The sequence below is a fragment of the Oncorhynchus masou genome, chromosome 14, assembly GCF_036934945.1.
Source record: "Oncorhynchus masou masou isolate Uvic2021 chromosome 14, UVic_Omas_1.1, whole genome shotgun sequence".
NCBI lineage: Eukaryota > Metazoa > Chordata > Actinopteri > Salmoniformes > Salmonidae > Oncorhynchus > Oncorhynchus masou.
This window is the reverse complement of record NC_088225.1, coordinates 25,164,105-25,224,637: the sequence shown is the minus strand read 5'-3', so window position 1 is coordinate 25,224,637 and position 60,533 is coordinate 25,164,105. Positions and strand designations below refer to the sequence as shown.

The following is a 60,533-nucleotide window of genomic DNA, read 5'->3' as shown; positions in this document are numbered from 1 at the left end:
GCCAATCATTGTGGTCAATTATTAACACCATATCTATGTTAATTTCATCACTCAGCACACTTCAGATAAGATGCACACTGCTCAAACGAATGATACAGTTTTCTTGTCCTATGTTATTTTACTGTAATTGCACATGATAATGGCATGCTTAGTTGCTCTCACAACAGGAGTCAACTGAATTTCACAATCCACTGCATTGTTGTCAGGATGTGCAGTAACAGCTACACTGCCCCTACTTCCCGCTATGCTGCCACTGTGTTCCTATTTGACCTTCAGCATTTCAGGGACCTTTGTTATGGAGAAAGACTTCTAACTGCTGCTTCCAACCGGTATATGATTCCACCAGAGAAAGCAAGACCTTCCTCAAAATGTGTTTTTATTATGCCACCAACTTGCTGTAATAAGGGAGGATTATGCCTATCTGTTGTGGTAGGGTATAATTACACACCCAACATATTTATGTTCAGAATATAAACTAGTTACATAGATGATTAATGTGTGCACTGTCCTATCATGGATTCCACCTGCTGAGTTTGACTTTACAGAATGCTCAGATGGAAATACTGGATAGAAATACTGTATATTATGTGCAGAACAGACATGGTTCTCTGTCATGTAAAATGGGGAATGATGCCAGTTCTATACAAGACATGTCTACCATGTTCAGATGAGCGTGGCCCAGTTTATCATGAACCAGAAAAAAAGGAGACAGTGAGATGTCACCTTAAGGCCATGACAGCAAAGCAAGACTTGTCTCTTGGCAGTACAGTATCATCCTCCTAAGGCCAGCAGATGTCGATTCAGGACAGGCAGTGATCCATGGCAGCACTGGAGTGAGTACTCTAATACTATCTGAACCGGTAGTTATCCTTTCATGAAGGGGTTGCTGCAATGAGTATTCATCAGCAGAATAGTGGACTAGAGACAGTTGGCCTCTTCATGAAACCCAGATATCGGTTTTGTGTCAAAATCATCATCAATCTTCCAGTCCTGCAGGAATACAGGTTTGGATTCATGTTATTCACGCAACAATACAAACATCAGGCCTATTGAGTGAAATAAAGAAACTAAATTGTATAATCATTTCAAACATGCTTTTCTCAATGTCTATGGAAACTTTTGACTTATTCTGGGTTATCGATTTTCATTGAATATGGCCTTATGGTCTGCTGTTTTATGTACAGTAGTTACTATACAGCACACTACATCTGTAGTGTACATCTGTTTTCTCTCTCATACTGTTTCTACCTTTCTTATCTACATTCTACATTCCCGTCAACAGTAAATCACACCCTGCGTTGTTAGTGGTACTGGTAGACCTGAACTTCTCAGCCACACCTCTAACCCATCCCACTTTGAGAGGAAGTATATCCTCATTCGGTGTACGTCTCACAAGCTATCAACATCAGCAGGAGCAGAATAAGTTATCTGGTACCGTAAGTAGTATCCCATTATTCTATTAATACTGTATACATTGTGATTTTGACAAGGTTTATCAGACTTTTAGAAGGGTCAAGGATATGGTTATGTGTGAAATGGGATAGAATACCACTCTTATAGGACAGGATTAAACTGGATGTTTCATGGGTGTAGTTAGGAAGTTAGTTGCTTCAAGTAGGAGACCCTCATGAGGCCGTAAAACATGACTCAAACAGAAATCTAGAGACAAAAAGTAAACATTGTCGTGAGAAGATTAGTGAGAGGAAAGAGGAAGTGTAGAAAAATAATGACAGAAAGTTGCATATATACAGAGTGTGTGACTTTCTGAATATTTATACAGTTTTCATCTCCGTTATTCAGCACCGATACATAAATTGGGTGTGCGTCAGCTCATGCTTTTTACAGTTAACAGAAAGTAAACATAAAGGACAGACAGTATATCGCTTCTGTGTGATAAATAAAAATCATCAATCTTCTGGTCCTGCAGGAATGCAGGTTTGGACTCATGTTATTCACTCAACAAAACAGTGTAGGTCTACTGACTGAAATAAAGGAACTCAACTGTATAATAAATGTCCTATTTTTTACATTGTCCATTTAAACTTTTGTTGTTGAATTATTCTGGTTACTTTTCTTCATTGAATAGGGGCCTTTATTTAACCCGGTAGGCAAGTTGAGACAAGATCACATTTACAACTGCGACCTGGCCAAGATAAAGCAAAGCAGTTCGACACATATAACAACACAGAGTCACACATGGAGTAAAACAAACATACAGTCAATAATACAGTAGAAAAATAAGTCTATATACAATGTGAGCAAATGAGGTGAGATAAGGGAGGTAAAGGCAATAAATAGGCCATGGTGGAGAAGTAAATACAATATACAGTGCCTTGCGAAAGTATTCGACCCCTTGAACTTTGCGACCTTTTGCCACATTTCAGGCTTCAAACATAAAGATATAAAACTGTATTTTTTGTGAAGAATCAACAACAAGTGGGACACAATCATGAAGTGGAACGACATTTATTGGATATTTCAAACTTTTTTAACAAATCAAAAACTGAAAAATTGGGCGTGCAAAATTATTCAGCCCCTTTACTTTCAGTGCAGCAAACTCTCTCCAGACGTTCAGTGAGGATCTCTGAATGATCCAATGTTGACCTAAATGACTAATGATGATAAATACAATCCACCTGTGTGTAATCAAGTCTCCGTACAAATGCACCTCCACTGTGATAGTCTCAGAGGTCCGTTAAAAGCGCAGAGAGCATCATGAAGAACAAGGAACACACCAGGCAGGTCCGAGATACGGTTGTGAAGAAGTTTAAAGCCGGATTTGGATACAAAAAGTTTTCCCAAGCTTTAAACATCCCAAGGAGCACTGTGCAAGCGATAATATTGAAATGGAAGGAGTATCAGACCACTGCAAATCTACCAAGACCTGGCCGTCCCTCTAAACTTTCAGCTCATACAAGGAGAAGACTGATCAGAGATGCAGCCAAGAGGCCCATGATCACTCTGGATGAACTGCAGAGATCTACAGCTGAGGTGGGAGACTCTGTCCATAGGACAACACTCAGTCGTATATTGCACAAATCTGGCCTTTATGGAAGATGATCCAATGATCCAAAACATAAAGCAAAATCTACAATGGAATGGTTCAAAAATAAACATATCCAGGTGTTAGAATGGCCAAGTCAAAGTCCAGACCTGAATCCAATCGAGAATCTGGAAAGAACTGAAAACTGCTGTTCACAAATGCTCTCCATCCAACCTCACTGAGCTCGAGCTGTTTTGCAAGGAGGAATGGGAAAAAATTTCAGTCTCTCGATGTGCAAAACTGATAGAGACATACCCCAAGTGACTTACAGCTGTAATCGCAGCAAAAGATGGCGCTACAAAGTATTAACTGAATGGGGGCTGAATAATTTTGCACGCCCAATTTTTCAGTTTTTGATTTGGTAAAAAGTATGTAAAATCCAATAAATGTCGTTCCACTTCATGATTGTGTCCCACTTGTTGTTGATTCTTCACAAAAAATACAGTTTTATATCTTTATGTTTGAAGCCTGAAATGTGGCAAAAGGTCGCAAAGTTCAAGGGGGCCGAATACTTTCGCAAGGCACTGTATAGTGGATTTATCGGTGGTGACAGAGTTTCCTATCCTCAGTGCAGTGGGCAGCTGGGAGGAGGTGCTCTTATTCTCCATGGACTTTACAATGTCCCACAACTTTTTTTAGTTTATGTTGCAGAAAGCAAATTTCTGCTTGAAAAAGATAGCCTTGGCTTTTCTAACTGCCTGTGTATATTGGTTTCTAACTTCCCTAAAAGTTGCATTTTACAGGGGCTGTTCGATGCTATTGCAGAACACCACAGGATGTTTTTGTGTTGGTTAGGGGCAGTCAGGTCTGGAGAGAACCAAGGGCTATATGTTTTCCTGGTTCTAAATTTCTGTGTTCACAGTGCATGGAGCCCAGAGTGGCAGTTAGCCTAGTGGTTAGAGTGTTGAATAAGTTAACCCACTGTTCCTAGGCAGCCATTGAAAATAAGAATTTGTTCTTAACTGACTTGCCTCGTGAACTAAAGGTAAAAAGACCCACAATGGCAGTTGTTCCTGAGCTGCTGCTGGCCACTCTGAATGATTTGGGTAAAGCAGTGCAGAATACATTTATGTGAAGGCGTAGAAGGTTTCCCTCAATGCATCCCAGTGAGCCGGCTGGAGTACCCTGGCAGAAAGGACACTTCAATAAGATGGTGGGGACCTACCAACCTGAGGAAGCTGTGAAGATTACACTGGAGATCCTGATGAAGGTGAACCAGAACCAACTAGCTGAAATGTTAAAAAATATATTTAAGGGTGATGAGAAATACGGTCTTTGCTTAATTACTGGCCTAACACTCTTAACCACCTCTTTTTAGGGAATTTATGAAATATCATTATTTATCCTGTAGAATTAGAAAGATTATCTCAAAGTAAACTTTTCGAGAGTTGTATTACAGTAACTTGCTTTGAATTAACTTAATCTACCATATTTTCTACTATAATGTTTTTATCTACCATCTCTCTGTCTCTGTGTCTCTCTTGCTCTCTCTCCCCCTAGATGGCCCTATTGGAGCTCTAGGAGATGGTTTTAACATGGAAGCATCTTCTTCAGGGAGATCTACAGGACGTTTTCAGCCAGGTGTTTTATTTTATCATTTCTCGCTCAGGTCCTCTTTAGGCTTCTTATCTTTATTGACAATAATAAAATGTATGGTTTATATCCACCATTGTGGATATGGTAGTTCTCAATGACATGATTTTGTGCGTTATATGCAGTCAAGTTGATCATTATTAGCAATCTTGATAAAGATTAGCAAAAAATACTACAATACTATAATATATAAATATGTAATATAAAATAAACCATACAAATGTTGAGCTATATGGTAAGTAAAAAATTAGGAAATTTTATACTAATACAATTGTTTAGAGAAATATATATTTGTAACAAGTCATACAAAAACAATCTAAAAAGATAGGGGTCAAAATGATTGGCACCCCTGTTTTCAATACTCCAGCACCCTCTCTTTGAGAGGATAATTACACTGTTACACTGAGCCTTAATCTAAAATGTTTTACGAGATTGGAGAACACTTTGGGAGAGATCTTAGACCATTCCTCCATTCAGAATCTTTCCAGATCCTTGATATCATTTGCCTGCTCTTATGGACTACCCTCTTCAATTCCAACCACAGGATACTGATATGGCCATTGCACAATGTTGATTTTGTGATTATATTGATTGGTGCTTGGGGTTATTGTCTTTTGGAAGTGTAAGCCTCCTGGCAGAGACAACCAGGTTTTTGGCTAAAATGTCCTGGTACTTGGTAAAGTTCATGATGCCGTTGACCTTACGGGCCCCAGGACCAGTGGAAGCAAATCATCTTACTGGGATGAGTAAGCAGTTAGCGGACAGCAGACAAAGCTACAGTATGAGGTCGGGAGCCCTTGGCACCATGGGCTGGAATGCCCCAGAGGTCCTGGATGACAGCAGGAAAGTAAACCCTGTGAGTGGCTCCTGATCTTTACACTGGACCAGAGAACTGTTCAAGTCATTACAGATTCAGAGATAATCCAGAAAGAAATGTGATGAAATAGGCTAATTGGCATTTCCTTACAGGAGTTAAACAGGAATGGCCCATTGCTTGAAGGAACAGTTCACCCTAAAATCAAAGTTGATCTTCTGTTGTGGAGATCAAGCTCCAGTATATTACACATACGTACATAAGAAAGATAGGCACCATCTACACAACCATGGTGTGGGATGTGGACTATGCTCGACATTAGACCACTTTTGGGGATAAAAGATGAACCACTTTCCATCCTTAAGTTTATGCCAGTAAAGTCATATTATATATATATTTTTTTTTTAAATGTGATGGAACCAGGAAGTTTAGGTACAATTTTATGATTGCCAATAGATAATTTGTTCGTTCGACATGGTGGGATCTTTTGTGCCTGTAAAATGAATTATGTGAGAAATGGCAGTGGAAACGGCTTTATGCGCAAATATTGATATAATAACCACCATACTGAAGTAAACTTGGAGTCACACGATGATATTTTGTGTGGTCCTCCCACTACGAATTTGTTGGCTAGAGAGCACATGCCAAGACCAGAGTAGGCACATTTCTATTTAATGCAACAGCTTTTGTGACAAAACTATTGGTAGAATTGAAAATACAATGGAAACACATTCAACTTCTGAGTTTTATTCGGTACATGAAAACTTAAGTGAAAAAGTACATTTTGTGTACACTATGTCATCACACTGATTTTTATCCACAGATTTATATCCTTAACTAGTTTTATCCTCAACATATTTGCTTACTAAATATGCTACCTGTATATGAAATAAATGTTGAGACAGATTAAGTTCACTGTGACTGTTGCATTCATGAGTTTTTAACTTGCACTATATAGTAATTTTCCTATTTAGCTCGTTGGTATGTTTTAGTTTTCATGCCTTGTGGAGAACTAGTCGGCTGAAGATTTCCTGACAGGTAGACTATATTTATAGGATATCTAACTTTAAACCAGGACATTGTGAGGTATTTCAATCTTGCTGCATTATGAGACTTGACGAGGGATTGGTGTGTTTTACAGGTTTTAGAATAAATTATTAGAATGTACTCTATGGAATACTCATTGCATGTATTTTCTCTTGCCAGATCTATGTAAATTCTGGTTGTATAAAGGAGGGTCTGTCAGAGATCTTCTCTGTGCCATAAGAAACAAGGTATGGGTGTCTTTCCAGCTAAATGGAACAACAATACTTTTATGATGTACTATTTATGGCTGGAGGGAAGGAGTGACAGAATTATAATTTGATGTAACCGTGTATGTATAACCTTCTCTGTGCAACAGCCTCGTATGTGTGTTTACCTGATTAAAGATGGATGTTTACATGAATCGCTTTTTCTTTGTCCCCTCCTATAGAAGCACTCTGATTAAATGTTCTCTTACCTCCTCCCTAAGGCATAACTGTCGTTTTCTACCAAACACAGGTTACAGTGCTCAGACAAGGGAAGGGCAACTTCTTTGACAGCTCTGTGATTTGGGCAGGACTGAAATGATGCCCTAACTTTATTCCACAGCTCTCACTCTTCACTATACAGAGAGGACAGAACCCCCAGGTGCTGCTTTGTTCTTCGCCTACAATGCATTTAAACACAGTGATAATGTTGCTTATTTTTTTGAGGTGAGTTGAAAACATGATTTGCTTATGTATTTAGACAGTAGCAGCTCTTTGGCATTAAGCAATTACACACACACACCCCGTGCCCAAGGCCACAGAGCCACTGCAGACACTGTGGCTCTGTCCTGTACTGGTGAGGACCAGGCCTGCATTGCCCGGGAGCCGCCGACAGGGGGAGCAGCAAAACAAACCAGGCTCAGAATGTATCCGTCCTCAAGGTCCCCCGAAGCATCAAGAAGCCAGGGTGGAAATGAACTAGTTTAGGCCATACTGTGTAGTATAGAGATAATATTTTATTTTCACTAGAATCTCTCCTAATGTCAAGTATTCTGAGGTATTTAAGTATTGTACATATTATCTTGAATAACCGGTTTACATATTACATTGACTCTGTACTGGTACACCCTGTATATAGCCTCACTATTGTTATTTTACTGCTGCTCTTTAATTATTTGTTACTTTTATTTTTTATTTATCTATTTTTTACTTAACACTTATTTTTCTTAAACCCTCATTGTTTTAAGGGCTTGTATAAGTAAGCATTTCACTGTAAGGTGAAATGTTGTATTTGGTGCATGTGACAAATAAAATTGGATTTGATGTGTTGGGCACAAAATACTTGGCAAAGCAAGGGAGGAATTATTGTGTTGATGTTTTTGGAAGACTTAAGTTGACAATTTTCACGTCTGCTGCCTCTCCGGCCTCGAGGCCACCAGACTGCTCGTTATGGCACACATCTGTCACCATCATTACAGCATCAGCGCATTATGACACTCACCTGGACTCCATCACCTCCTTTGATTACCTGCCCTATATATGTCATTCCCTTTGGTTCCTTCCCCAGGCGTCATTGTTTCAGTTTCATGTCTGTGAGGTGTTCAATGTTCTTATTATGTTTCATTTATTGATTAAATCACTCACTCCTGAACTTGCTTCCTGACTCTCAGTGCACATTGTTACACAATGGTAGTTTTATTGTGCAATGTTCCCTCAGTGAGCCTATTTGCTGTAAAGAGGTGTATATTTGTGTATAGGTGATGACTTGATCATTGATAAATCATGGGATGGGGACATTGTGCCTTTTAAAATAAAACAGTGTTATATATGTGAGCTCTGTGAGTGTAGATTTCTCTGAAATTGTTTTGCTTACTGCAGTGCAGATGCTGTTGGTGACAGCTTTTCTCTCTGAATCAATACTATTTGAGTGCCTGTCTTCCTGTGCAGGCTAGGACAGATATGCCAAAGGGTGTTTGAAATATTGGGTTCTGTTTTTAATGAAAGTGCATAACTCTTGTTTTCTACCAAGCGAAACTTAACAGTGTTCAAGACAAGGGAAGGGCAACTTATTTGACAGCTATGTGATTTGGGTGGGACTGAAAAAATGCAATTATTTCACAGCTCTTATTCCAAGCTCTCACTCTTCATTTAAACACAGTGTGTTGCTTATTTGTTTAGGTGAGTTAACATTAATTTATCATGGGATATTCCAAATGGTGTTTGAACAACACTTATTTGTGTTTATCTTTTCAGCTATCTTGTCTCTGTTGGGTTGTGCTGTACATCAGACACAAAAATGCCATCTGATTGTGTTTTTATTGCAGGGCATCACCCAAAGTCTTTTTTGCTTGATTCCACAGCTGTGTTGAATACTCTAACCGTACTATGTGTGACGTGAATTTAAACATTGGTCATTGTACGTGATAAAAGTTCAGTGCCGTTCTAAATTCGCTTATTTGTGTTCTATCAGTGCTGAGTTTTAACCACATTAATTTCTTCATGTATTTAGGCGACAGATATTCCAAATGGTGTTTGAAATAAAAAATAGTTACTTTGTGACGAACACTGGTAAAATCATAAATCAAATGTTTATCTTTTCTACTTTTATCTTGTAACTCTGTTAATGTTGTGTAATCAGTAAAGAAATGTGATCTGATACTGTGTTTTTATTGCAGGGTCATCACCCAAAGTTTTTTTTATTTTTTATTTGCTTGATCGCTGGACACACCAGAGCCACATGTTGAATACTCTAACCGTACTATGTGTGACGTGAATTGTAGTAGATAAAGTATGCTTATTGGTCATTGCACAAACTTGCCAGTATATAATTAGTATGCCAAAAGTTCCCGGATGCCGGTATAGTCTAACGTTCTCATTCGAACAAAATATGATTGTAATATACACGCTAGGGCGCTCAACACCAGCTGAATATGGCTATTTCAGCTGTTATCAAAGATGTTCTAGCACAGTTAGTCACTAACGCTCTGGATAACATGTGCTATTTCTGTACTTTAGGGCCACAATGCAATTCTTCAGGAAATGTAAAAATGCCCAGGCCCCTGGCTTCACATCGTTTTCAAATTTGAAGAAAATGGCGAAAAAAAGCTCAAATCAATGCAGGCGAAGTACGATTACATTTAAGGCAGATTCAAATGCATTGCTTTAACTAATTATGAGAAATGTAAAGAAAATGTTGAGAAATGTAATTGTAGAAAGGCATGTTATTCTCTCTCTTAGTAATGTAAAAAACCCAGTTACCCTTTACACGTTATGTTGGCTGACAATTTGTTCCTTTAGCTATGCTGTCCTCACGAACCACATAACATTAAATCAGTATGGACGTTACCGGTATGTTAGCTGGTGGGGGACCGAAGTGGCGCTACCTAACGTTAGTTTGGCTACTTATACATCAAACTTGCCAGTATATTAGCTATAGGCTAACTAACTACTCTACCACAGAACTGAGTAATAGGGAAACGTTTATTGACTTGATTATTCTTCCACGGAGGGACTGGCAGTCCGTCATTCTTAGTTTAGCTAAAAATGGTATAGTCGTGCGTTCTCAATGAACATTCGCTCTGGCTGTCTACTCCGATTCCAGAGCATCCGAGCGCAGAATAATGACTAGGGAGGAGCCCACCTGCAGCGCTCAACACCAGCTGAATATGGCCGGTGTCAGTAAATGTCGGCAAAAAAGGCGTAATTAAATTGTTGCCAGACAGCACAGTTAGTCACTAACGCTCTGGATAACATGACACCTGCCTAACCAGCTCTGTTAGGGCGAGTAGTTGTTACTTTTATTTTTTATTTGTAGCCAAACTAGGTTACCTGGAGTGGCAGGTAGCCCAGTGATTAGAGCGTTGGACTAGTAACCGAAAGGTTGCAAGATCGAATCTCTTGGTTGAAAAGGTAAAAATGTCGTTCTGCCCCTGAACAAGGCAGTTAACCCACTGTTCATTGAAAATAAGAATTTGTTCTTAACTAACTTGCCTAGTTAAACACTCTCATTTGTGACTCGAAGTAGCTGGCCAATGTTAGCTTGGGTGCTTGACTGCCCTTGTAAGGTCAGAAAGCTCAAATCAACCCTTCTCCTCGCCTGAGCATCCAGTGTTTGCTCCGAGAGCGAAACGCTATGAATTTACGAGCGTACTCCAGATTACATTTAAGAACACACACGAAGTTGTAAAATGTCTAACTTGTAATTTGTTATGCTAACTAGCTAGCAAGAGGTATCATAGCAACAGCATCAACTTCTGGTAGACTGGCGAAGAGCTGGTACACTCAACTGGATACTGTTCGTTTACAGTATACTAAAATGAACTAATGGTATGTTAAGTTTGTAGTATACAGTATGTTAGTATGGTTATTCGAACACATGGTTTGGCTACAAGTCATGATAGGATGATTACAATGTATTCCCTTTACATTCCGGGTTATGGGCTTTAGTTTTTTCGTCCATTCTTTGATGAAGGAATTATATTTATTTTCTCTCAACTTATATTCCTTAATGATGATCCAGTGAAACATGTTTTATTCAATCATATCCATTGTCAGTGAATGACAGATGAATAGGTATTTAATATATTACAATTATTAGCTGTAATAGTTTGTGGTAATATTTGATTTATTTTCTAAGTGGAATTAATTTACTTCAGGTGGGTATTTTGTAATATTCATACTACACCGATCAAAAATATAAACGCAACATGTAAAGTGTTGGTCCCATGTTTAATGAGCTGAAATAAAAAAGTCAGAGGGATTTCCCACATGCACAAAAAGCTGTTGCAATTGCGATTTGACTTGCGATTTAGAGCAAAACACTTTGGTGAACTGTTGGAATTATGGAAATAGTATGATTATTCTAATTCTATAGTTAGAATATAGTAGTGGGCACTTTGAATACAGATAGTATTTGACATGACAACGAATGAAAATGCCAAGGAGGTGTTATTGTGACAGGGTAGGAAACAAATAGTTTGTGTTTCCTAGGGGACCCTATAATCTTTGGCTACATTGAATGTTTTCTCTTAGTTACTTCATGTAGGTAACATATTATTGCTTTGCGCATTCCTCTTTGATTTAGAAGATATCGTTACACAAAAAAAATGCAGATAGTGATACATTTATTACATCCAATTTTTAATTATTAAAGTGGCTAGAGATTTGAGTCAGTATGTTGGTAGCAGCCACTGAATGTTAGTGATGGCTGTTTAACAGTCTGATGGCCTTGAGATAGAAGCTGTTTTTCAGTTTCTCGGTCCCAGCTTTGATGCACCTGTACTGACCATGCCTTTTGGATGATAGCGGGGTGATCAGGTAGTGGCTCGAGTGGTTGTTGTCCTTGATGATCTTTTTATCCTTCCTGTAACATCGGGTGGTATAGGTGTCCTGGAGGGCAGGTAGTTTTCCCCCGGTGATGCGTTGTGCAGAGCTCACTACCCTCTGGAGAGCCTTACGGTTGTGTGCGGGGCAGTTGCCGTAACAGGCGGTGATACAGCCCAACAGGATGCTCTCGATTGTGCATCTGTAAAAGTTTTGAGTGTTTTTGGTGACAAGCCAAATTTCTTCAGACTCCTGAGGTTGAAGAGGTGCTGTTGTGCCTTCTTCACCACGCTGTCTGTGTGGGTGGACCATTTCAGTTTGTCAGTGATGTGTACGCTGAGGAACTTAAAGCTTTCCACCTTCTCCACTACTGTCCGGTTAATGTAGATAGGGGGGTGCTCCCTCTGCAGTTTCCTGAAGTCCACGATCATCTCCTTTGTTTTGTTGACGTTGAGTGTGAGGTTATTTTCCTGACACGACAGTCAAGACCCAGGGTCTCGAGCTTAATGACGAGTTTGGAAGGTACTATGGTGTTAAATGCTGAGCTGTAATCGATGAACATCATTCTTACTTACAGTTGAAGTCAGAAGTTTACATACACCTTAGCCAAATACATTTAAACTCAGTTTTTCACAATTCCTGACATTTAATCCGAGTTGAAATTCCCTGTTTTAGGTCAGTTAGGATCACCACTTTATTTGAAGAATGTGAAATGTCAGAATAATATTTGAGAATGATTTATTTCAGCTTGTATTTCTTTCATCACATTCCAGTGGGTCAGATGTTTACATAACCTCAATTAGTATTGGGTAGCATTGCTTTTAAATTGTTTAACTTGGGTCAAACGTTTCAGGTAGCCTTTCACAAGCTTCCCACAATAAGTTGGGTGAATTTTGGCCCATTCCTCCTGACAGAGCTGGTGTAACTGAGTTAGGTTTGTAGGCCTCCTTGCTCGCACATGCTTTTTTCAGTTCTGCACACACATTTTCTATATTATTGAGGTCAGGGCTTTGCGATGGCCACTCTAAAACCTTGACTTTGTTGTCCTTAAGCCATTTTGCCACAACTTTGGAAGTATGCTTGGGGTCATTGTCCACTTGGAAGACCCATTTGCGACCAAGCTTTAACTTCCTGACTGATGTCTTGAGATGTTGTTTCAATATATCCACATAATTTCCCGCTCCATGATGCCATCTATTTTGTGAAGAGCACCAGTCCCTCTTGCAGCAAAGCACCCCTACAACATGATGCTGCCATCCCGTGCTTCACGGTTGGGATGGTGTTCTTCGGCTTGCAAGCCTCCCCCTTTTTCAGCAGTTGTGGCTGCTTTGTGTGATGTATTGTTGTCTCTAGCTTCTTGCCTCTTGTGCTGTTGTCTGTGCTCAATAATGTTTGTACCATGTTTTGTGCTGCTACCATGTTGTGTTGCTACCATGCTGTGTTGTCATGTGTTACTGCCCTGCTATGTTGTCTTAGGTCTCTCTTTATGTAGTATTGTGTTGTCTCTCTTGTTGTGATGTGTGTTTTGTCCTATATTTATATTGTATTTATTTTTTATTTTTAATCCCAGGCCCCCGTCCCCGCAGGAGACCATTTGCCATTTAGTAGGCCGTCATTGTAAATAAGAATTTGTTCTTAACTGACTTGTCTACTGTAGTTAAATAAAGGTAAAATTTAAAAAAAATATGTTAAAAAAATCCACAGATGACACAATCTCTTTTGCACACTACCCTCTTCCACCTGGACAAAAGGAACACCTATGTGAGAATACTATTCATTGACTACAGCTCAGCGTTCAACACCATTGTGCCCTCAAAGCTCATCAATAAGCTAAGGACCCTGGGACTAAACGCCTCCCTTTGCAACTGGATCTTAGACTTCCTGACGGGCCGGCCCTAGGTGGTAAGGGTAGGTAACAACACATCTGCCACACTGATTCTCAACACGGGCCCCTCAGGGGTGCATGCTCAGTCCCCTTCTGTACTCTCGGTTCACCCATAACTGCATGGCCTAGCACTCCAACACCATCATTAAGTTTGCCGACGACACTACGATGGTAGGCCCAATCACCACCAATGATGAGACAGCCTATAGGGAGGAGGTCAGAGACCTGGCAGTGTGGTGCCAGGATAGCAAACTCTCAACATGATCAAGACAAAGGAGTTGGTCGTGGGCGACAGGAAAAGGAGGGCCGAGCACTCCTCCATTCTCATCGACAGGAGCAGGTTGAGAGCTTTAAGTTCCTTGGTGTCCACATTACCAACAAACTATCATGGTCCAAACACACCAAGACAGTCGTGAAGAGGTCACGACAAAACCTATTCCCCCTCAGGAGACTGAAAATATTTGGCATGGGTCCTTAGATTCTCAAAAAGTTCTACAGCTGCGTCATCGAGAGCATCCTGAATGGTTTCATCACCGCGTGGTATGGCAACTGCTCCGCCTCCGACCACAAGGCACTACAGAAGATAGTGCGTACGGCCCAGTACATCACTAGGGCCAAGCTTTTTGACATTCAGGACCTCTATACCAGGCGGTGTCAGAGGAAGGCCCTAAAAATTGCCAAGGACTCCAGCCACCCTAGTCACAGACTGTTCTCTCTGCTATCGCATGGCAAGAGAGACTGGAGCGCCAAGTCTAGGTCCAAGAGGCTTCTTAACAGCTTCTACCCCCAAGCCATAAGACTCCTGAATAGCTAATCAAATGGTTACCCTACTGTAACTATTTGCATTGATCCTTCCCCCTCACTCCCATTTTTACGCTGCTGCAACTCTCTGTTTATTGTCTATGCATAGTCACTTTACCTACATGTACATATTACCTCAATTACCTCGACTAACCTGTGCCGGCGTATGTGACATTCGGCGCATGTGACAAATAAAATTAGAAATTTGATTTATCTGGTACCATAACTACCATCCCTTTATTCAATTCATGCTGTATACATTGTGTATTTTGCCCTTGCAAAATAGTCCCCTTCTTAAGCTTAGCAGATAGATGAACTCTTTCCAGAAACTGTAGTATTAAATAATGCTTTATTACCACCAGTTCGCAGGTACAGCATTAGAAACAGAGTAAAACTTAAATAATAGAAAGAAAACAACCATATAGAGGTTCATATATTTTGTGAAATAGCACAGTTACAAATAGATATCAAACTGGATGGACATCAGAAATAGAGGAAGGACTAAAAACAAAGAAAAATATAACTATTGTAAAATAGATTGTGTCTGTAAAATGTGTATAATATGTATAAACTGTAGGTTGAAGTCGGAAGTTTACATACACTTAGGTTGGAGCGTAGCCTAGTGGTTAGAGCGTTGGACTAGTAACTGAAGGGTTGGAAGATCAACTCCTTGAGCTGACAAGGTACAAATCTGTCGTTCTGCCCCTGAACAAGGCAGTTAGCCCACTTTTTCTAGGCCGTCGTTGAAAATAAGAATTTGTTCTTAACTGACTTGCCTAGTAAAATAAAAATTAAACTCATTTTTCAACCACTCCACAAATTTATTTTCCCAAACATGGCAAGATCAATTACCAACCATGCAGCTATTACAATTTTACGTAAATCCTCTACTTAAACGATCATCCATACAAAATATCATCATGAATTGTAACGCTGACAAGGATTCTTGTTGAGGCAGCAGGTAGCCCAGTGGTTAGAGTGTTAGACTAGAAACTGAAAGTTTGGAAGATTGTATCCCCAAACTGACAAGGTAAAAATCTGTCGTTCAGCGGCAGAACAAGGCAGTTAACCCACTGTTTCTAGGCCGTCATTGAAAATAAGAATTTGTTCTTAACTGACTTGCCTAGTTAAATAAAGGTCAAATAAAAAAAAATATTTTACAGGATATAGAAATGTAAGCAAAGAACTTACCAGTGAGCAATTGACCTTAAAATGATCTCAAACCAACTACAGGAGCCAGAACATTGTGATTTTGGCAATGTTTATTAAACTTTTAGAAGGGTCAAGGATATGGTTATATGTGAAATGGGATAGAATACCACTCTTATAGGACAGGATTGAACTGAATGTTTCATGGGTGTAGTTTAAGAAGTTAGTTGCTTCAAGTAGGAGACCCTCATGAGGCTGTAAAACATGACTCAAACAGAAATCTGGAGACAAAAAGTAAACATTGTCGAGAGAAGATTAGTGAGAGGAAAGAGGAAGTGTAGAAAAATAATGACAGAAAGTTTCACACTTTAAATATGCTCCCAGCAATTAAATGGGTAAACCCTTAGGTTCACTCATTAACTTGTTGGAAGAATATAGAATGTGCAACTTTCTTTCTGTATTTTTATTCAGCTTACTTTCTTTAATCAGGACCTCTTTAAAGATTGGGTATGGTCAGCTCATGTTTGTAATAGGAAAGGGGAAGTGGACATAATGTGTGTAAAGTTTGGTTATCAGTTGTAGGGGATAGCCTATACCCTTTTTCTGTCCTGGTGAAATGTTTAATGCATTGTTACTCACTCACACATTCTGTCTTTCTCTCTCCCTCTCCAGAACAAACTACTTCTCACCATTCTTAGTTTGCTGCCATGACATCAAAAGAGGATGGTAAATGTGACATATTTGCTTTGGGATCAACTCAAAAATAATACTATTGATTTGTGCAAGTTGCAGACAACTGCTGAAGTTAACTTGCTGTATTTGTATATAATTTGTCTACCATGTTTTGTAGTTATAAAATAAAAAGGCATCCTAAAAGATGCACATTGTGAGGAATGATAACAAATGGCATTAAGGTAGCAAGAATCATACTGCTAGAGAGCATTAATACTACACCATTGATATTACATGAACAAATACTACAGTATGATGACAATTTGATGTTGTGTGTGTCGAACCTGAGTGCAGCCAATACTTCCCAGCTTCCTACATGTTTAGTCTTGTCCATTTAGGGCACATACACCAAGTGTGATTGTCTAATATTGTCTTGATAACTTTAACTCTTTCTTTTCTAACCTGACTACCAGCTGCTGAGTTTGTGGATAGACACAGGGCTGAGCTCATCCAGAGGGTTCGCAAGGTGATGCCCATAGCAGATGATCTGCTCAGAAGGGGCATGATCCAATATGAAATGTTTGCTAATATTTCAACTTCCAAGACCAACCCAGGCAAGATGACAGAGGTGTACAAAGCATTGCAGTCAGGAGGGACACCACTTAAAGCAGCCTTCTATAGGATTCTGCTGAAAAATGAACGTCTTCTGGTCATCAATCTGGGTAAAGTCATCTCTCTTCCTCTTTGTGGTGCAGTTTGTGTGACTATTGTAGAATGTGCCATTTTTACACATTTACCATTTGTCACACTCTTCCCCATTCTGTGGGCAAGAACATAGGCTACACTCTGATGTTTGTTTAAATTAGGTCAAGTAGAAATGTAACCCAGTCACACCTCAAAAGTTAAATATGTAAGTCTCTGTAAGTGGATATTATATTAACAGACAAAAGAGGCCGACCATAACTGACCATTATACTCGCAATGTTAATGTCATTAGGCAGCAGAATTTCATTACCACCCAATTTTACCAGAGTACAGCATTCTCAGCAAGGGAGTGATACGCAGTTGGAGATCAGGGTTAGGGTTAACCCTACCCTCACCATAACCCTACCTTAATTGAGCCAGCAAACTCAGTCATTTCTTTCTCCCTCTTACTAGGACAACATAGTAACAGACAAGGCTTACTGGCCTATGACTAGAATTTCACATTTGTCCTGTCCTGAATGTAAACAAAACCTCCCAGCTTCCTACATGTTTAGTCTTGTCCATTTAGGGCCAGATACACCAAGTGGGATTGTCTAATATTGTCTTGATAACTTGAACTCTTTCTTTTCTAACCTGACTACCAGCTGCTGAGTTTGTGGATAGACACAGGGCTGAGCTCATCCAGAGGGTTCGCAAGGTGATGCCCATAGCAGATGATCTGCTCAGAAGGGGCATGATCAATCCTGAGGTGTACTCTAATATTCAAACTGCCAATACCAGCCAGGACCAGATGAGAGAGTTGTACAAAGCCGTACAGTCAGGAGGGCCAGAAGTTCAATCAGCCTTCTACAGGATTCTGCTGAAACAGGAACCTCATCTGGTCATCGTTCTGGGTACAGTCCTCTCTCTTCCTCTTCTTGGTGCAGTTTGTAGGACTACTGTAGAATATGGCATTTTACACATTGTCACACTCTTCCCCATTCTGTGGTTAAGAACATAGGTGACACTCTGATGTTTGTTTAATTAAGGTCAAGTACAAATGTAACCCAGTCACAACTCAAAGCTAAATATCTAAGAATCTGTAAGTGGTTATCTTAACAGACAAGAAGCAGACCATAACTGACCATTATACTCTCAATATTAACATCATTAAGCAGCAGAATTTCATTACCACCCAATTTTACCAGAGTACAGCATCCTCAGCAAGGTAGAGACAAGCGGTTGGAGATCAGGGTTAGGGTTAACCCTACCCTCACCCTAACTTCATCATGCCAGAAAACTTACTAGGACAACATAGTAACAGACCAGGCTTACTGGCCTATGAATAGAATTCCACATGTTCCTGTCCTCCGGGGAAGGCAATCAATGTATTGAAAGGTAATGAAAGTGATTTGAAAGTGTCTGTTTTGTCAAACAAAAGAAGCTGTCTGACCATAACTGATCCTTCAATTCTGAATGCATGCATTGTTCTCCATTTTACCCCATCAAAAGCAGATGCATTTCCTTACCTGCCAAGTTCCCTCTAGGTAATTAATAATTAGAATACTCAGTAAGACAAATGTTCTTGTGTAATATTCTGTAATACAGGGGTCTTCAAATTTTTCTTGCCCAGGGACCCACACCCAGGCAAATCGGCGACCCAGGGACCCCCTTTAAGTTTACAATTTTAATTTTGAAAATGAAGACAATGGCATGGACAAAATTATTAACAGCCAACAAAAGCTTCATGTAGCCATCAATAAGCTTGCTGCTCATTTCTACTGCAATTTGGCCCACTCTTCAGAAGCAAACTGCTCTAATTCTTCAATGTTGGAGTGGTGGCCTCCACCAACTGCTGTTGTTCGATCTTGCCGTGTGGATGCGGTTCAGATCTGGACTCTTCACTGGCCACTCCAGAACAGTTCAGTGTTTCTTTTGGAACCATTCCAGGGTGGTTTTTGTGTGTTTCGGGTTGTTGTCCTGCTGGAAGACCCACAACATTCAACAGAGACACAGTGTTTAGACACTGGGTTGAACATTGCAAAACAGCTTGATAATCTGCTGATTTTATGATTTCTTGCACATGTTCAAGGCCCCGAGTACCAGAAGCAGCAAAGCAACCATACAGCATTACTGAACCTCCCCCATACATAATTCATTGTAGGGAAAGTGGTATTTTCTTTGAATGCTTCATTTGGTTGTTGGTAACCAGAGGAAGACCCCACTGCTGAAGAAGAAAACAACACCATCCCCACTATCAAAGATGGCGGAGGTTTGATAATGCTGTGGAGTTGCTTTTCTGCCTCCGGTGCTGGGGGCCTTGAACGTGTGCAATGCATCATGAAATCAGCAGATTATCACGTGTTTTGGAGTCCGATGTTCAACCCAGTGTCCAAAAACGCCTCTAAAACATACACCAGGAATGGTTAGGAAGAGATGCTGGACTGTTCTGAAGTAGCCAACGAAGAGTCCAGATCTGTAAACTCATGGCAAAATCTGAAAATAGCAGTTGGTGGAGGGCAAGCACCCCTCAAACATTGAAGAATTAGAGCAGTTTGCTGCTGACAAGTTGCCCAAATTGTCAGTAGAAAGGTGCAGAAAGCTCATTGATGGCTGCAAGAAGCGTTTGTCTGTAGTTATATGGGTCAAGCTCCAGGATTTAGTTTTATATTATTTGAACATCCCCACATTATAATTGGAAGAGGAAGTGTAAACTCTAACATGGCCTATTAGATAGAAAGGTGACTCCAAACACATTTTCTCAAGTAGCAACTGTTTAGCTGGTTGAACAAAGGTTAGCCATGTGTTGGCAATAATGTCCAAGTCAAAAAAAATACTTGTGGGTGCTTTATCAAAGCCTATGTCAGATGCTTTGTTGAATATTAATAAGAGTTGAGAAATAAAGTTGACATGATAACAAATAACATATTTACCTCTTTTATATTGTAGTCATGCAATGTACGTTTAGTTTATTATGTTATTACTAGCAATATTAATTTGAAAAAATCCACTTGATTTATAAATATATTCGTGAACCACCTGCAGTACATGCGTGGACACCTAGGGGGGTGCAGTACATGCGTGGACACCTAGGGGGGTGCAGTACATGCGTGGACACCAAGGGGCGTGCAGTACATGTGTGGACATCTAGGGGGGTGCAGTACATGCGTGGACACCTAGGGGGGTGCAGTACATGCGTGGACACCTAGGGGGGTGCAGTACATGCGTGGACACCTAGGGGGGTGCAGTACATGCGTGGACACCTAGGGGGGTGCAGTACATGCGTGGACACCTAGGGGGGTGCAGTACATGCGTGGACACCAAGGGGGTGCAGTACATGCGTGGACACCTAGGGGGGTGCAGTACATGCGTGGACACCTAGGGGGGTGCAGTACATGCGTGGACACCTAGGGGGTGCAGTACATGCGTGGACACCAAGGGGGGTGCAGTACATGCGTGGACACCTAGGGGGGTGCAGTACATGCGTGGACACCTAGGGGGGTGCAGTACATGCGTGGACACCTAGGGGGTGCAGTACATGCGTGGACACCTAGGGGGGTGCAGTACATGCGTGGACACCAAGGGGGGTGCAGTACATCCGTGGACACCTAGGGGGGTGCAGTACATGCGTGGACACCTAGGGGGTGCAATACATGCGTGGACACCTAGGGGGGTGCAGTACATGCGTGGACACCTAGGGGGGGTGCAGACCCCAGTTTGAAGACCCCATGTAATATATAGACATGCCCTTTATAATGTAATAATTCAATGGGACATATCAGATTATCCATTCGTTGTGACTCTCTCCTCTCTATCTCTCCTCTCTCTCCTCTCTCTCTGTCTCTCTCTCTACTCTCCTCTCTCTCTCTAGAGGACGCTGTTGGAGATCTAGAAGATGGTTTGAACATTGGAGAATCTTCTTCAGGGAGCATTGCATTGGAAGGTAATGACATCTTCAGCCAGGTCTTGTATTGTATAAACACACACAGCCTGCTTGTGTTTTATATCTATAAAATATATTTTATACGGTATATCTACCATTGTGTTGGTATGATAGTTCTCAATGACATGATGTTGTGCATTATATACAGTCAGGTCCATAATTATTATCACCCTTGATATGTATGATATCCTATTTTAGGTCCTGCATTACCTCTTGCTTCCAATATATTTCCTGGGACTGGAGGAAAATCTGCTGCACTTGGTGAGCTATCAACCATTTTGACATGTTTGTTAAAACCTAAAGTTCCAATTTGGTTCCCAATTTACATGAACATGTATGCAACATGAATCAAATCATTTCAATACTCCTTACAGATTATGTTAAAGGCAAGACAGCAATAGCTGCAATGCTCCCAATTATGCTAATACAATGTGTCATTTTAGCTAGAGAACTTTCTGGAATGTGGGAAATGTAAAACTTGTAGTGTATTTGAGTTTTAAAAAGGCTTCTGAAGTTTGTAAATCCACTAAGAAATTTCAGTCTTGATTGTCCCGAAAAATCTATCAACCCCTACACAAATGATTGTCAACCCCTACACAAATGTCCACAAATGAATTATAATCCACATAATCATTTACATTTCCTGTTGCTGCATGATTATTTTCCTGCTGTAGCAAACTGGCTCAAATGTAAATCCTACATATGTATAATTCTCATAAGCCTTTGATTTAACAGATAAGGTTCTGTGTCTTGACAATAAAGGTACAGTAGGGTGGTATTTTCTGTCTGAACACAGCGTTTTCATTTCAATACAGCATCAGATGAGGAATCGGTTGGAAAGATCACATACCACACCAATAACCATCTTGGAACAGGTGCCGATGGAATTGTGTTCAGGTAAACCAGCTTAAACGTTATTGTGGAAATGTGTTTGTAACCCAAATCCCCTCTTTGCAGCAAAAATGTCTTTGCGATCGGTTCATTGACTAAATGTTTATCTTTCTCTCCCTCTATCCTCCAGGGGTTACTTCCATTGTGATGATGCCAACAAGCGTCCTGCGGCAGTGAAGAGAATTGAACTAGCAAAACAAAGCAATGCTGATCGAGAGGTCGCTTTGCTTCTTCAATTGGACGACAATCCCCATGTCGTCCGCTACTTCTGCACTGAGAAGGACGGGCAATTCCTATACATTGCCATCGAGCTGTGTGCCGTCTCTTTAGATAAGGTCTAAGTCAATGACTCACTATTTTATTCTCTGACTTATCCAAGGGGATAAAACTTGATTATTATAACAGTCTCACATCATGATCATCTGTGTTAGAATATATACTGAACAAAAATATAAATGCAACATACAACAATTTCAAAGATTTTACTGAGTTACAGTTGATATAAGAAAATCAGTTAATTGACATGAATTCATTAGACTAATCTATGGATTTTACGACTGGGAATACAGATATGCATCTGTTAGTCAAAGATACCTTAAAAAGGGTAGGAGCGTGGATCAGAAAACCAGTCAGTATCTGGTGTGACCACCATTTGCCTCATGCACTGCAACACAGGCTGTGGATTGTGGGCCGTGGAATGTTATACCACTCCTCTTCAATGGCTGTGTGAAATTGCTGGTGTTTGTGTAAGACAACTACACATTTTAGAGTGGTCGTTTATTGTCCCAGCACAACGTGCACCTGTGTAATGATCATGCTGTTTAATCAGCTTATTGATATGCCACACCTGTCAGTTGGATGGATTATCTTGGCAAAGGAGAAATTATCACTAATGGATGTATACAAATTTGTGTTTCTGAGAGAAACACAACTTTTGTGAGTATGGAAAATCTCTGTGATTTTTTATTTCAGCTCATGGAACATAGGCCCAACACTTTACATGTTGCGTTTATATTTTTGTTCAGTGTACATTCCAAGGTTAGAATGCTTGGGGTTCATCAGCGCACTAATACTTGGGTGTCTCTTCCAGTGTTTTACTAAAGAAAATCCTTTTGACCTTCGCGGACTGAACCCAGTGATGCTGCTGCAGCAGACCATGATAGGACTGGAACACCTGCACTCTCACAACATAGGTTCTAATTACATTTTAAAAACGTTTAATTGAACCTTTTATTTAACTAGGCAAGCCAGTTAAGAAACCACTTGGCCAAACCCTAACCCGGATGACGCTGGGCCAAGTGAGCGCCGCCCCATGGGTCTCCCAATCCCGGCCGGTTGTGATACAGCCTGGAATCTAACCAGGGACTGTAGTGACACCCATAGCACTGAGATGCAGTGCCTTAGACCACTGCACGCCTCAGGAGCCCAGTATATACTGTAGACTGTAGATAATCCTAATGAAGTTACAGTATTAATGACCTTTCTTTATATTATCATTGATCAGATCTATGATCTTCCCACAACTCAGTAGACTGATTCATCCTGATCTTTTCTCCCCAGTCCACCGTGATGTGAAGCCCCACAACATCCTGTTGAAAGACCACTCTGACTCAGTCACGGTCAAGATCTCAGACTTTGGGATGAGTAAGCAGTTAGCGGACAGCAGACAAAGCTACAGTATGAGGTCGGGAGCCCTTGGCACCATGGGCTGGAATGCCCCAGAGGTCCTGGATGACAGCAGGAAAGTAAACCCTGTGAGTGGCTCATGATCTTTACACTGGACCAGAGAACTGTTCAAGTCATTACAGATTCAGAGATAATCCAGAAAGAAATGTGATGAAATAGGCTAATTGGCATTTCCTTACAGGAGTTAAACAGGAATGGCCCATTGCTCAAAGGAACAGTTCACCCTAAAATCAAAGTTCATCTGTTGTGGAGATCAAGCTCCAGTATATTACACATACGTACATAAGAAAGATAGGCACCATCTACACAACCATGGTGTGGGATGTGGACTATGCTCGACATTAGACAATAACCTCTTTAATCCAAAATGTTTATGCCAGTAAAGTATACCATTAAAAATGATGGAACCAGGAAGTTTCTGTATAATTTTATGATTGCCAATAGATAATTTGTTCGTTCGACATGGTGGGATCTTTTTGTGCCTGTAAAATTATTTATGCGGGAAATGGCAGTGGAAACGGCTTCATGCTCAAATATTGATATAATAACCATCATACTGAAGTAAACTTGGAGTCACGTCATATGTTGTGTGGTCCTCCCACTACGACTTTGGAAACCAAGCCGTTTATTAAGCTACACATGAAATAAATTCTGAACTTGACAGTAGTGTGATTTGTAAAATATTTTGTACCTTTATTTAACGAGGCAAGTCAGTAAAGACACATTGTTATTTACGATGCCGGCCTCGGAACAGGATGACGGCCGAGGAACAGTGGTTAACTGCCGACCCATGTTCACCTTGTCAGCTCGGGAATTCAATCTCGCAACCTTTCGGTTACTTGCCCAACGCTCTAACCACTGCTGCCCCCAAAAAGTGAAAGGTGATGAGCTTGATGCTCCTTTCCAATAAATATTGAGGGTCTTATTCTGGTGACATGATGATCGATGTTTGACTTCCATTTGACAAAAAATATTCTCGCTCTTATCCATCATAATCTCATGTCGACTAGCCTACTACTACTACTACTGTATCTGCTAGCTAGAGAGCAGATATAGAGTAGGCACATTTCTATTGAATTCAACCGTTTTTGTGACAAAACTATGAGTAGAATTGAAAATGCAATGGAAACATTTTTGAGTTTGATTCCGTACATGATAAAAAAGGAAAGGTGAGAACTAAGTCATGACGCACTGATCGTTATCCTTAACAAGTCCGGTTGGTGGGAACACACTACAGGCAGGAAAATGCAAATGTTTCTTTATGTAGATTTTAGAATATTTGCATGAAACTCTGTCACCAATTGGATGGAAACCTAACTATAGTCTGACAAATGTGAACTATTCTTTAAGGTTGCCTGAAGATTAGAACGGGTAATGATTGTGGTACTGTTCTGAAACAACTATTATTAAAGACACTCCTCTCCCTCTACAGACCAGTGCTGTGGACATCTTCTCTGCCGGCTGTGTGTTTTACTATGTGTTGACAGGAGGAGAACATCCATTTGGAGAACCCTATCGGCAGACTGCTAATATCATGGATGGCAAATACAACCTTAACGGATTACAGAAAGACAAACATGGTAAGGTTAGTGTACAACTGAAAGGTTGTGTTAGCACAGGGGAACCCAAGAGCAGACTCAGACCAGGAAACAGGGATGAATGAACCAAGTTATTTATTGTAACACAGGGAGAGATGAAGTTCAGATCCAGGGAAGCTCAGAGGAGTTGTGGGAAACCAGATGTAGAGGCTGAGGTTGGAGTGAGCTGGGTTGGGACAGGGTAAACAGGTCCGGAGGGGAATCCAAGGGAGTGATGGTGAGTTGTGGGAAACCAGATATAGAGGCTGAGGTTGGAGTGAGCTGGGTTGGGACAGGGTAAACAGGTCCGGATGGTGAGTTGTGGAAACCAGATGTAGAGGCTGAGGTTTGAGTGAGCTGGGTTGGGACAGGGTAAACAGGTCCGGAGGGGAATCCAAGGGAGTGATGGTGAGTTGTGGGAAACCAGATGTAGAGGCTGAGGTTTGAGTGAGCTGGGTTGTGACAGGGTAAACAGGTCCGGAGGGGAATCCAAGGGAGTGATGAGGAGTTGTAGGAAACCAGATGTAGAGGCTGAGGTTGGAGTGAGCTGGGTTGGGACAGGGTAAACAGGTCCGGAGGGGAATCCAAGGGTGTGATGGTGAGTTGAATGCAGACAGAGTAGCACGGTGGTGAGATGTGCAACAAGAGACAGGAACCAGAGTCAGAGCAGCAAAACTGCAGTGAGAGGAGAAACAGCGTCAGGCAAGGAAACAGGCACAACAGGATCTTAAATAATAACAAATAGCTAGAAGCATGACTGACTGAACAGAGATTACAATCTGACAGAGTGGAAGTGGCAGGACTGAGTATTTGTAGAGTTCTTGATTATGGAACGGGTTGCAGCTGGTAAGGAGCAGCTCTAGCTCCAGCACACGTGTCTCCAACCACATAATCACACACAAACAGAGAGGGAGGGGAGAGAGAGTGTACTGGAGCAGTGGCTGCAGGTCAAGGAGACACCGGATGTCCACTAGGGGGTGTGGCAGGAGCAGATGTGACAGGTTGTTTCTGAAATGATCATCGGAGTACTAATTAATTTAAAGTAAAGGAAAATAGTAATTTCTTTGCAGTGGCATCATGTAGCCTAACTTTGAAAATGAACTATAAAGAAAATGTAGGCTATTTGCTAATGGTGGTTGTGGGTTTTTAAATGGCATATTGTTGATAAATATATGACCTGAAACATTGTGCCTTCTCACTTATGATTAACCAAAACTAGTATTGTTCTCATTCCTGTAAATGGCCCATGTAAATGTGGGATCATAATTTGAGCTAGTTTGCTACAGCAGGAAAACAATCTTGCAGCAACAGGAAATATGAATTATTATTTAGTTTAAACTTAATTAACATTTTTGTAGGGATTAATACATTTTTTTTTGTTAGGGCAAATCAATTCAGAAATTTCAAAGCGGAATTTACACAATTTAGAAGACTTTTTAACCACAAATACACTACAAGTTTGCATTTCCTGTCAAGCAGGAAAATTCTCAACAACAAAAGAGTATTAAAATTAAGATCCTACATCTATAGACACTAAGCCAGAATTTGACCCTATGGAATAGTGATCTCAAATGTTGTCTTTGAGAGAGGCCTGATAAAATGTTATAATAAGCACTGCCATTGATTGCTTTTGTCATCATCTTTGTCTCAACTAAAAGTCTGTGTCTTTCTTCATTATAATCATCACATTGGTTCAGATGAAATACCCACTGGGCACAAACTGGTTAAATCAACGTTGTTTGAATGTAATTTGCCAACGTATTGGGATGTAGAATCTATGTGTAAAATACATTGAATTTGCAAAAAGTCAAAAGCGTAAACTGTTGTTTTGAGGGTGAAATTTCAACCACAGGATTATGTCATTGTGGTAACCAATGTTCAACATAGACAAACCTTATATAAAATATGTTGAATTTGTTCAATTGAAACAATGTTAGATCCAGGGATGCAAAGGGAGGGTATATTACTGGAAACTTTGAAAGTTTACTAGTAAACTACCAGAATCTACCAGAATATTTAATTTATCTTTATATATTTTTTACACACTTGTTTATTTTGCTACAGTATGTGAATATGTAATTATTGTCAGTGTTTTGGAATCAAACTGGTGGCAGTTGAGAAAATAATTAATAGTTGGATGAGTTTCAGAGGTAATTGAAAATAATGCCATTGTTGATAAGATCATTTTTCATTCATTTGGCTATTTTCTCTTGAAAAATAATGGTCTATCTACTAGAAACTCAATGACAGTATGGACAAAGAAATATAAAATGAATACTATATATTTATATATTTTTCAAAAAAGTAGTTGACATAGATTTTTTTGTTAATTACCAAAAGTACTGAAAATTCCAGTAACTTTGGTAAAGGACTGATAGCTTTGCAACCCTAGTCAGATCTTCAACATTATATACACTATCAGTAAATCACATTAGGCTGGGCAGCACCTCCTACTGGGGAATAGATCTATCTACAGCTATCCCTTTGATCTCCCATCCAGGGTTTTGACAAACTGGAATTAAAGCCAGTCTAAGCCAGACTAAGTCAGTGGCACAGATGGAACTATCTAAACAGAAGATAATCTCCTTCAAATGAAGAGCTTATTTCCAAAACGCTACAACTACCAATTTTTCACATTTGTGTTTTTTTCTTCACAAATTATTGCTTATGGGTAACTTCATGTGTGTGTAAAATGTTACTGTTTTTATTCATAGATTTGTATGATGTGTATGAAAATGTTGTTCTTTTGCTAAACTATATATGTCCATTATTTAGTTGAAATGGATATTTGACTGTGATTTGTGGTTGTTTCACCTAGTTATTTTAAGATGAATGCACTAAGTAGGTCATTCTGGATAAGAGCATCTGCTAAATGACTAAAATGTTCATTTAAATGGTTGATATACAGATATTACTGTATTGAATAATACACAAAACGTTTTAATATTGATGTCACAAATGTATAATTTGTACATTTCTTTAGTAAACAATTAGTAATTTGTTACATTTGCATGTGTAAAACTAGCAGTACAAATTATTTATCTTTTGAGTGAGACAGATATATAGCATTTAGCAAAACAACTCAAATGAAACCATCAAGTGATAGATTTTAAACAAACACTTCTGACATTGAACAACCCCATGCCATGATTAGATTGTAAAAAAAAACACACCAATCTCTTTCATAATTTCTTTAAACAATTTACCAAACTTTCTGAAAATGGATAAATCGTGTTTTAGAATGAAACTCTTCAAATGTTGATATTTGGTTGCGTTGACAACCAAACACAAATTCATGATAACTTTCGCGATACAGTAAATAGCCTATTAACTCGTCGACCAGTTAATAAATGATATGTTGGATTCACGTCTCTAACTCCACCAAAAATAAAAGGATTAAGGTTTAAGCCAGTGGCTCAGATGGAACTATCCAAACAGTTGATACAGTATCTCATTTACATGTTGATATTTGTTTGCGTTGTCAACCAAACACAATTCAAAATTACTTATGTAATATAGCCTTAGCCTAAAGTTATCTTACAAACTATTGTAACAGTATTTATTCAACCTTAAAATGAGTAACACATCCATGGCCACATGTTGATGTAACTGTAATAAATATCTTCCTATGTAATCTGCACAGAATTTCAAAATGGCATTAATCACTTGCACCATTTACTTTTAATGTAATCAACTGAATCCAGTTCATTTGATTGTGCTATTAGATGAAGCACAGTAATAACACATTAAGTAGTTGTATAAATAAACACAATATCTGACATTCCCATTTTAACTTTGTTTTAAATGTTTGAAAGTGCAGTGATAACACATTTAGGTAACAACAAACCAGAAATGGACAATATTGTTCCATTGTAATTTGGTTGTGCTTTTACAGTAGATGGTCTAAAGCATAGTGATAACAACACACTTTCAACAACTGTTGGCTGTCTTTTTAGTGGGTAAATATACTGTAGGTTATATTCTCATTGATTAAAATCTTCACCAAATATTACCCAGTTGTCCACTTTCATATGACGTGGTGTGTCCAGTTGTCCACTTTCATATGACGTGGTGTGTCCAGTGTGATGGTGTGTCCAGTGTGGGTACTTTCATATGATGTGGTGTGTCCAGTGTAGGTACTTTCATATGATGTGGTGTGTCCAGTGTGGGTACTTTCATATGATGTGGTGTGTCCAGTGTGGGTACTTTCATATGATGTGGTGTGTCCAGTGTGGGTACTTTCATATGATGTGGTGTGTACTTTCATATGATGTGGTGTGTCCAGTGTGGGTACTTTCATATGATGTGGTGTGTCCAGTGTGGGTACTTTCATATGATGTGGTGTGTCCAGTGTGGGTACTTTCATATGATGTGTTGTGACCAGTGTGGGTACTTTCATATGATGTGGTGTGTCCAGTGTGGTACTTTCATATGATGTGGTGTGTCCAGTGTGGGTACTTTCATATGATGTGGTGTGTCCAGTGTGGGTACTTTCATATGATGTGGTGTGTCCAGTGTGGGTACTTTCATATGATGTGGTGTGTCCAGTGTGGGTACTTTCATATGATGTGGTGGTGTGTCCAGTGTGGGTACTTTCATATGATGTGGTGTGTCCAGTGTGGGTACTTTCATATGACCAGTGTGTGTGCCCAGTGTGGGTACTTTCATATGATGTGGTGTGTCCAGTGTGGGTACTTTCATATGATGTGGTGTGTCCAGTGTGGGTACTTTCATATGACGTGGTGTGTCCAGTGTGGGTACTTTCATATGATGTGGTGTGTCCAGTGTGGGTACTTTCATATGATGTGGTGTGTCCAGTGTGGGTACTTTCATATGATGTGGTGTGTCCAGTGTGGGTACTTTCATATGATGTGGTGTGTCCAGTGTGGGTACTTTCATATGATGTGTGTCCAGTGTCCAGTGTGGGTACTTTCATATGATGTGGTGTGTCCAGTGTGGGTACTTTCATATGATGTGGTGTGTCCAGTGTGGGTACTTTCATATGATGTGTTGTGCCCAGTGTGGGTACTTTCATATGATGTGATGTGTGTCCAGTGTGGGTACTTTCATATGATATGGTGTGTCCAGTGTGGGTACTTTCATATGATGTGGTGTGTCCAGTGTGGGTACTTTCATATGATGTGGTGTGTCCAGTGTGGGTACTTTCATATGATGTGGTGTGTCCAGTGTGGGTACTTTCATATGATGTGGTGTGTCCAGTGTGGGTACTTTCATATGATGTGGTGTGTCCAGTGTGGGTACTTTCATATGATGTGGTGTGTCCAGTGTGGGTACTTTCATATGACGTGTGTGTCCAGTGTGGGTACTTTCATATGATGTGGTGTGTCCAGTGTGGGTACTTTCATATGATGTGGTGTGTCCAGTGTGGGTACTTTCATATGACGTGGTGTGTCCAGTGTGGGTACTTTCATATGATGTGGTGTGTCCAGTGTGGGTACTTTCATATGATGTGGTGTGTCCAGTGTGGGTACTTTCATATGATGTGGTGTGGGTACTTTCCAGTGTGTCCAGTGTACTTTCATATGATGGTGTGTCCAGTGTGGGTACTTTCATATGATGTGTGTCCAGTGTGGGTACCAGTGTGGGTACTTTCATATGATGTGTGTCCAGTGTGGGTACTTTCATATGACCAGTGTGGGTACTTTCATATGATGTGGTGTGTCCAGTGTGGGTACTTTCATATGATGGTGTGTCCAGTGTGGGTACTTTCATATGATGTGGTGTGTCCAGTGTGGGTACTTTCATATGACGTGGTGTCCCAGTGTGGGTACTTTCATATGACCAGTGTGGGTACTTTCATATGACGTGGTGTGTCCAGTGTGGGTACTTTCATATGATGTGGTGTGTCCAGTGTGGGTACTTTCATATGACGTGGTGTGTCCAGTGTGGGTACTTTCATATGACGTGGTGTGTCCAGTGTGGGTACTTTCATATGATGTGGTGTGTCCAGTGTGGGTACTTTCATATGATGTGGTGTGTCCAGTGTGGGTACTTTCATATGATGTGGTGTGTCCAGTGTGTGGTACTTTCATATGACGTGGTGTGTCCAGTGTGGGTACTTTCATATGATGTGGTGTGTCCAGTGTGGGTACTTTCATATGATGTTGTGTCCAGTGTGGGTACTTTCCAGTGTGGGTACTTTCATGATGTGGTGTGTGTGGGTACTTTCATATGATGTGGTGTGGGTGCCAGTACTTTCATATGATGTGGTGTGTCCAGTGTGGGTACTTTCATATGACGTGGTGTGTCCAGTGTGGGTACTTTCATATGATGTGGTGTGTCCAGTTGTACTTTCATATGACGTGGTGTGTCCAGTGTGGGTACTTTCATATGATGTGATGTGGGTACTTTCATATGATGTGGTGTGTGGGTACTTTCATATGTGTGATGTGGTGTGTCCAGTGTGGGTACTGTGGTGTCCAGTACTTTCATATGTGTGGTGTGTCCAGTGTGGGTACTTTCATATGACGTGGTGTGTCCAGTGTGGGTACTTTCATATGATGTGGTGTGTCCAGTGTGTGTCCAGTACTTTCATATGATGGTGTGTCCAGTGTGGTATGATGTGGTGTGTCCAGTGTGGGTACTTTCATATGATGTGGTGTGCCCAGTGTGGGTACTTTCATATGATGTGGTGTGTCCAGTTGTGTGTCCACTTTCATATGATGTGAGTGTGGGTACTTTCATATGATGTGTGTCCAGTGTGGGTACTTTCATATGATGTGGTGTGCCCAGTGTGGGTACTTTCATATGACGTGGTGTGCCCAGTGTGGGTACTTTCATATGATGTGGTGTGTCCAGTGTGAGTACTTTCATATGATGTGGTGTGTCCAGTGTGGGTACTTTCATATGAAGTGGTGTGTCCAGTGTGGGTACTTTCATATGAAGTGCTGTGTCCAGTGTGTGTACTTTCATATGACGTGGTGTGTCCAGTGTGGGTACTTTCATATGATGTGCTGTGCCCAGTGTGGGTACTTTCATATGACATGGTGTGCCCAGTGTGGGTACTTTCATATGACGTGGTGTGCCCAGTGTGGGTACTTTCATATGATGTGGTGTGTCCAGTTGTCCACTTTGATATGATGTGGTGTGTCCAGTGTGGGTACTTTCATATGAAGTGGTGTGCCCAGTGTGGGTACTTTCATATGACGTGGTGTGTCCCAGTGTGGGTACTTTCATATGACGTGGTGTGTCCAGTGTGTGGTCCACTTTCATATGATGTGGTGTGTCCAGTGTGGGTACTTTCATATGACGTGGTGTGTCCAGTGTGGGTACTTTCATATGGTACTTTCATTTCATGACGTGGTGTGTCCCAGTGTGGGTACTTTCATATGACTTTCATATGATGTGTGTGTCCAGTGTGGGTACTTTCATATGATGTGGTGTGTCCAGTGTGGGTACTTTCATATGACGTGGTGTGTCCCAGTGTGTGGTACTTTCATATGACGTGGTGTGCCCAGTGTGGGTGCTTTCATATGATGTGGTGTGTCCATGACGTGGTGTGTCCAGTGTGGGTACTTTCCTATGACGTGGTGTGTCCAGTTGTCCACTTTCATATGATGTGGTGTGTCCAGTGTGGGTACTTTCATATGACGTGGTGTGCCCAGTGTTGTTACTTTCATATGACGTGGTGTGCCCAGTGTGGGTGCTTTCATATGACGGGGTTGTGTCCAGTGTGGGTACTTTCCTATGACGTGGTGTGTCCAGTGTGGGTACTTTCATATGATGTGGTGTGTCCAGTGTGGGTACTTTCATATGAAGTGGTGTGTCCAGTGTGGGTACTTTCATATGAAGTGCTGTGTCCAGTGTGTGTACTTTCATATGACGTGGTGTGTCCAGTGTGGGTACTTTCATATGATGTGGTGTGTCCAGTGTGGGTACTTTCATATGATGTGGTGTGTCCAGTGTGGGTACTTTCATATGACGTGGTGTGTCCAGTTGTCCACTTTCATATGACGTGGGGTGTGTCCAGTGTGGGTACTTTCATATGACGTGGTGTGTCCAGTGTGGGTACTTTCATATGCCCAGTGTTGTTACTTTCATATGATGTGGTGTGCCCAGTGTAGGTGCTTTCATATGACGGGTGTGTCCAGTGTGGGTACTTTCATATGACGTGGTGTGTCCAGTGTGGGTACTTTCATATGACGTGGTGTGTCCAGTGTGTCCAGTTGTCCACTTTCATATGACGTGGTGGTGTGTCCAGTGTGTGTCCACTTTCATATGATGTGGTGTGTACTTTCATATGTGTGTGCCCAGTGTGGGTACTTTCATATGACGTGGTGTGTCCAGTGTGGTACTTTCATATGACATGGTGTGTCCAGTGTGGGTACTTTCATATGATGTGGTGTGTGTCCCAGTGTGGGTACTTTCATATGATGTGGTGTGTCCAGTGTGGGTACTTTCATATGACGTGGTGTGTCCAGTGTGGGTACTTTCATATGACGTGGTGTGTCCAGTGTGGGTACTTTCATATGACATGGTGTGTCCAGTGTGGTACTTTCATATGATGTGGTGTGTCCAGTGTGGGTACTTTCATATGATGTGGTGTGTCTAGTGTGGGTACTTTCATATGAAGTGGTGTGCCCAGTGTGGGTACTTTCATATGATGTGGTGTGTCCAGTGTGGGTACTTTCATATGATGTGGTGTGTCCAGTGTGGGTACTTTCATATGATGTGGTGTGTCCAGTGTGGGTACTTTCATATGACGTGGTGTGTCCAGTGTGGGTACTTTCATATGAAGTGGTGTGTCCAGTGTGGGTACTTTCATATGACATGGTGTGTCCAGTGTGGGTACTTTCATATGACATGGTGTGTCCAGTGTGGGTACTTTCATATGACGTGGTGTGTCCAGTGTGGGTACTTTCATATGATGTGTGTCCACTTTCATATGATGTGGTGTGTCCAGTGTGGGTACTTTCATATGATGTGGTGTGTTTCATATGAGTTGTGATGTGTGTCCAGTGTGGGTACTTTCATATGATGAGTGTGGGTACGATGGTGTGTCCAGTTGTCCACTTTCATATGATGTGGTGTGTCCAGTGTTGGTACTTTCATATGATATGTGGGTACGTGGTGTGTGTGGGTACCATTGTGGGTACTTTCATATGACGTGGTGTGTCCAGTGTGGGTACTTTCATATGACGTGGTGTGTCCAGTTGTGTGTCCACTTTCATATGACGTGGTGTGTCCAGTGTGGGTACTTTCATATGATGTGGTGTGCCCAGTGTTGTTACTTTCATATGACGTGGTGTGCCCAGTGTGGGTGCTTTCATATGACGTGGGTTGTGTCCAGTGTGGGTACTTTCCTATGACGTGGTGTGTCCAGTGTGGGTATATGACTGGTGTGTCCAGTGTGGGTACTTTCATATGACGTGGTGTGTCCAGTGTGGGTACTTTCATATGATGTGGTGTGTCCAGTGTGGGTACTTTCATATGATGTGGTGTGCCCAGTGTGGGTACTTTCATATGGTGTGGTGTGTCCAGTGTGGGTACTTTCATGATGTGGTGTGTCCAGTGTGTCCAGTGTGGGTACTTTCATATGATGTGGTGTGTCCAGTGTGGGTACTTTCATATGATGTGGTGTGTCCAGTGTGGGTACTTTCATTTCATGATGTGGTGTGTCCAGTGTGGGTACTTTCATGATGTGATGTGTCCAGTGTGTCCATATGATGTGGTGTGTCCAGTGTGGGTACTTTCATATGATGTGGTGTGTCCAGTGTGGGTACTTTCATATGATGTGGTGTGTCCAGTGTGGGTACTTTCATATGATGTGGTGTGTCCAGTGTGGGTACTTTCATATGACGTGGTGTGTCCAGTGTGGGTACTTTCATATGATGTGGTGTGTCCAGTGTGGTGTACTTTCATATGATGTGGTGTGTCCAGTGTGGGTACTTTCATATGATGTGGTGTGTCCAGTGTGGGTACTTTCATATGATGTGGTGTGTCCAGTGTGGGTACTTTCATATGACGTGGTACTTTCATATGATGTGGTGTGTCCAGTGTGGGTACTTTCATATGATGTGTGTGTGTGGGTACCATGTGTGGGTACTTTCATATGATGTGGTGTGTCCAGTGTGGGTACTTTCATATGATGTGGTGTGCCCAGTGTGGGTACTTTCATATGACGTGGTGTGTCCAGTGTACTTTCATATGATGTGGTGTGTCCAGTGTGGGTACTTTCATATGACGTGGTGTGTCCAGTGTGGGTACTTTCATATGACGTGGTGTGTCCAGTGTGGATGTACTTTCATTCATGACGTGGTGTGTCCAGTGTGGGTACTTTCATATGACGTGGTCCAGTGTCCAGTGATGTGGTGTCCACTTTCATATGACGTGGTGTCCAGTGTGTCTTTCATATGACGTGGTGTGTCCAGTGTGGGTACTTTCATATGAAGTGGTGTGTCCAGTGGGGGTACTTTCATATGACGTGGTGTGTCCAGTTGTCCACTTTCATATGGTGTGGTGTGTCCAGTGTGGGTACTTTCATATGACGTGGGTTGTCCAGTGTGGGTACTTTCATATGAAGTGGTGTGTCCAGTGTGGGTACTTTCATATGACGTGGTGTGTCCAGTGTGGGTACTTTCATATGACGTGGTGTGTCCAGTGTGGGTACTTTCATATGACGTGGTGTGTCCAGTGGGGGTACTTTCATATGACGTGGTGTGTCCAGTGTGGGTACTTTCATCACCATGTTTTTGAATGAACAAAGTGCCTTGGCCTTGAACCTGCCCATGGTTACTGTGTCTGTGTGTGTGTTTGGTCTTATCTTTCCCAGAGGACATTGTGGCCACAGACCTGATAGAACAGATGCTGAACATGGAGCCCCAGAGGAGGCCTTCTGCTGAGAGTGTGCTCAAACACCCCTTCTTCTGGATCCTGGAGAAACAACTGATGTTCTTCCAGGTCACAATAAAGTATAATCAATGCATAGCTAATATCAGTTAGCTAGATTACAATATTATTTAATTCTACTAGGGAAAAATGTAACTGCAACAGCAGAAACAATGGGTATTCTATCAATAGAATATATAGCAATAGTGGAGTCCATTGAGCATACAGCACGAGGGTGGTAAACGAGATGTTGGATTAATTAAAGTACTGTCTTCCCCTGTAGGACGTGAGTGACAGAATTGTAAATGAGACATCGGATGGTTCAATCATACAGCAGCTAGAGTCAGGGAGACAGGAAGTGGTGAGGAATAACTGGATGGAACACATCACAGCAGTTCTGCGGAAAGGTTAGTGACTGCTCTGAGATCAGCGTTTGAACAGCAACACTTTGCAGCCTGTAAAGCCATTTTCTATTACAGTATATTTCTAGTAACATTAACATCCAGATCAGAGGTGTCATGAATGACATGACTACATTTTCAAGATGAGTTTATTGCTGGACCAGACAACAGCAACATCTCTGTTTTGTTGTTGTATTATATTACACTAATGACAAACTTTCTTGATATCATAATTCTGTATCTTAATAGAATTGTTGTTGTTTGTTTACTGGCTATGTTTCCTCCTTCTGCAGATCTAGAATTACGTAAAATAACATATGAAGGGGGCTCTGTTAAAAGTCTTCTACGTGCCATAAGAAACAAGGTGTGTTCTGTCCAAATACAATTGCCATACTATATTAAAATACACAAATGAAGCAGAATAAAACATGTTGGTATATTTGCAAAACATTATTTAATTAGTCCAAAACATGAGAGGATGCAGGCATCCTCTATGCCACCTACTAACCCCATAAACCTGTTAAATGTAGTATTTATGTAAATCTGACACAAGAAACTAAATGTGTGTAAATTACATTTTATAAGCAACATGTTGTTTCTCATAGAAACACCATTACCACGATTCTCCTAAGGAGGTCCAGGAGACTCTGGGCTCCATCCCTGATGACTTTGTCTCCTACTTCACCTCCCGCTTCCCCCACCTGCTGCTGCACACCTACCTCACCGTGCGTTCCTTTGCTGAGGAGCTGACTTTACAACACTACTACCTCAAGTCCAACAAGAAACTTAGACAGCAGAAGAGAACACACCCAGAGCCTGAGGTGACGACAACCAAGCCAACAACTAAAAAAATGTGACCATAGTGTGATGTCAGGCGCTCCGCTGAGAAGTACTCCATCCCACACCAGCAAACCTCCAATCTACGTCAGTACACTGGATTGTCACGCTTCTTTTTACATGAACAATATTGGTTTGTCTGAAGAAGAAGCAATCACTTTCACTTGTATGCAGATGACACTGTTGTGTCTCCTATTTCACCGATGGCTGACCAGGTTCTGTCAGAGCTTTAATCTGCCTTTATTGTCTTGCCGAAAGCCTTTATTAACTGAAATTGGTACTTTATGCAGGTAAAACCAAGTACAGTGCCTTGCGAAAGTATTCGGCCCCCTTGAACTTTGCGACCTTTTGCCACATTTCAGGCTTCAAACATAAAGATATGAAACTGTATTTTTTTGTGAAGAATCAACAACAAGTGGGACACAATCATGAAGTGGAACGACATTTATTGGATATTTCAAACTATTTTAACAAATCAAAAACTGAAAAATTGGGCGTGCAAAATTATTCAGCCCCTTTACTTTCAGTGCAGCAAACTCTCTCCAGAAGTTCAGTGAGGATCTCTGAATGATCCAATGTTGACCTAAATGACTAATGATGATAAATACAATCCACCTGTGTGTAATCAAGTCTCCGTATAAATGCACCTGCACTGTGATAGTCTCAGAGGTCCGTTAAAAGCGCAGAGATCATCATGAAGAACAAGGAACACACCAGGCAGGTCCGAGATACTGTTGTGAAGAAGTTTAAAGCCGGATTTGGATACAAAAAGATTTCCCAAGCTTTAAACATCCCAAGGAGCACTGTGCAAGCGATAATATTGAAATGGAAGGAGTATCAGACCACTGCAAATCTACCAAGACTTGGCCGTCCCTCTAAACTTTCAGCTCATACAAGGAGAAGTCTGATCAGAGATGCAGCCAAGAGGCCCATGATCACTCTGGATGAACTGCAGAGATCTACAGCTGAGGTGGGAGACTATGTCCATAGGACAACAATCAGTCGTATATTGCACAAATCTGGCCTTTATGTAAGAGTGGCAAGAAGAAAGTCATTTCTTAAAGATATCCATAGAAAGTGTCGTTTAAAGTTTGCCACAAGCCACCTGGGAGACACACCAAACATGTGGAAGAAGGTGCTCTGGTCAGATGAAACCAAAATTGAACTTTTTGGCAACAATGCAAAACGTTATGTTTGGCGTGAAAGCAACACAGCTCATCACCATGAACACACCATCCCCACTGTCAAACATGGTGGTAGCAGCATCATGGTTTGGGCCTGCTTTTCTTCAGCAGGGACAGGGAAGATGGTTAAAATTGATGGGAAGATGGATGGAGCCAAATACAGGACCATTCTGGAAGAAAACCTGATGGAGTCTGCAAAAGACCTGAGACTGGGACGGAGATTTGTCTTCCAACAAGACAATGATCCAAAACATAAAGCAAAATCTACAATGGAATGGTTCAAAAATAAACATATCCAGTGTTAGAATGGCCAAGTCAAAGTCCAGACCTGAATCCAATCGAGAATCTGTGGAAAGAACTGAAAACTGCTGTTCACAAATGCTCTCCATCCAACCTCACTGAGCTCGAGCTGTTTTGCAAGGAGGAATGGGGAAAAATTTCAGTCTCTCGATGTGCAAAACTGATAGAGACATACTCCAAGCGACTTACAGCTGTAATCGCAGCAAAAGGTGGCGCCTCAAAGTATTAACTTAAGGGGGCTGAATAATTTTGCACGCCCAATTTTTCAGTTTTTGATTTGTTAAAAAAGTTTGAAATATCCAATAAATGTCGTTACACTTCATGATTGTGTCCCACTTGTTGTTGATTCTTCACAAAAAAATACAGTTTTATATCTTTATGTTTGAAGCCTGAAATGTGGCAAAATGTCGCAAAGTTCAAGGGAGCCGAATACTTTCGCAAGGCACTGTATATATTATATTCCAAATCACATAAAAAATGTATCTGATGATTTATGCATACGTACATTGGATGGTGCCCTCACTGATTATGTCCCCAACTAATAAATATCTAGGCATCTGGATTGATGATAGTCTGTCCTTCAAAAAGAATGTTGATAGGTTCGTTAAAGGTGCAATATGCAGAAATCACTCTGCCATTCCTGGTTTCTTAAATTGCAATAGTTTGCCTAATTTCAGTTTGTGACAAAACAAGTAATATAGTGTAGAGAATCATTGCACCATCTAAACTGTGGTGAAATATCTCTTCAATAGTAAGAATATTGTATTTCCAGGTGTTTGAAGCTGGTGTACAAAACTGAAAGTAAAAGGAGTGAAAATGAAACTAAAGAACGGGAAGCATGTAAATAGTGCATATAGAACATCTACAGCTTGTTAGACTTGCTTTCAATGGGAATGACAGATCGATAACTCACATTTCTATGTGAATTTGGTCAGGTCGCCCAAAAAGTGACATATTGCAGCTTTAAAATGTGAAGGTAGTCCGAAATGAGTATGATTATCTTGTATTCTTTGTTTATTGAAGAGGGTTCTGTTCATTTCCTGGTCTGAGAATTGATGGGCAAGCAGTGGTTCGACTGCATAGTTATTGAATGGGACAGATAATGTGGTAGTAGCCTATCCCGGGGGATGTACATGTTTATATCCCAGGTTGTATTCATGCTTAAAGCAGGGGAAGCCCCTTTATTGATATGTGTGCATGTATACTGTATGTTCAAGTATGTTTATGATCTGTATTGTATGTATTTTGAATGTTGATTGATCAGTGTGTGAAATGCCTTGCTTTTATTGGTTAAATGCATTATGGGTAGGGGTATAAGAAGCCTGTATTCTCATGGTTTTAGAGACAGACAGGGTAAGGTCTATTTATTTGATTGTGTAAATAATTGTACTGTTTGCCGGCTCTTTATCCTCACTTTGCAAATAAAAGCCTCACTCTGGGCAGGAAAAATCAGTTCTGTATTGTTGTTGCCTCATTGTTAAAATCCTACCACAGGGTGTTTCTCACACTATCCCAGAGAACTTGGCCAAACACCTGATAGAATAGATGCTGATTATAGAGCCCAGTGGAGGCCTTCTACTGAGAGCGTGCTCAAACACCCCTTCTGGAGCCTGGAGAAACAACTGATGTTCTTCCAGGTCACGATCAAGTATAATTGGTCACCTTCAGTTATAATAGAAAATCAAGTCATTTTATTCCCTGAATAAATCTTACCAACAATAACTACAATGGGGATACAGTAAATAGAACTACAAGAGGCAATACTGTAGCCCTCATTCTCGATGACTGGAATCTCTTTCTGGAGTCTGTTTGGCCTTGAGTCATTAATTAGAGCATTATGCATACCATGTTTGCCAAATATTTTATTTAGTTATTTTATGGCCATCTGAAATTGTGGACTCCCTTAGCTATATACAGCAATAAGGCAATAAAGGAGATCTTTGAGGAATTAAGCCATGTTTTCCACTGTAGGATGTGAGTGACTGGATTGATGCATAGTCAAAGCTGAAGGAGTTGTATGATGCAATCATCAATCAGCTGGAGTCAGAGGCAGAAAAAGTGGTCAAGAGGAACTGGATGGAACACATCACTGAGGATCTTCCTGAAAGGTGGTGTCTGAGGACCAGTATTTGAACATCAACAGACTGTAAGTCCTTAATATAATTGAAGCACTGTATATCACAGCCACTTTAGCCTGGTCCAACTCAAGAGCACCATGACTGGCATGACAATGATTGTCAGAGGTGTTGGCTAAAACAGATCTGGACCAGGCTACAGCAACATCTCCTTTCTTGGTGGAATCACAAAATGATTGCCTCTCGTGACGACATAATTCTGGATCAATTCTTGCTATACTGTAGATGTAGTTATCATTGTTTGCTTACTGGCTGTCGCTCCTCCCTCTGCAGATCTTGAAAAATGCAAAGGAGCATATAAAGAGGACTCTGTTGTAAGTTTTCTACGGGCCATAAGAAACAAGGTAAGTGTGTTCTGTCTCTTGGCAATGAATTACATCATATCTATTAATTGGTATTGTATTATTCTAGTAGTTGTATATTATCAAAATCAAATCAAATGTCACTGGTCTCGTACACATTTTGCAGATGTTATTGCAGGTGCAGTGAAATGCTTAGGGGAAGATCCACATTTACATAATGGTTACCTGGAGGAAACTGGAGGAGGGTCATGCTTTTTCAATTTCAAACCCTCGGGGGAGGGTTTAGTATTTTTAACTCTAGTCCAGTGGAGAGTCTTGTCATTTGTAATTGATGAAATGTCAATATTTCTCAGTGTTTTAGAATTAGTTGTTTATGAGGCGATATATCGCTGTGTGCCTGATGCCGCCCCTCATCTCTGATTCTCCACTGGGTGTGCAATATCAAGTGTGCCTATAGGCTATTTAGTGTGGTCTCAATCAAATGATCCACAGCCTATATGCTATTTAGTGTGGTCTCAATCAAATGATCCACAGCCTATAGGCTACAAAGTGCATGCTTGGAGAAGCACAGAGCAAAGCTATATTCTTATGATAGCTGCTGGGATGGTGTAAATGAAACTTGGCTGCATTACACACTGCAATGGATATTCCAACCCTGAGCACGGGTTGGCTCTGCTCTTCCTGATCAAACACTTGTTGTGTGCTGCCTAACCAATCACACTGCTGTGTAGGCCTACAGTGGCAGTTCAGCGGGAGTCAAAAGCTTCTTCAGAATTTGTTTTTGTTGATTAGACCTAGTCCAAAACAAATTGTGTATGTGGACTAGCCTACAGCCTATGTTCTGTTCAGTTTGAGAAGGAGAGAGCGAATATGAGAAGGAGGACCAGAGGTCAACTTTGATAGCTTGTTAATACTATAATAGATTTTTATTCAAAACAATATGTTTCTTGCCCATGATGTAGGCCAATTTATCAGACTCATTGACGTCACAATAAGACAGATTCCAGTAACTTACATTGTGGTGCTGAAGCTTGAAGCAGCGGCACAATCAATCAGAAATGGACAGCTCATGGTGCTGAAAATAGGCAAATTCGAGTAGGCGTTCATTTAAACTGTCTTCATTTTAATAAGACTTTGCTAACAACAAGAGAGCTTTATGTTGAAGCCTATTTGTCTTCCTATTTAAGAAATAAGAAGTAGGCCTACCTGTTTGACAGACAAAATTAAGCTATAGGCTGCCATATCCATAGATTTGTCAGTCAATTCCTCCACCCACCATGCACTCTTTAAATAGCGTATTTCTGTGTCAGTGAAGAGCTGTGAGGTTAAACCAAGACTGGAATAAAGGGAGTTTGAGAGGGTATGCCCTAGGCCTACTTTTCATCAAAGAAAACGTCAATAAGCACAGGCTTACCTCTTGTTAGCTTAAGATTTTGGAGACAATACAAAGCATCTGATTTAATAAAGTGATCTATAACACACTTAGGTCCATGATTTTTTTATGCTAGAAACAAGCTCTAAAATACCAGAGAAAGATGTGACTGGGGATATCATTGTTTTGTTTCTTTGACATTGAGGCAGAGCTTACAACCTTCTATAGCCGAGGAGAGAAAAAATGTACTTTGCTTGGGAAGTAATCTAATTCTGTCACTATCAATTGATTAACCTGTTCAGATTGAATTATTTACACACTGGAACAGTTTCATTGCAAACTAGACACAATAATAGGAAGTTAGGTGCTCTTAATGTTTTGTGCACTGTGTATATAATGGTGTGTATAGACAGTATGGACAGTATTTGAATAGAAAATGTGTGTACATCAGGATGAGCCTTGACTAGAATACAGTATATACATATGAAGTTTTCTCCCCTTACCCATCTGTCTATCGCCTCCTTTGAATTCCATGCTGTCACAGTTACCAGCCCTTTCAAGCTTAACATCCTTATCATTTATCGCCCTCCAGGTTCCCTCGGAGAGTTCATCAATGAGCTTGATGCCTTGATAAGCTCCTTTCCTGAGGACGGCTCACCTCTCACAGTCCTGGGCGACTTTAACCTCCCCACGTCTACCTTTGACTCATTCCTCTCTGCCTCCTTCTTTCCACTCCTCTCCTCTTTTGACCTCACCCTCTCACCTTCCCCCCCTACTCACAAGGCAGGCAATACGCTCGACCTCATCTTTACTAGATGCTGTTCTTCCACTAACCTCATTGCAACTCCCCTCCAAGTCTCCGACCACTACCTTGTATCCTTTTCCCTCTCGCTCTCATCCAACACTTCCCACACTGCCCCTACTCGGATGGTATCGCGCCGTCCCAACCTTCGCTCTCTCTCCCCCGCTACTCTCTCCTCTTCCATCCTATCATCTCTTCCCTCTGCTCATACCTTCTCCAACCTATCTCCTGATTCTGCCTCCTCAACCCTCCTCTCTTCCCTTTCTGCATCCTTTGACTCTCTATGTCCCCTATCCTCCAGGCCGGCTCGGTCCTCCCTCCCGCTCCGTGGCTCGACGACTCATTGCGAGCTCACAGAACAGAGCTCCGGGCAGCCGAGCGGAAATGGAGGAAAACTCGCCTCCCTGCGGACCTGGCATCCTTTCACTCCCTCCTCTCTACATTTTCCTCCTCTGTCTCTGCTGCTAAAGCCACTTTCTACCACTCTAAATTCCAAGCATCTGCCTCTAACCCTAGGAAGCTCTTTGCCACCTTCTCCTCCCTCCTGAATCCTCCTCCCCCCCCCCTCCTCCCTCTCTGCAGATGACTTCGTCAACCATTTTGAAAAGAAGGTCGACGACATCCGATCCTCGTTTGCTAAGTCAAACGACACCGCTGGTTCTGCTCACACTGCCCTACCCTGTGCTCTGACCTCTTTCTCCCCTCTCTCTCCAGATGAAATCTCGCTTCTTGTGACGGCCGGCCGCCCAACAACCTGCCCGCTTGACCCTATCCCCTCCTCTCTTCTCCAGACCATTTCCGGAGACCTTCTCCCTTACCCCACCTCGCTCATCAACTCATCCCTGACCGCTGGCTACGTCCCTTCCGTCTTCAAGAGAGCGAGAGTTGCACCCCTTCTGAAAAAACCTACACTCGATCCCTCCGATGTCAACAACTACAGACCAGTATCCCTTCTTTCTTTTCTCTCCAAAACTCTTGAACGTGCCGTCCTTGGCCAGCTCTCCCGCTATCTCTCTCAGAATGACCTTCTTGATCCAAATCAGTCAGGTTTCAAGACTAGTCATTCAACTGAGACTGCTCTTCTCTGTATCACGGAGGCGCTCCGCACTGCTAAAGCTAACTCTCTCTCCTCTGCTCTCATCCTTCTAGACCTATCGGCTGCCTTCGATACTGTGAACCATCAGATCCTCCTCTCCACCCTCTCCGAGTTGGGCATCTCCGGCGCGGCCCACGCTTGGATTGCGTCCTACCTGACAGGTCGCTCCTACCAGGTGGCGTGGCGAGAATCTGTCTCCTCCCCACGCGCTCTCACCACTGGTGTCCCCCAGGGCTCTGTTCTAGGCCCTCTCCTATTCTCGCTATACACCAAGTCACTTGGCTCTGTCATAACCTCACATGGTCTCTCCTATCATTGCTATGCAGACGACACACAATTAATCTTCTCCTTTCCCCCTTCAGATGACCAGGTGGCGAATCGCATCTCTGCATGTCTGGCAGACATATCAGTGTGGATGACGGATCACCACCTCAAGCTGAACCTCGGCAAGACGGAGCTGCTCTTCCTCCCGGGGAAGGACTGCCCGTTCCATGATCTCGCCATCACGGTTGACAACTCCATTGTGTCCTCCTCCCAGAGTGCTAAGAACCTTGGCGTGATCCTGGACAACACCCTGTCCTTCTCAACCAACATCATGGCGGTGGCCCGTTCCTGTAGGTTCATGCTCTACAACATCCGCAGAGTACGACCCTGCCTCACACAGGAAGCGGCGCAGGTCCTAATCCAGGCACTTGTCAAGTTCTCTCACGTCACCCCGCTCCTCCGCTCTCTCCACTGGCTTCCAGTTGGAGCTCGCATCCGCTACAAGACCATGGTGCTTGCCTACGGAGCTGTGAAACGGCACCGCAGTACCTCCAGGCTCTGATCAGGCCCTACACCCAAACAAGGGCACTGCGTTCATCCACCTCTGGCCTGCTTCCCTACCACTGAGGAAGTACAGTTCCCGCTCAGCCCAGTCAAAACTGTTCGCTGCTCTGGCCCCCAATGGTGGAACAAACTCCCTCACGACGCCAGGACAGCGGAGTCAATCACCACCTTCCGGAGACACCTGAAACCCCACCTCTTCAAGGAATACCTAGGATAGGATAAGTAATCCTTCTCACCCCCCCTTAAATGATTTAGATGCACTATTGTAAAGTGGCTGTTCCACTGGATGTCAGAAGGTGAATTCACCAATTTGTAAGTCGCTCTGGATAAGAGCGTCTGCTAAATGACTTAAATGTAAATGTAAATGTAAGTTGGTAAAACACTATGTAAACATTAAAGTGACCAGTGTTCATTGACTATGTACAGTTGAAGTCGTATATTATCTATCCTGTTACCTAGTCACTTTATCCCTACCTACAGTGCCTTGCGAAAGTATTCGGCCCCCTTGAACTTTGCGACCTTTTGCCACATTTCAGGCTTCAAACATAAAGATATAAAACTGTATTTTTTTGTGAAGAATCAACAACAAGTGGGACACAATCATGAAGTGGAACGACATTTATTGGATATTTCAAACTTTTTTAACAAATCAAAAACTGAAAAATTGGGCGTGCAAAATTATTCAGCCCCTTTACTTTCAGTGCAGCAAACTCTCTCCAGAAGTTCAGTGAGGATCTCTGAATGATCCAATGTTGACCTAAATGACTAATGATGATAAATACAATCCACCTGTGTGTAATCAAGTCTCCGTATAAATGCACCTGCACTGTGATAGTCTCAGAGGTCCGTTAAAAGCGCAGAGAGCATCATGAAGAACAAGGAACACACCAGGTAGGTCCGAGATACTGTTGTGAAGAAGTTTAAAGCCGGATTTGGATACAAAAAGATTTCCCAAGCTTTAAACATCCCAAGGAGCACTGTGCAAGCGATAATATTGAAATGGAAGGAGTATCAGACCACTGCAAATCTACCAAGACCTGGCCGTCCCTCTAAACTTTCAGCTCATACAAGGAGAAGGCTGATCAGAGATGCAGCCAAGAGGCCCATGATCACTCTGGATGAACTGCAGAGATCTACAGCTGAGGTGGGAGACTCTGTCCATAGGACAACAATCAGTCGTATATTGCACAAATCTGGCCTTTATGTAAGAGTGGCAAGAAGAAAGCCATTTCTTAATGATATCCATAAAAAGTGTTGTTTAAAGTTTGCCACAAGCCACCTGGGAGACACACCAAACATGTGGAAGAAGGTGCTCTGGTCAGATGAAACCAAAATTGAACATTTTGGCAACAATGCAAAACGTTATGTTTGGCGTAAAAGCAACACAGCTCATCACCCTGAACACATCATACCCACTGTCAAACATGGTGGTGGCAGCATCATGGTTTGGGCCTGCTTTTCTTCAGCAGGGACAGGGAAGATGGTTAAAATTGATGGGAAGATGGATGGAGCCAAATACAGGACCATTCTGGAAGAAAACCTGATGCAGTCTGCAAAAGACCTGATACTGGGACGGAGATTTGTCTTCCAACAAGACAATGATCCAAAACATAAAGCAAAATCTACAATGGAATGGTTCAAAGATAAACATATCCAGGTGTTAGAATGGCCAAGTCAAAGTCCAGACCTGAATCCAATCGAGAATCTGTGGAAAGAACTGAAAACTGCTGTTCACAAATGCTCTCCATCCAACCTCACTGAGCTCGAGCTGTTTTGCAAGGAGGAATGGGAAAAAATTTCAGTCTCTCGATGTGCAAACTGATAGAGACATACCCCAAGCGACTTACAGCTGTAATCGCAGCAAAAGGTGGCGCTACAAAGTATTAACTTAAGGGGGCTGAATAATTTTGCACGCCCAATTTTTCAGTTGTTGATTTGTTAAAAAAGTTTGAAATATCCAATAAATGTCGTTACACTTCATGATTGTGTCCCACTTGTTGTTGATTCTTCACAAGAATGTTGATTCTTCACAAGAATGTTTGAAGCCTGAAATGTGGCAAAAGGTCGCAAAGTTCAAGGGGGCCGAATACTTTCGCAAGGCACTGTATATACACCTTAGCCAAGCTCATTTAAACTCAGATTTTCAGAATTCCTGACATTTAATCCTAGTAAATTGTCCCTATCTTAGGTCAGTTAGGATCACCAGTTTATTTTAAGAATGTGAAATGTCAGAATAATAGTAGAGAGAATGATTTATTTCAGGATTAATTTCTTTCATCACATTCCCAGTGGGTCAGAAGTGTACATACACTCAATTAGTATTTGGTAGCATTGCCTTTAAATTGTTTAACTTGGGTCAAACATTTCGGGTAGACTTCCACAAGCTTCCCACAATAAGTTGGGTGAATTGTGGCCCATTCCTCATGACAGAGCTGGTGTAACTGAGTCAGGTTTGTAGGCCTCCTTGCTCGCACACACTTTTTCAGTTCTGCCCATACATTTTCTATAGGATTGAGGTCAGGGCTTTGTGATGGTCACTCCATACCTTGACTTTGTTGTCCGTAAGCCATTTTGCCACAACTTTGGAAGTGTGCTTGGGGTCATTATCCATTTGGAAGACCCATTTGCTACCAAACTTTAACTTCCTGACTGATGTCTTGAGATGTTGCTTCAATATATCCACATAACATTCATGATGCCATCTATTTTGTGAAGTGCACCAGTCCCTCCTGCAGCAAAGCACCCCCACAACATGATCCTGCCACCCAGTGCTTCATGGTCGGGATGGTGTTCTTCGGCTTGCAAGCCTCCCCCTTTTTCCTCCAAACATAATGATGGTCATAATGGTCAAACAGTTATATTTTTGTTTCATCAGACCAGAGGACATTTCACCAAAAAGTACGATCTTTGTCCCCATGTGCAGTTGCAAACCGTAGCCTGGCTTTTTTATGGCGGTTTTGGAGCAGTGGCTTCTTCCTTGCTAAGCGGCCTTTCAGGTTATGTCGATATAGGACTCATTTTACTGTGGACAGGGATACTTTTGTACTGGGATTGATTTGCACTTTTCGCACCAAAGTACGTTAATCTCTAGGAGACAGAAAACGCGTCTCCTTCCTGAGCGGTATGACGGCTGCGTGGTCCCATGGTGTTTATACTTGCGTACTATTGTTTGCACAGATGAACACAGTGGTACCTTCAGGCATTTGGAAATTGCTCCCAAGGATGAACCAGACTTGTGGAGGTCTACAATTTATTTTCTGAGGTCTTGGCTGATTTCTTTTGATTCAGAGGCACTGAGTTTGAAGGTAGGCTTTGAAATACATCCACAGGTGCACATCCAATTGACTCAAATTATGTCAATTAACCTATCAGAAGCTTCTAAAGCTGTCCAAGCTGTTTAAAGGCACAGTCAATTTAGTGTATGTAAACTTCTGACCCACCGGAATAAGTTAAATAATCTGTCTGTAAAAAAATGTTGGAAAAATTACTTGTGTCATGCACAAAGTAGATGTCCTAACCGACTTGCCAAAACTGTAGTTTGTTAACAAGAAATTTGTGGAATGGTTGAAAAACAAGTTTGAATGACTCCAAAGTGTGTGTAGCTTCCGACTTCAACTGTATATAGGTCAGCGGTCTCTCAGGTGCTGCTACTCGAAAGAACACTATATTGGTATTAGTAGTTCATTGTGTAGCATTAATAATTATTTAATTATTGAAAAGAATGAAGATTGTTATCAGAATTGATCATGTACATAAGTTAATAGACATATTTATTTGTGTGACTACAACCTCCATTAATATAATGAACAAAAACATAAACACAACATGCAAAAATGTCAATAATTTTACTGAGTTACAGTTCATAGAAGCAAATCAGTCAATTGAAATAAATGAATTTGGCCCTAGTCTGTGGATTTCACATGACTGGGCAGGGGCACAGCCTCGGGTGGGCCTGGGAGGTCAAAGGCCCACCCACTTGGGAGCCAGGCACAGCCAATCAGAATTCGTTTTTCCCCACAAGAGGACTTTATTACAAACAGAAATACTCCTTGGTTTCATTAGCTGTCCGGGTTGCTGGTCTCAGACAACCCCACAGGTGAGGTCCTGGGCTGGCGAGGTTACACATGGTCTGCGGTTGTGAGGCCGGTGGGACATACTGCCAAATTCTCTAAAATGACGTTGGAGACCGTTTTTGGTCGAAAAATTAACATTACATTATCTGGCAACAGCTCTGGTGGACATTCCTGCAGTAAACATGTCCATACCACGCTCTCTCAAAACTTGAGACATCTCTTGCATTGTGTTGTGTGACAAAACTGCACATTTTAGTGTGGCCTTTTATTGTCCCCAGCACAAGGTGAACCTGTGTAATGATCATGCTGTTTAATCAGCTTCTTGATATTACTCACCTGTCAGGTGGATGGATTATCTTGGCAAGGAGAAATGTTCACTAACAGGTATGTAAACATAGTTCTCCACGAGATTTGAGAGAAATAAGCTTTTTGTGTGTATGGAACATTTCTGGGGTCTTTTTATTTCAGCTCATGAAACATGGGACCAACATTTTACATTTTACAACATTTTTTGCTTTTGTATTTTTGTTCAGTATTGTTAGCCTCACTAAATGTGTGCAAGTGACATCCTATAAACTGTATGCTGTTTCCCATAGAGTAAACATTACGATGAAATTCCCGATCTCCATCAGACGTTCCCAAAGGGCTTTATGTCCTACTTCACATTCTGCTTCCCCCACCTGCTGCTGAACACATACCTGGCCATGCGCACCTGTGCTGAGGAGCTGACTTTCCAGAAATACTACTCCAAGTTGAGAGAGGTGTGGATGGTCTATGACACACCCACAGCCTAAGACCAAAAAGTACTTTACACCAACCTTTGAAGTGATGACAACCAAGCCACCAGCCTGATCATTCAGAGTATCTCTACTGCTCCTGCTGTCTCTAGAGAGATGAAAACAGCAAGTCTGGGACAGGTAGCACATCTGTTGAACAGGTCAGGGTTCCATAGCTGCAGGCAGAACAGTTGAAACTGGAGCAGCAGCACGACCAGGTGGACTGGGGACAGCAAGTAGTCATCACGCCAGATAGTCCTGAGGGATGGTCCTAGGGCTCAGGTCCTCAGAGAGAAAGAAAGAAAGAAAGAAAGAAAAGAAAGAAATAAAGAGTGAGAGAATTAGAGAGAGCATACTTAAATTCACAGAGGAAATACTCCTGATATAACAGACTGATTCTAGCCCCCGACACATAAACTACTGCAGCATAAATACTGGATGCTGGAGATGAACGGAGCAAAGAATACAGAGATCCTTGATGAAAACCTGCTCCAGAACGCTCAGGACCTCAGACTGGGGCAACGGTTCACCTTCCAACAGGACAACAACCCTGAGCACACAGCCAAGACAATGCAGGAATGGCTTCAGGACAAGTCTCTGAATGTCCTTGAGTGGCCGGGCCAGAACCCGGACTTTAACCCAATCGAACATCTCTGGAGAGACCTGAAAATAGCTGTGTAGCGACGCTCCCCATCCAACCTGACAGAGCTTTAGAGGATCTGCAGAGAATGGGAGAAACTCCCCAAATACCGGTGTGCCAAGCTTGCAGCGTCATACCCAAGAAGACTTGAGGCTGTAATCGCTGCCAAAGGGGCTTCAAACAAAGTACTGAGTAAAGGGTCTGAATACTTATGTAAATGTGATATTTAGTTTTTATTTGTAAAAATTTGGCTAAAAAAAACAAACCTGTTTTTGCTTTGTCACTAAGGGGAATTATGTGTATAATGATGAGGTGGAAAAAACGATTTAATCAACTTTAGAATAAGGCTGTAACATAACAAAATGTGGAAAAGTCAAGGGGTCTGGATACTTTCCGAATGTGATAACATGATGTCTGTACTGTAGCTACTAATTCATTATGAATTGCTAATATGCGAGCCTGCTTCACGAAATCTAATCACTCAAAACTAGTGGTTCACATGGTGCCTCAATATCCTAAATATTCTCTAAGTCCCAGTAATTGGAAACGGGTTCACTTCACATTTATTACAATTAACACAGGAGCATAATGGTTAATGTTTGTATTGGTAGTTATACAACACAAGACGTTTTTCATTAAATAATCGAAGTATAGGTTACTTCCACTATGTGGTAGCCCAATAGGCAGCGCCCAGTTTGTCCCTAGCGGCATGCCGTCGAAATTGCTCAGTGCAGTTCAACAACAACTTTCCATGTGCGAGGACAAGCGACATTCAATGCATTTTGTGTGGCCTGCCCAAGAGTAAGTCTTGGGGAAAATGCATACTTTTCATCTCCTAATTTTCACCCGCTTTCTAATATCCCTTGCTAACATTTAGCTATGTATGCACTAGGCATACAATTCTAGCTACAGTTTGTTCTAGCTAGCTTGCACACTTCCTTGTTAATGTGTGTAGACTGTGTAACGTTACGTTTGTCAGCTGACAAATAACATCTATAGTAAGTGGTAGGTCCACGATTTGTTGTAGTACGTCCATAGTTGCCAATTATCCTAGGGGACCGTTTCATATCATTTTCATTTTTCAGACTTCTACACTGACATACGGGCTCGTCAGCATTTGGAGACAGTTTTTCCCCAACACCTCCCAGATGTCCCAATTCGACACAGGACATGGGTTTGTCTAGTTGTCTGTCTGCCCTGTCTCTCTCAGCCCTGCTCACCCTGGCCTTTATAACTTGTTTACACCTTAGCTACCTGTCTGACCAAAAGTTGTCACTGATAAAGTTAACTAGCAAACAACAACCAGATGAGACACCAATACACCTATCAGTAAGACCTGGTTTAGAGGAAGATCCAGCAACAAAACAGGCCGGTGAGAGGGAGACAGTGAACCTCCAGAGGGGTACCTCCCATCCAGCCCCCAGCCACAGATTGCTGTGGGAATTCCCCCATCCAGCCATCTCCAGTGGTCCCAGAGAGGCAGAGTGTAGTAGGGTGGCCCTGGAGAGCCGCTTTGACTGCGCCCGGGACCGAGTTCTGAGCCAGACAGAGTGTCAGGGGAGAGGGTGCTGCTATGCCCCCCTACCTCAAGGCCTCTCTGGAGGACCCCCCTGGTGCTTCTACCCCCCGTCATACAGCGGCTACAGGATGGGGCCCCTCACCCCCACTTCCAGGGGCCAGGCTGCCACCCTTACGAGGCCCACTCCCTCCTACCTGCCCCGGGATATCTCTACGCTCCGGTTGGAGATCCTGGATGAGACAGAAGGCCGACTGCACCTCACGGTGAGTCTCTGTGGCTGAAAACCACTCGTATATTTACTGCAGAGATACAGGGTTTGGTTGCCATTGTCTTTCTCTATAACATTGCTTTTAAAAGTGTTGCCTCTGAAAAGGGCATACAGTATTTGCTAAATGTTTTCTCTTTACTTTTTCATGACTTTTATTATAACCAATCGCTCATCACCGAGAATCATTCTCCTCAGACCACATTATTGTGTAAGAGTCATAACACGTTTCTTCTCCTGACAGTTGAAGGATCCGTTGTCCCGGCGATATGAAGTTCCTTTATCCACTGCCCAGTCCAGGGGTAACACTGACACCCAGGACCACCAATATGTCACTGAGTTTCTACCCGACCCTTTTGGGTTCATAGTGCGCCGAAAATCCAACGGCCGTGTCCTGTGAGTATTCATTGTCAGTTGTTCTTTATGTCTAATATGTCTGGCACTGGTTCATTGATCAGATCTTATAAACCTGACATAAAACTGTTGTAACCATGTCATAGGACTAACACATAAGATCAGTTAGGATTTATAGATCCCAAAGGGTAAATAGGCTTGCAGATACTACTGCACTGTTGGAGCTAGAAAAACAAGCATTTTGCTACACCTGCAATAACTCCTGCTAAATATGTGTATGTGACCAATACAATTTCATTTGATTTATATCAATGTGTTTCTACTTGTAGCAGTCATAAGCATGACATAAGGTGCCCCTGTCCCTACTTATAGTTGCCATAAGCATGACTTAAGATGCTCTCTGTCCTGACTTACAACGGTCATAATCATGACACCTCTGTCTTCTGTCTGTCAGTGTGAACACCACAGTGGCCCCACTGCTGTATGCTGACCAGTACCTGCAGCTGTCCACCTCCCTGGCCTCCTCACTGGTGTCTGGGCTGGGGGAACACTACACCCCCCTCAGCCTGGACCTCAATTGGACCTCCCTTACCCTTTGGAACAGGGACATGGCGCCCCACGTGAGTCTGACGTCATTATCATTATCGTCATCATTATCATTAATTAGTTTCCTTTTTAAATCATGGTCAGGAGTGGTAAGTAAGTCAGATGTGTCTTCTTTGTCCACCATGCAGGGTGATGCCAACCTTTATGGCTCCCATCCGTTCTACATGGTGCAGGAGGGGGATGGACAGGCTCACGGGGTCTTCCTGCTCAACAGTAATGCCATGGGTAAGAAAGCATGTTGCTCCTTGTACCATATCCTTAAGCAGAAATGTTTTGTTCTAATAGGATAGCTTTGGTTTGAGCTAGTAGAGTTTGTAATGTATCATGCTACTTAGCAGCTCTGGACAGAATTTTGTTGTGTTCACATGGCACAGTACTTCAACTGTATCAAGATACAGATTTACATGATGGAGCTGAGTTTGACCTCCTTCTCTCTGTAGAGGTGGTGCTGCAGCCTAGCCCTGCTCTGACCTGGGTGGCTGTGGGAGGAATCCTGGACCTGTACATCTTCCTGGGCCCTGACCCTCAGAGTGTTGTCAGACAGTACCTACAGGTTATAGGTATGGCTATATATGACCTTTAGCTGTAACTTCCTGTTACTGAATATCCTTTTCTTGTCTCATATCCCAATGTTTCTATGGTGGGTCACACCTAATTCCTTTTGGGTAATAGTTAGGGAAAAGATAGTGGCTGTCTGTGTCCCAATGTCCTAGTAGTCTGAACTTTTTTTTTTTTTTTTTTTACCTTTATTTAACCAGGCAAGTCAGTTAAGAACACATTCTTATTTTCAATGACGGCCTGGGAACAGTGGGTTAACTGCCTGTTCAGGGGCAGAACGACAGATTTGTACCTTGTCAGCTCGGGGGTTTGAACTCGCAACCTTCCGGTTACTAGTCCAACGCTCTAACCACTAGGCTACCCTGCCGCCCCAACTTGCTGCCTCATCTCCTTTCCTTCATCTCCTTTCACTTATGTGTATCCTTTCACTTATGTGAAAGAACTAGACTGGTGAAAGCAAATACATTTTCCACCATTAGGCACCATCCTCCATATAGGTATTATCCACCATATAGGCACCATCCACCATATAGGTATTATCCACCATATAGGTATTATCCACCATATAGGCACCATCCACCATATAGGTATTAATCACCATATAGGCACCATCCACCATATAGGCACCATCCACCATATAGGTATTATCCACCATATAGGCACCATCCACCATATAGGTATTATCCACCATATAGGTATTATCCACCATATAGGCACCACCCACCATATAGGCACCATCCATCATATAGGCACCATCCACCATATAGGCACCATCCACCATATAGGCACCATCCACCATATAGGTATTATCCACCATATAGGTACCATCCACCATATAGGTATTATCCACCATATAGGTATTATCCACCATATAGGCACCATCCACCATATAGGTATTATCCACCATTAGGCACCATCCACCATATAGGTATTATCCACCATATAGGCACCATCCACCATATAGGTATTATCCACCATGTAGGCACCATCCACCATATAGGTATTATCCACCATTAGGCACCATCCACCATATAGGTATTATCCACCATTAGGTACCATCCACCATATAGGTATTATCCACCATTAGGTACCATCCACCATATAGGTATTATCCACCATATAGGTACCATCCACCATATAGGTATTATCCACCATTAGGCACCATCCACCATATAGGTATTATCCACCATATAGGCACCATCCACCATATAGGTATTATCCACCATTAGGCACCATCCACCATATAGGTATTATCCACCATTAGGTACCATCCACCATATAGGTATTATCCACCATATAGGCACCATCCACCATATAGGTATTATCCACCATTAGGCACCATCCACCATATAGGTATTATCCACCATATAGGCCCATCCATCCATATAGGTATTATCCACCATTAGGCACCATCCACCATATAGGTATTATCCACCATTAGGTACCATCCACCATATAGGTATTATCCACCATTAGGTACCATCCACCATATAGGTATTATCCACCATATAGGCACCATCCACCATATAGGTATTATCCACCATATAGGCACCATCCACCATATAGGTATTATCCACCATATAGGCACCATCCACCATATAGGTATTATCCACCATTAGGCACCATCCACCATATAGGTATTATCCACCATTAGGCACCATCCACCATATAGGTATTATCCACCATTAGGTACCATCCACCATATAGGTATTATCCACCATTAGGTACCATCCACCATATATGTCTTATCCACCATAGTATGGTGTGGCTTGTTTGGTGTCTGCTGTGAAGTAATACCACAACAAGTCAACTACTTGATTGAAAGCATGTCATCCAGCAAAGGCAGCAGCGCGGTCATCAACTACATGCACCATTTCTTCAACTACATGCACCATTTCTTCACCAACTACGGAGTGTGGACCTGAATTGTGAAAACTGCAGTGGCCGAAACAAGAACAAGTTTGTGTTCTGGTAGTGTGCCTGGTGGACCATACACAAGCTCCACCACAGTCTGGACCTTCACTTCCTGATCACAGGCCACACCAAGTTTGCCCACGACTGGTGCTTCAGCCTCATCCAGCAGCGCTTCAGAAAGACCAGAGTCTGAGATTGCTGGTGTTGTGAAGGACAGCACTGTGACAGGAGTCAACATCCCACAGCTGGTTGGACAGGAGGATGGTACGGTGCTGGTGGAAAGCTATGGCTGGTAACAACACCTGACTCCGTACTTCAGGTCGCTGCCACAGTTCAAGCGGTACCAGCACTTCAGGTGAATATCATTTTCATTGCATTGTATGAGGTTATTCTTCTTATCTAAACTTGGGAGGTGAATTGATGTCTTCTATATTTTTTGGGTTATTTCCTGTTTTACAGCTTCAATGCTCTGGAGTCTGGTGTTGTTGTCGCCAAGGAGCATTCAGATTCTGCTGCTGCGCATTGCTGACATCCTTCCTCCCATGGATGGTCTGCCTGTACAAGCACCACCTGGACACAGATAGACAAACATATGTTTTTGAGAAGATCAGGGATTTTTGCTGACGAAGAGGCTATGGACATCACATGCCCTGCACCAAAGTCAAGGGCAGGACAGAAACAGGCTCTCCAAATAAATATAGATTCCCTTGTTCATGTGTGGTTCTGACAGACCATCAGCACTATCAGTGCCTCTATTCAAATGACTCTCTCCTGCTACTATTATAATTGATTTATCCTGCTGCTCAGCCACTTTACCCCTGATTGTATGTGTATAACTTCCTCATCTATCACTGATATTGTTATTGATATTGTTCTTGTACATACTGTGTATTATATTTATTTTGACACTTTCTGATATTGCTACTATGCAGGTAACCGTTTGGCTGTGCCGTTTACACCTTCTATAGAGACCCATCCACTTGGCAAGATGTGGCTAGGGTTATAGCATTTCTTTCACATGACCCATCAATATTTTAAAATATTTTTTTCTGGACACTTTCTGTTTACCTGGAACTTTTCATTATTGTAGACTACTACTTTTACCACTTTAAATCTGAATCTTTCCTTAAAGAGATGGGTGGGGCTAAGGCTTAAGGGGGTGTGAACAATGCTGAATGGGTGTAAACAAAGAGCTCTCCAGTAGGTACCAAATCATAGGTATCATAGCTCCAGTAGGTACCAAATCATCGGTATCATAGCTCCAGTAGGTACCAAATCATAGGTATCATAGCTCCAGTAGGAACCAAATCATATGTATCATAGCTCCAGTAGGTACCAAATCATAGGTATCATAGCTCCAGTAGGTACCAAATCATAGGTATCATAGCTCCAGTAGGTACCAAATCATAGGTATCATTGGTATACCAAATCATAGCTCCAGTAGGTACCAAATCATAGGTATCATAGCTCCAGTAGGTACCAAATCATAGGTATCAAAGCTCCAGTAGGTACCAAATCATAGGTATCATAGCTCCAGTAGGTACCAAATCATAGGTATCATAGCTCCAGTAGGTACCAAATCATATGTATCATAGCTCCAGTAGGTACTAAATCATAGGTATCATAGCTCCAGTAGGTACCAAATCATAGGTATCATAGCTCCAGTAGGTACCAAAATATTCAAAGGCCATTTTCTCAAAAGTGAGTTCACAAGTTTATGAACTTTCAAAGCAGAATTTCTTTCCCATTGTTCCTCAAACATGCAGTGTATGATATACCATAGCTGTGAGTCTCTACTTTTATCCAATGTAAAAATACATTTAAAAAATTCAAATTTTGCTACGTAAGTCCAATTTGAGCAGGCTGGTTTGCTCTCACCTTTTGTGAATCTTCCGTCATAGCTAATGTTTACCCTGTCTGCCTCCCCCAGGGTACCCTATGATGCCTCCTTATTGGTCACTGGGGTTCCACCTGTGTCGCTGGGGTTACCGGTCCACTAACGCAACCCGAGAGGTGGTGCGACGCATGCACAACGCCAACTTCCCCCTGGTAAAGATGCTGGAGAAAACACTTATATTGTACTACATTATCACTTGGGTTGACAACTATTGGGTAATGCTAACATTGAATGAGCATCAACATTGGATTAGCAGATTAGCATGGAGAAAACTCATTATAGTATTATCATGCTACAATGGGTTTTCTCCATGCTAATGCTAATTGGATGTTTGCGTTCTCAAGTACAGTATTATCATGCCACTGAGGGTTCACAACTCATGGAAAACACTCACTGCATTCTTTAGTTCAACTGCTTTTGTTTTTGGTCAGGACGTGCAGTGGAATGACCTGGATTACGCAGACAAGCGTCGGGTGTTCACCTTTGACCCCCAGCGCTTTGTGGACCTGCCAGACATGGTGAAGGAGTTCCATCAGAAGGGCATGAAGTACATTCTCATCCTGGTAAGAGAGAGGCCTCAACCCTCACAACATGTGGGACACATAGGTACACTAATAGCTCATATTAGCTTGAAATAGTGGTTCAATGTAATTATTGATTCTAAATTACAGTCTGCGTTGTGATTAAATTGTTAAAAGTGCAGTATTGGAAGGTACAAGTCAAGGAAACTTTCCTTCTCAATCCACAAGATGGCAGCAAAAGCATTACTGTCATTTATTTTAGAGGCATCTTTCCTGTTTGTTCTCTTTCCCAGGACCCTGGGATCAGCAGCACCAGCCCCCCTGGTACTTACCCACCCTTTGATGAGGGTCAGCGGAGAGGGGTCTTCATCAGGAACTCTACAGGACAGACACTCATAGGGAAGGTCAGACCTAAAACTCTCACTTCTCTATCTGGAGACCCACTGTAAACTGGGCTACATATACTGTGAATAGTTTGGAAAGAACATATTTTTTATCTGATTGATAACATTGTGTAAGTCCATTGTGTATTCAAGTAATGTGTCCTCTGAAAAGCAAGGTTACACTAAACAAAACCCCCTCTTGAAGCTGTGTGTGTGTGTGCGTGTGTGTGTGCGTGCAGGTGTGTGTGTTGTGTGGAAAGGTATGCTTGTTCGGTTCCTCACTCGTCTTCCTCTGTGTCCAGGTGTGGCCTGGTCCGACAGCGTTCCCTGACTTCACCAACCCAGAGACACAGAGCTGGTGGGAGGACTGCATTCGGGAGTTCCACTCCAGAGTCCCGCTAGATGGCCTGTGGATTGTGAGTGTGTCTCAGATAGAATGTCTTGTAGAGGGCTGAAATCATCCCCTATTCTATTGTATTGTATTGTATATTTGCACTAACAAGCTTGCATCATCCAGGCTGTGTCAATGCTACTCAGCATCCAGCATACTCTTTTCTTGTCCCTCTGTTCTCAGGATATGAATGAACCAGCCAGTTTTGTGCAGGGCTCTGTGGAGGGGTGTCCTGACAGTGATTTGGATAGCCCCCCCTATGTGCCACGTGAGTGTGTTGCAGCTGAGTAGTTTCCTGTCTATTTAAAATCAATAGAGGAATTTAGTGAATTCATTCATTCATTTCCATTCTGTCTCCATACGCTCATACAGCGGTCATTGGAGGACAGCTGAACACTGGTACACTCTGCATGTCAGCTCAGCAGAACCTGTCCACTCACTACAACCTGCATAACCTCTATGGGCTGACGGAGGCTAGCGCCACCCACAGGTCAGACACAGCACCACAGGGATCAGTGCGTACTTATCCTGAGACTGTTGGCACTTTTACTTCTGCTTGTTTGACTGAAGCTGATTTTATTTATCTTGTCTACATTACATATTTGTAACTGTAGTTGGAAGATCAGTTATAGCCTTTGACCCTCTCAGTGCCCTGGTGAAGGTTCGGGGGTTGCGACCCTTCGTGCTGTCCCGCTCCTCCTTCCCTGGCATTGGCCGTTTCTCCGGAGTCTGGACGGGAGACGTGAGGAGCGACTGGGAGCAGCTCAGATACTCCATCCCTGGTGAGGGGGAAGACATCCCCAACATTCCCATCTCCGTTCCAAGCCATTCCTGTTCTCAACAAGATTCCCAAAGCCATTCACAAGCCCTGTGTGTTTTAGCCATCAGAGTACTAATGGTACCGATGCACCATCCAGACAGTACATGTTGCAGTGTGCTCTTACTCAGCAGTTTGTCCCTATTGTCTTTAGTTGAAAGAGTGCCTAGACAGAGTTGGAGCCTTTTCAGTGGTAGTTATCTATGGATTTGAATGAGGGGTTTGAATAGAAAAATGCCCAGACTTGTAATGAAACCACCTACTATTTATTTGATACTATGTAGCTAGCAAGTACAGAGAGATGCCTCTGACTGCCTGACATCAAAGTTAAATAATGAATACAGTAATAATGAATAAAGGGAATTAATATGTTCAATATCCATCTGTCCCTCCACCCCCCCAGCGGTGCTGCTGTTTGGCCTGTTCGGGGTGCCCCTGGTGGGGGCGGATGTGTGTGGGTTCGGGGGGGACACCACAGAGGAGCTGTGTGTACGCTGGACCCAGCTTGGAGCCTTCTACCCCTTCATGAGGAACCACAACGACAAGCCCAACGCTGTGTGTGTGTGTGTGTGGTGTGGGTGTGGGTGGGTGGTTTTATGGTCTTTACAGTTAACTCAGTTGGATAGGAATTTACCACAATCTTT

The 60,533-nt window shown here is 42.1% G+C and overlaps 2 protein-coding genes and 1 long non-coding RNA gene across 6 annotated transcripts in view; all 3 read left to right on the top strand.

Annotated features, from left to right (window-relative positions):
* Positions 1–1,350: 1,350 nt before the first annotated feature.
* On the top strand, positions 1,351–7,799 carry LOC135554608 (uncharacterized). 3 transcript variants are annotated; one of them, XR_010457706.1, is made up of 4 exons: positions 1,351–1,436; positions 4,544–4,624; positions 6,657–6,724; positions 7,083–7,799. It is a non-coding gene; the product is annotated as an uncharacterized LOC135554608 (long non-coding RNA). The 3 variants fall into 3 exon arrangements; XR_010457705.1 differs by having other exon boundaries at positions 6,657–7,799; XR_010457704.1 differs by having other exon boundaries at positions 4,544–7,799.
* Positions 7,800–8,619: 820 nt separating this feature from the next.
* LOC135554607 (serine/threonine-protein kinase/endoribonuclease IRE1-like) lies at positions 8,620–40,092 on the top strand. Its single transcript, XM_064987003.1, has 15 exons — positions 8,620–8,638; positions 16,290–16,343; positions 16,763–17,011; positions 17,639–17,887; positions 20,845–20,916; positions 21,115–21,177; positions 21,732–21,813; positions 21,938–22,142; positions 22,898–23,000; positions 23,368–23,561; positions 24,926–25,073; positions 35,863–35,990; positions 36,202–36,325; positions 36,613–36,683; positions 36,925–40,092. Exons 2-15 carry the CDS (start codon positions 16,325–16,327, stop codon positions 37,174–37,176), a joined length of 1,959 nt encoding a protein of 652 aa, XP_064843075.1. The 5' UTR covers positions 8,620–8,638; positions 16,290–16,324; the 3' UTR covers positions 37,177–40,092.
* An 11,282-nt stretch (positions 40,093–51,374) lies between these two features.
* The window catches only part of gaa (alpha glucosidase), a 12,533-nt gene continuing 3,374 nt past the window's right edge, over positions 51,375–60,533 (top strand). The window contains exons 1-14 of one of the 2 annotated variants that reach the window (XM_064987002.1): positions 51,375–51,465; positions 51,750–52,446; positions 52,693–52,844; positions 53,257–53,422; positions 53,537–53,633; positions 53,849–53,968; positions 57,811–57,929; positions 58,209–58,340; positions 58,592–58,702; positions 58,984–59,097; positions 59,256–59,340; positions 59,445–59,562; positions 59,721–59,854; positions 60,293–60,444. In XM_064987002.1, the coding sequence (XP_064843074.1) occupies positions 51,835–52,446; positions 52,693–52,844; positions 53,257–53,422; positions 53,537–53,633; positions 53,849–53,968; positions 57,811–57,929; positions 58,209–58,340; positions 58,592–58,702; positions 58,984–59,097; positions 59,256–59,340; positions 59,445–59,562; positions 59,721–59,854; positions 60,293–60,444 (2,112 nt within the window). In that variant the 5' untranslated portion in view covers positions 51,375–51,465; positions 51,750–51,834. Of the gene's footprint in view, positions 51,466–51,749; positions 52,447–52,692; positions 52,845–53,256; positions 53,423–53,536; positions 53,634–53,848; positions 53,969–57,810; positions 57,930–58,208; positions 58,341–58,591; positions 58,703–58,983; positions 59,098–59,255; positions 59,341–59,444; positions 59,563–59,720; positions 59,855–60,292; positions 60,451–60,533 lie in introns of both variants that reach the window. The other variant, XM_064987001.1, reaches the window with a different exon arrangement.

Bases quoted from the DNA above. Each gene is read 5' to 3' on its own strand.
- LOC135554607 (XM_064987003.1), top strand. The intron at 23,562-24,925 runs GTGAGTGGCTCA...CTCCCTCTACAG, and splicing joins ACAGCAGGAAAGTAAACCCT to ACCAGTGCTGTGGACATCTT. The intron at 35,991-36,201 runs GTCACAATAAAG...CTTCCCCTGTAG, and splicing joins AACAACTGATGTTCTTCCAG to GACGTGAGTGACAGAATTGT.